This window comes from Lutjanus erythropterus, chromosome 20, assembly GCF_056507025.1.
Source record: "Lutjanus erythropterus isolate fLutEry1 chromosome 20, fLutEry1.hap2, whole genome shotgun sequence".
NCBI lineage: Eukaryota > Metazoa > Chordata > Actinopteri > Lutjaniformes > Lutjanidae > Lutjanus > Lutjanus erythropterus.
The window spans coordinates 29689759-29761847 of record NC_139336.1 but is presented as its reverse complement, the minus strand read 5'-3'; the positions used below and the strand labels follow the sequence as shown (position 1 = coordinate 29761847).

General features: G+C 39.3%; 2 protein-coding genes across 3 annotated transcripts in view; one reads left to right on the top strand and one right to left on the bottom strand.

Moving 5' to 3' along the window:
• gpsm1b (G protein signaling modulator 1b) overlaps nucleotides 1-24182 on the bottom strand; it is a 31215-nt gene extending 7033 nt beyond the window's left edge. The window contains exons 1-11 of the mRNA XM_084745975.1: nucleotides 23907-24182; nucleotides 12656-12877; nucleotides 10889-11024; nucleotides 10446-10588; nucleotides 7932-8055; nucleotides 6949-7064; nucleotides 6582-6737; nucleotides 6372-6480; nucleotides 6139-6253; nucleotides 3449-3519; nucleotides 3154-3324 (exon numbers count right to left, since the gene is read on the bottom strand). Of these exons, the coding sequence (XP_084602101.1) occupies nucleotides 3154-3324; nucleotides 3449-3519; nucleotides 6139-6253; nucleotides 6372-6480; nucleotides 6582-6737; nucleotides 6949-7064; nucleotides 7932-8055; nucleotides 10446-10588; nucleotides 10889-11024; nucleotides 12656-12877; nucleotides 23907-23968 (1425 nt within the window). The 5' untranslated portion in view covers nucleotides 23969-24182. The remainder of the gene's footprint in view (nucleotides 1-3153; nucleotides 3325-3448; nucleotides 3520-6138; nucleotides 6254-6371; nucleotides 6481-6581; nucleotides 6738-6948; nucleotides 7065-7931; nucleotides 8056-10445; nucleotides 10589-10888; nucleotides 11025-12655; nucleotides 12878-23906) is intronic.
• A 22184-nt stretch (nucleotides 24183-46366) lies between these two features.
• On the top strand, nucleotides 46367-59533 carry lhx3 (LIM homeobox 3). 2 transcript variants are annotated; one of them, XM_084745680.1, is made up of 6 exons: nucleotides 46367-46879; nucleotides 54128-54299; nucleotides 54429-54631; nucleotides 56615-56766; nucleotides 57863-58034; nucleotides 58284-59533. In XM_084745680.1, exons 1-6 carry the CDS (start codon nucleotides 46810-46812, stop codon nucleotides 58715-58717), a joined length of 1203 nt encoding a protein of 400 aa, XP_084601806.1. In that variant the 5' UTR covers nucleotides 46367-46809; the 3' UTR covers nucleotides 58718-59533. The 2 variants fall into 2 exon arrangements, with proteins under 2 accessions (XP_084601806.1, XP_084601805.1); XM_084745679.1 differs by lacking the exon at nucleotides 46367-46879 and adding an exon at nucleotides 50886-51159.
• Nucleotides 59534-72089: the final 12556 nt, after the last annotated feature.

Genomic DNA, 72089 nt, shown 5'->3' with positions numbered 1-72089 from the left:
AACAAGAGAGAAAGGAACACGTGATGATGATGATGGTGATGATGAGAGAGAAAAAAAAGAGGGAGCAAGAGAGTGAGAGGTAGGGAAATGAAGCTGTGTTTGTGTGAAGGGAGGGGGTGAAAGCAAAAGAATAAAAACAGGCAGTTTTTCCTAGATTAGATCATATGACGTATTAATTATAGATGAACAGTGGAGGAAAAAGAAACAAACCTACAAACACAACTCTGAACGATGCCATTTATTTATTTGCACGTCTTCTAAAGGATTGTCATTTTTAGCCTCAGTCTTTTAGCTTAGCTTAGCTTAGTTTATCCATCCACTGCATATTTCAGACCCCGTTACAGGGTTCTAGTTTATTAAGTTGAAAAAAATTAACAAATTAAAAGTCAGCTGGAGATGGCATTTTTGACCAACATGTGTAGCTAACATTACCTTAATTGGCTAAGTAGCTACAGCTGATATCTTCTGCTAGCAACAGTTGTCATTTTAGCAAATTAAATGACATGTTGTCTACTAGAAATGAGAACCTAGCTTTTGTGCAAATCAAGAATCCACTGTTGCAAAGACTTTCTAAGAATCTTGAGTGGTTTATCTGCCGCTTTATCTGTTATTGTTGCAAACTGCATATGTACCGTGCAAGAATGGAAAGCTTGACAGGCGTAGTAGAAACTCTTAACTAAGGGGACACAGGCATTAAACCTGCAGTTTGGTACTTTCTCGTGTAAATGAACATCTGTTACATTCAAGCTCTTGCCAGACCAGCTCACACAATGCAAATAGGCAAATCACCAACAGATAAATCTCCATATTTTGCAGTATAGTGGAGGTTATCCTGTGCTGGCTTACCAGTTTGATGCATTTCATGTCAACCAGCAGTGATTGGTTTGCCAGAGCTAAAGCGGGGAGCAACTGTAGCAGTGGAGTAGGCTACAGCACGGTAGAGCAAATGGCAGAAAGCTGCAGGCATGTATCATAAGCAAAATGTTGACAGTGTATAACTACTCCCGCTGTCAGAAGGGGGAGACAAAAGTTCCACACTGCTAATTCTAAATTAATGAAGCTGTATTTATATACAATATATTCTTCCAATCACAAAACATGTGATCTGGTCAAACTCTCCAAAACGAGCAAGTAAGACGTAGATTGTTTTATGAAGTGTAGTTTACAAGATCGAGAATAAACTGTGGAATTAAACTTCAAAGCCAACGCGCATGAGAGGTAAATGGAAAGTTTGGTGATCTACACTCACAACACCCCAAACTTCATCCGCCGATGAAGACCATGACAAATGGTCAAAAGCTATGAGTTAGTGGACCTTGAGTTTTGCCAACTATTTGCTGTATGTCACTACGGCCTCAGGAGAGTTCAGTCAACAGTCATGGACATGCATCGGTCTATACATGCTGGCTGAATTTCTCTGCATTGCATTGACGTTGTTGTTGATTTCAGAAGTTCATAAGAAATAGCAAAGGCTAAAATGTGGACAAAGTTGGGATTTTCAGCTGTCCCTGATGATACACCCTGATGACATCTAATGGCGACTTTCTCACTGATTTCTAGCTTTAGGAAAGAGCAACCCAAGTTCACAGACGCTGTCTTGAAAAGATTGGCAGATTTGAAAAAGGGCACGCTTCAATGTCATCAGAATTACCAACATTTAGCTCGGGATGCTATTTCTGGGCCCTTGTGATGCCCTTGTGATGAGCTTTCATCGCGCAGCCCAGTAATTTTCACTTTTTTTTCTCGGATGTCAGCTCGCTGATAACAACAATTAGCATTGTCACAGGAACACGGCATGATTAGGTGCTGTGGGGACACAGGATTTTAGGGATGCAACAGCTGCGAAGCGGCATATTCATTAAGAATCTAGTTCACGTCAAATGGAGCAGTGTTGGCATTTAATGAGAAGACACCTTTACCCTGTGTCTGACTTCTTACATCATGCTACATAACCTCACGGGAAATTAAGGCAAACGTTCCCATTTTAATCTCTCTAATTTCTCTCATTTTCTCTTTAAAGCACAAGCCCTGAAGACATTTTTGACAGGTGGTGAACAGACAAGAACGGAAAAAGTAGTTAAGTGAATTCAGCAGTCAGCGTTTCAGGTCCCCTTGATGATTTACAGGAGAAGAATTACACCCGTCTTTTCTCAGGTGGGCTCTCAGTGAATGAATTAAAAAGGTGGGCATATCTTAGATTTACAGTGAGTGTGAACTAGGGGCTGATATTACACATTTTGGTGGGCGGTGTAATACTCTGAGTTATGAAATAAACTCACAGCATCAGCAGTCTTTTTTTTTTTTTGCTGTCAGCAAAAAAATTAAGAGGAAAAGATTTAATTCTTTACCCTTAAGCTTCTTATCAACTAAAGCTGCAGCGACCAAGTCTTAAAACCGAGGAGTTTTCGAATCGCGGCGCTTGCCTTTCTGGAAACTGGACACAGTGTTACAGATGCAGCAACGTGTGGCGTCGGAAAATGCTAAACATTACATTTCATAATTTTCATAAATGTTTTTCTTTTCAATAAATATGAGCCTGTCACATATCCAGACAGGGAACAACAAAGTTGACCAAGGTGACAAGCTTGCTAAACTGTTATTGGAGCACAGAGCGAAAAGGGGCGGGACTAAGAGAGGTTGAATTCGCAACTTACACAACTTGAAGCTGCCAGTGCACAAACACCGAAAATGGACTTTACAGTGAAGTAGGAGAGAGCCTCTGTTCAGCAGGAAATCTTAAGAATTAAAGAAATTTTGCATATTCATAGATTCTGGATTCATAGACTCTAAAGGAGTAGATAATGACAAACTAAAAACCCCACACATTATTGTTCCAAGCAGAGAATTCATTCATTATGACTTAATACATGTCTAGAATGATGTGGAAAAAAACTTTCTGAATGTAAAATATTTCAAAACTGAAGCCAAAAATACTTTTACAAGAACCTTTAAAAGGGAAGGGTTTCAGGAAATATGCCTTCCTGCTGAGAATTATATCTGTATGAGTTCTGGTTAGCTAAGCTTTGCATAAAGACTGGAAACAACAGGAAACTGTTAGACTGGCTCTGTGTCGAGGTAACCTGTCACCACCATAAGGAACCTAATTGGATCACAGCAGGAAGCTAATAAGAAAATAAATCTTCTGCTACTCACTGGCACTGGGGGTGGGACTTGCACAGTGATGTCATCGGTGTCCACAGGAGAGTCCAACCACGGCCTTTCATCTGACGACTGACTGTCCGGATAGCCTTTTCTTTTACCTGGCTGCGACTGCTGACTCTTGGACCTCCTGGGTATACTTTCCAAGTCTTGGTTATCGCCGTTCTGCAGTAAAAGAACACACTGTTAAGGTGGGATTGATAACTCTTCGGGGAGAGGTGTGTGGATCGCATTTACAGGAACATTTCTCTCTGAAGTGTCATCCTGAAGTGTGAAAACAAGAAATCACCTTATCCGAAGAGTACTTCCACAGTTCTACACTGTCCATGCTGTTTCTCTTGGTGAATTTGGGTCTTGCTCCTGTGGAAAAAAAACACATAGGTAAATAAACATGCCTAGATATCTGTAGAACCTCTTTAAGTCGGTCTAAAATCAAATCGAGCACGCAAGGTGCTCTTTGTCTTTTCTGTGCAGCAGCCTGTCATGTCAGCACGGGTCCCAGGATGCTCGGCGTGGATACGCGGTTTAGGCAGACAACCGAGCAAACAATCTGAATAAGAGTCTGTTTGCCAGCTCTGCACCAGAGAGGGAAATGTAGGACATGGGTGTGAGTTTGTGCCCGGAGGAGAGTTCATGAACGCAAACATCACACTAAAGCTTCATTTTAGACATTTCAAAATGCTCCCAATTATCTATAATAATATATTTTATTATTTCACTGTAAAAAAAAAAAAAAAGTTGAGACAACTGAAAGTTTCAAGGCAACTTTCTGCAATAGCTTTTTGAGATCTGATTTGACCTATTATATTTAGTTGAGATAATTTACTTTTCTTACTTAGATGAACAAAAATTATATTTAAGAAATTATTGCGTAAATATTATCAATTAAAAACATTTAATTTTCCTGCACCCAAATAATGACAAACTCACTGTGAACAATTTTGTTTGAGTTTCTAAACCTCAAAGCAGTTTTCTCAACTTTGTTTTTTTTTTTACAGTGAAACAATAAAATAATTTAGTTGAGATAAGTTACTTTTCTTATTTAGATGAACTCTATTTCAGAAATAACTAATTGAAGTAAAAGTGAATAATTTTTTATATTTTTAATTAAAAACATTTCATTTTCATGCAACCCATTTTATATGTTTAAAGTGCTCCCAAAATCAATAATAATAATATAATTGATCAAAGTAAATCTCAAAAAACTGTTGCAGTAAGTCGCCTTGAAACTTTCAGCTGCATCAACTTTTTTCTTTACAGTGAAATAATAAAATATATTACTATTATAGATTATCGGGAGCATCTGAAACTTAAAAGTCTGAAAACTCTGAAATCTCTGCAGTAAGTGTTGAGGACAGCGTTAAAAACAAACTGGGGGTAAAGAATCTTCAGTTTACCCCAAAATGTACACATGTACACACCCTTTACTTTTTTCATATTGAGCCTCAGTTCAGACACAACACCAACACTGAAGGTCTGTGTTGTCTGAGTTAGTTTTATATTTAAATGCCCGCCATGTGTACACAGACAGTATTCAGGTTCGTTTACACAAGCCCACACGTGTTATTTTTGTCAAACATTGAAGTTCAAACATCAGACTCTACAAAAGTACTTAAAAATAGATTTCTGTTATCTGTGGTTTCAAGGTGACTGATAAATGTGCATTTACCAAAACCCCTCAGTCAAGTTTCTACATATGAAACTACAGTTTCCTAGAGCATCAGGACATTATTTTTGTTCCGATTTCTATGTGATGTGAGGACAAGCACAGCTCTAAGACAGCTTCCCCAAACCGCAGCGCGCAGAGTGCAAACAGACAGCTCTCTGTTTTTACATTTACATTCACTCACGCACACACAAATACAAGCACAGACGCACACGGAGCTGGGCTTTTTCATCTGCCGCACCCTTTTTCCCCTTCCAATGACTTAGGAAAAGGAGTGACTTGCTTAGGCAGCGTTGAAGAAATCAAGTTACGTTCGAACATGAAAAACACTGGACGACAGTGAATCACAGTCTTCACTTCGTTGAGTCACTATTTCATTCCACAGTCAGTGAAAGCAACACTACATTCCCTTCTTTTCTTTGTTATTTGTTTGTCAAACTTATGGTTAGATATAGATTGAAACATTTTATATTATATCTACATATCTTCCTTTTCCTCTCCATATAATAATGAAATGATATTTAACTTAAGTTTGTTACTTTAGGACTTACTCAGGTTGTTATATTTGTTGTGACGACATGGGCCGTGTCTTTGTGTTTATTTTGATGTACAGGTTTGATTGTATACTTTGGTTTGTTTTAGTGTGATTCTGGTGTTTTTTGTGTTTACTGTTTTGTTTGTCTCCATGTGAGTTATGTCACATCTTTGTTATTACTATTATTTTTTCAAGAACACAATTATACTTGTACAATGCTTTAGCATACTGTATGTTTCCCAGCTGAAAGTTTAACCTAATATTCACATTGCTTTCAACTGATCACAATATATGACTAATAGATTTAATAATAGTCATTTTACTGTTAAAATGGCTCTTCTGTTAAAAGCTCTTCAGTAGCACTAAAGGGCAAAGTGCAAAAAGAGCTCTGTTCACACACATCACATTATCACATTATCTGAACAATGTAATGTTTTAATGATGTAGTAATAATGAGTGGCTTCCAGTGTTATTCCATTACTAACATTCAATAGAGTGCATCCATACAGTAAGTTAAGGGCTCTTCCACTCTGAATTTGTTGATACACTTCAGTTTAACAAAGTAGTTTTGGGAGATAAGCTTATTTGCTTTCGAGAGATAGTGGAGATAAATATGAAGCTACAGACAGCTAGCTTAGCTTAGCATAAAGACAGGGGACACAGCTAGTTTAGTGCTGTTCAAAGGTAATATAACCTGCCAACCAGCCTGACTAAAATTCACCAACTGACACATTATATCTCATATAAAAGGTAAAAAAAAAAGGACTTTTAGTGTCACCTTGCATCTCAAACTCTGAGCTGGAGGGTGAAAGGTCACTCTCGTTCACTCCCAGAGCCTCCATCAGCTGCTCCACATTCATTCTGGCTGTCAGTTCCCCATTTCTGTCTCCAATCTGAGGAAGAAAGAGGCAGGGACAAACAGAGCCAGTTATATTGAATGCAAAAAAGCCGTAACTTTACCAAAACTTTCTGTAAGAAAAGAAAAAAAAAAAAAAAAAAAAAAAGTCTCACTTCTTTTGAGATGTCCAGGTGCTTTCGGGCGTAGTGGAGAGCTTGTTTGTGGTTCCCTAAAGACACGTACGCGTTTCCCAGACTCCAGCAGGCGCGGCCCTCACCGACTCTAAAGTCACGCGAACATGCAGACAGATGTTCAAAACTGCTCCCGTGCTCATGCATGTTTGCATTTATGCCTCAGATGCTGCTCATGCTCAGTCGACCTACCTGTCGGTGAGCTCCTGAGCGATGTACAGGTGTTTCAGGTGGTAGTCTATGGCCCTCTCATACTGCTGCAGAAGAGTGTAGGTGTTTCCGAGGCTGTAACAGGCCTGAGCCTCCATCACCTGGTCCCTCAGCTGCCTGGAAAGCTGCAAAGTTTTCCTACAGAAAAAAGAAACAGAGGTATTCAGTATCTGAGAAATAGAAAAAAAAAATCTTACAGTCCTTTATTTTATTATATTGTAAGAGTTCCCATGCAGCAGAATCCATTTTTTTCATGTTTAATTTGTACTTTAGTCTCATCTTCACTTTTGCAGAAATTGGTTCACTTCACTTTCTCTCCACTAGATGTCAGGCTCCCCTCTTTCCTCACCTGTAGTACTCTGTAGCTGTGTTGAACTGGCCCAGGAATATCAGTGCATTGCCAAGGTTACTGTAGGCTCGCCGTTCTGCCGCTTTGTCCCCAAATTCTTTGGCTATAGATAATCGCTGTGAATGACAGCACAGAAAGGACAAGTCAAACCCAAGTGATACAATATTTTCATACTCTTGATTTCAGCAAATAAATGTTAACTTCGTATGTAATTTTCGCTTTGCTTTGCCCCCTTTTTTGGCTCAGTGCAGAGGCAATCCAGAGGCAATTACATGAGTTCAAGTTACAGGCTCTGTTGGACACACGATTCCATGAAAAGAAGTGCTGTTGCACCAGTGGTGCATCAAATCAGCTCCTCTGACTCCCTCTGAAAGCAGCGTGCTCCCCTACACAGCACGCTGATAGATTTGTAATGGGAAGGAAGAGGAGAGGCTGGCTTCTCCCATGAGGAAACAAGTGGTTTACAATGGAGAGTGACAGGGAACATGGCGAGAGAGAGCCTGAGGCCGTGCTTGCCGGTGATTCACCAAGAAACCAATTTCCTTCATTTTTTTCTTCTAAGAGAGGCCATTAATCTCTGCACGCCGGGCGACAGTGCAGCATGAGGTGTATCATGAGCCGCTGAAAAACTCACAAAAAGCTTGGACTATCGTGACTAGCTATGTACCAACACCATCCCACGAGAAAATAACAGATTTTGGCCAAACACTATAATTTGTTTTTACCTCCTTCCCTGTCCTTGCACTCACTCCCACCAATGCCACCTCTTCTACTCTGCTGTTTGTTTCAAATCAGACAAAAACAGGCACAACACAATGACAACATTAAAATATTTTTTGTCCTTTTGCTCGTATTATGTGCACTGATGTGTCTTACTATTCTGCACATAAAATTTTGGTCAGATTGAATTTTGGGTGAGGTGAACTAGGCCTCTTGCTTTTCATCTCCACTTCAAAATTTAATTAAACAATTAAATTCCTCACCTGACGGTGGAACTTGATAGCTTCAACAAAGTTTCCCAGCAGATAGTGGGTGTTGCCCAGGTTCCCGTAGGCCCTCCCCTGAGCGGCTCGGTCCCCGAGTTCTTTGACCAAACACAAGTTCATCCTGCAGAGATAAGAACACGCCGATTTAGTATCAGCATGCAAGTGATTTTTTAAGTAAATTGTTAGTATATATGCTAAAAATTGTATTAATTTTATTTGCATGTGGTTCCTACATTTTTTCTGCCGTGCACTCGCTTTCAGAAGCCGACAAAAGTTTGAACCCCGTACCCCAAAAGTTGTAACGATATGAACTGATAAATTCAAAAGTTGAATTTTAGTGAAATAAGAGAAACAGCAAACTTATTTGTTCATTTCCTCTACACAGATCATATGCAGTCAACTTTATTTCACTCTTTATTTCTCCCATGGTCCTCCACGCCTCCCGCTGCAGTGACTCTGTGCTCCCCAAGGGGGGCCCACCCCCCAGTTTGGGAACCACTGCATTAACAAAAGACAATGGCTAAATATGAGTCTGTAATATATTTCTTAATATTGGCACAAAACAACACAAAAAGCTTTGTTTTTTTCTTGCACATGATAATAAAAATTACAAATTGAGCCTCTAATATGGACCCTGAATCTTCTCTTTCACCTTTTACAGCAGATCATTTTGATATTGACTGCTCCATTATTTTGAAAAAAAATCAGCTTTAATTGGGCCTAGATAATTGTCCTGTGAGATGAGCTATTATTATGGGTTTATTAGGTTTCATTAAACTAAACTAAATGCACGACACGTTATCCCACCAGTGACTTTACTTTTTCTGGTGCATCTTCATAAAGTATTTAACTACCCCACTTTTTCTGCCTTTTGCTGCACATAAGATTTAATAAAGTTTAACTGATCAACACATAAACCACAAACCTCTTCACTAACACCCTGGAACCTCAGCCTATTGACCACTGACAGAAAATCTAAAAACGAAGGCCATCAACTTCGACTACTAGATATAATATGTGTCAAGTTGCTCAATCCTGCGACTTTCACCTGAGGAAATGCATTTTTCATAACATGACACGTCTGGCGGTTTTGAACATTGTGATGCAGAAATCTTCTAGCTTTTATAGTCATTGAGTGTCAGATGAGTGAAAACAGAGAAGCAACTCTATGCGTGGAGATAAAATATGTGCATAAATAACATTTCTATTGTGTTCAGAACACATTCTTTTCAAAAAGCATGTTGTCTAACCAAACTGTGCACCGCAAGCACAAATCTGACAAAAGTGATCCTGTCAAAAGAACAGAAATCAGTGTTGTATTTCACAAAACTGGGCTGTGAGGCAGATTGGCCTGAAGGCACCGCTTTAAAACAAGAGGCAAACATGAGCCTGGAGTTTGCCCGACAGCATATTAAACACGAAGAGCATGGGGTAAATTATTCTGTGGTCTGACGAAAATAAATCTAAATCTTTGGCAACAATGTGAAGCAACATTCTGTTAAAAACTGACACAACCTGTCATCAATTCTCACAGCATCCCAGTCGGAAAGTACGACAGTCTGAGAATTCTGTGGGGGCGTTTTAAGGGGACTGTGAGAATAAATACAACACTGAATAGTGAAAAACATTACATTATGTTATATTATATTGTATTATATTATATTCCTACATAATTCTATCATTCTGTAAAAGTTGTGACTTTGCAGTGAGTCGCCTTGGTGTAAAGAAGGTGACAGTTTACTGTTAACCTGCACTTGTTTGAATGACATGAAACAAAGCCCTGTGATGATGACAGATTTTTGAAACCGTGTTTACTGCAGTGGTTTGACTTTTTGAAGACTAGAACCAATGAAAATGCGGGACATGGGAGAAGGGATAAAAATGCTGTTCAGTCCCACATAAAGTGGGACAACAGGTCACCCTGGATGCTCTCTATCCATGTTAATTTAACAAATCTGCAGGTGAAAAAAAAAACAGCCCAAAAAACACAAATCCAGATGTGCCACTAAGACACGGATGTATTCAGAATCAGAAAAGGGGTGAAAAAAAGGCCTGAGGTGAGTCAAAGTAGTGACACAAGCCAATATAGAATGAAACCTTTGTATGTAATTTTGGAAATGCTAAATATTCTAAATGTAACAATATTTTCTGCATTAAATCCATTTTAACATCACAAAATACAGAGTAGCTCACTTGTCTTGACCTTAATTTAGATTTAGATTTTCTGTTGACTTCATCCATGTGTTGTATATATTTATTAGGGGTTGATTGATTATTGGCTTGGCTGATTATCGGATCACATATTCAGAATAATACAAAATAAAAGTCATCTAATAAATTATGATGCATGATGATGCAGGGGTGGAATATAAATATATATTTTTTTATTTTTATAGAAAAAGTATATCACTCAATATCCATTTCCTGATTACTAATAATCTGGATCTGTAACGGCCCTGAACAAAAAACATATCAGTCGATCTCTAATGATTATTACTCAACAATACATACTCATAAAAGCCTGTAGCCCTTTGCAGCGTGTCTCGGACATCAGGAGGCAGGTCCCCTGGTTCTTGGGTGCAGCCCCATAACTGCTGTTTGCCCTTTGCATGAAACACGTTCCCTATGTTATACAGGGCTCTGGCCTCTCCAACCTAACAGACAGCAAAGAAACACAGGAAAGAAATGTTTAAAAAGAGCGGAAGAGCAAGTATACCGAAAGATCTCTCTGCAAATATCAAGACAACAGAAGACTGTGTATTATATGTGCATGTGGGATGTGCATCTCAGTATTACTGATGCTCAGAAATAACTGGAGGTGTAAAGATACAGTGCATACATGTAAAATATCTCAAGTATTAATTACAGATTGTGTAGGGCGGGTTTCAAGAGGTCCAGGGAGCAAATAACCATTAGAGGCAGTGAACTTGTGGAGGTATTGCGTTGTTTGTTACCTTGTCGCCCTGCTCTTGAGAGATATCCAGATGCCTTTGACAGCACACAACAGCCTCATCAAAGCGCCCCAACACTTTTAATGTGTTACCGAGGTTTCCGCTGGCTTTTCCTTCTCCAATTCTGTCTCCTATTGTTCTGAGAAAGCAAAGAAAACATATTTTTTATGTTCAGCGACGGTAGCAAAGGCTACAGTTTTCCTTTGCTAATGTCGGTTGGTTAAACGGTACCCATTACAGTACTTTAACAAGATTTAATTGGGAGTTGCTGCATAGTAAATTTTTAATTGGACGCTCGGTTCCTAGGCGTGGGTCCCAGGGGCCCTGGTGAGACTGTAATGTAACAAGGTAAATCTCCCCTGGGTCTTTGATCACTTCCCTGCTGAAGTACCAGCTGCACTCACTGCAGGGGAGCGGATTTACTCACATAAGCTAAATATCCAGCTGGTAGCAGTCGACTGGTACATGAAAGTCCCCTCACTTTTTCTTGGAATTTTCCTTATCTAACTCAGTGTCAACATAATGAAATCCCTGATGCTCTTTACGCATCTTGTAAAGTAAATCTGTGTGGGATGGTAACTTGAATCCTTCTCTTCTGAGACTATCTGTACATCTAATAGCAGCATCATTAGTTGTCACTCTTTACATACAGTATATACAGAATGGCATGAATAAACTGAGTTTAGTGATATGAACAACTATAATCCAGCTCCAAAGCTCTTTTTATTAGCTGAACCCATCACCAGAACAAAATAAAGAGGATTCCTTTTTAACTGAACTATAATTAGACTTCATAGACGGCCACAGTGGAATTTCTGTGTTCTCATTCGTTGTATTTTTTTCTGTTATGCAGACTGACCTCAATATAAGGGAAAGTGAAACCCAAAATCAAAACGTCTCTTTCCAGAAATCATGACCTGGTTGCTAAAGATAATCCACAGAGCTTTTTGCGAGTAGTTTCACCTCAGAACTATTTTCTTTCTACCAAACTACACCCACTAACGTTATCACTGTGCAGAAGGAAGCGTGCATCTGCTAATGGCTGCAGAGACGTAAACATTAATGGCGTGCTAGCAAACTAGAAAACAGTTCCTACATGATACTGCTTATGACAAAGTCTGTGGAGTAAAGAGACATTGCTGTTGAATTTGAAATGTAACCAAGTGCCATCTAGCTCCGCTGTATTATCCAAAATATGATATATCCAAAACTCTGCAAGACTGCATGTTTGATTTGGGGTGAACCGTCCCTTTAAGCTAGATCAAAAACTTACGTAACTGGAAGCAAGACACACCTCTATCACAGTCCATTATTATCAATGTAAAGTCAAAAAACACCTTCAAGTTAATCATCAGAATCCTTACAGTTTATATTAATCCCATTTTCCAAGTTCCTTTAGTATGCAGACATACTGTGCTCTATGTTAATGGCTTTAATGCTTTAAGCAACCGACGCAAACAAAAAAGGATGCATTCAGTGCCTCACAAACTATACTTGAGTTCCATCATGTTTGAACCACCCAGTGTCGGTCAGACCGTCTGCTTGACAATCCCAGTTTGCTGCAATAAAAATGATTAAACACTAAAGTTTATCTTATTAAATAAAACAGATCATTGACAAGGTTTTCCTCTGAGGGAATAGCATGCAGGTGAAACAGTAGTTTAGTTACAGAAAGTTTGTTCCTGCACCTACTCACGCAAAACTCTGAAGAGCTCAAAACAGGTAGTGGCAACTTGACACCACCATTTAACGTGCAGTAGTTATGCTCACCTGGCCAAAGTAAGGTCGTGTCTGTGGTATTCCAGGGCTTTGCCGTACTCCTTGAGGTAGAAGTAGGCGTTACCCAGCTGGCTGTAGATGGCACTGAGGGTCTTCAGGTCTTCTGTGCCGACCTGCACGGCTGCCTCAAAAAACGCTGTTCCCCCTTTAAAGTCCCCGGCCTTGCACAGCCGCTCTCCCTCCAGGGCCAACTCCAAGCAGGACGCCTCCATCCTAGGTGGCGCACACACAGGTTTACACAGTATTAACACACGAGCACTATCATCCAGAGAACAATGGTTAGTAATGTGGACACTTATTACAGTAGCAGTGCAACATCGTCTCACGGTGAGAAACAATTTGCAAGTATCGCCATGACAACTAGATATGTAGCCATATCTGTGGACTGTTGCCGTAGCAACTGTGTCTAAGGCTCTGAGGGAAGCACCTTGAAAAGGTGTTGCACTTTTCACTTATTACTGCACAGCCTGTTTTTTAGAGTCTAATTTATAGACATGGCTTAGTGTATGGCTTTAAAATCAGCCTTGCATTTTGTGCATACTAATGCTTTATGTGAAATAATAGAAGTGTAATTAAATAGCGTATATTGTTCACATGGTGGAGAAATCAGCAAAATCAATACTGTCAGTCATTCCTGTGATGATCCAAGCCGTATCTCTGCTTCCTTACTTTTCTAAGCTTAAATATAATAGAAGCAACATGTTCCAGAAATAACTATCAAAAGCAAAGTCAAGAGGAGTCTTCCTACCACTTATACAATGCTTTAGTTACCATGACAACTGCTGGATCAATGACGCTGACTCAGGGAATGTAAAAGGAATATTAATTTTGTGTCTGTTAACAACTCCCTTCTTATTAAGGGGACATTTCAAGCAAATTTGAAGACATTTCAAGCCAAAAGTGTGTTGCACACCAAGGCCTCGTCAGTGAGTGATATCCAGAAAGTATACACCCCAGAATCATTGTATAATCCAGGATAAACTAAAGACCAACCAATTTCGTTGAAGCTCTAAATTCCAGATAAGGTACTAGAGTGCAGAGTTAAGCAAGGATTATCCTCGAATCTAATCTGTTTTACAAATGGCACCATTCAAAAGTATAGTAAAGCGATGTGTGCCATATGTGCAGCAGCTTCACCTGCAGGTTTAGAAGAAAATTCAAAGTGTTCATTTGTTTCATGAACAAATTTAAGAGACACTCCCTGTCACTGCATAAAGTATGTATGTCAGTTATTTAATCCCTGTTAACACTGCTTATTTCTTTATTTTAATGCCTTTTCTTCATATTGCAACGCTGCAATTCATCACCACACATGATTATGACAGGGACACAGACATGTTTACATCATTTCACTTTGCACTAAACTCACTTCTTTGATGCACTGTAATGTTGGTTGTCTTTTACTCTAAATTTACTCCAACAAATCCTCATACCTACAGGACAGGATAGATTGATGGTAAATTACTCCTAAAATGATATATATTACCAATGGAGAGTACTTTAACTACATTACGTATGTCTCTTGACAGAGGTGACACAAATTACGTCAGTACATAACAAAACTTTGGTAACTCAAGTAAAATAGGACTCAAACCCCTGGTCTCCTGGGTGACAGTCCTGTGTTTGTGTCTCGCTCTTTATATTTCTCCTGTACTATGCCTACTAGCGGGCGCCATCTAACAACAAACGGAAACATGAGTCGAAATAAGCTGCTTGTGCATATGAATTAGACAGATGTTTTTCCGGTGAGGACGGGCTCATTTACTCAGCACAAGCCTTTTTGTGTTTTGTAGTCATTTTGTAATCTTATAAAAATGTTTATGCAAATGTCTCCTCTGTCTCCCTGCTTGTGCCAGGAAGATTTATTGTAACAAATAATTTAAGGCTTCCACTAAAGATTTTGTTTTCCTTGTTTAATCTGCTGATTATTTTCACAATTAATTGATTAATGATTTAGTCGCTAAAATTCAAAAATTCCACCAGATGCGGCTACGTCACATTACGGCTGCGCCATGTCAGCTGGAGCTGATTGCAGCCATTCTACACAGTGTTTGTGATTTCACCAGCAACATCTCAGCATCGCAGACGTGCCATGCTTGGTGAAATCAACTGGCAACTTACATCTTAGAATTTCTTCTTTTGTTCAAATAACAGTCCAGAACTCTTCATTTACCATCATAAAAGATAATAAAGAACAGCAAATGCACACAGCAAAAATTATGAAAATAACTGGCAAACAATCTTCTTTCTCTGAAGTAATTAACAGTAATTTAAATTACCAACAGAGTCAACTTTGCTCAACTTGTCATGACTGAGGATCGATATGCTCTCCAAGCTCAGCTGTTTCACAAAACCTTGCATGCCCAGCAACAAAATAACCACAGAACTGTTCCTTTTCAGTACCTGTGTTTTTGCTTGGTTCGCGTTTTGTCCACATACACCTGTAGCTCCAAGTGCAGAGGCCTTAGCATAGCTTGTGGCCGGGGTCCATGGTGGACCAGTCTACACATCGCTCTCTCCGCTCCAGTCAAAGGACAAGGCTCAGAAGCCATGAGGTCGAGGCTTAACAAGACTAGCTATGTCAGAAAAATTAGAAATGAGCAACTCTTTATGTAGAGATTGCAGTTCATTCATGCATGCACTTATCACCGACAATGCAATGCTGAGACATTTAGCGATGTCAGCTGATGTGGCTCAATGAGACGAAATTTCCAGTCTCCACGTCCATATTGTGCATGGAATTACTCCATAAGAATGCAGCAAACCGTGATGCAGTTCAACTGGAATTTCTATAGAGACTCCAGCACCGGCCAAGAATCACATCTGCTGTTCAGGTCCTTGAGAACGTTCCAAAAACTGAATGGTGAACCCTCCACTCCCATAGTCGAACCAGCCAGGAGGGAGTTGCAGAAAATACAGTGGAAAAAACACTTCCGGTCGCGACTGTTTGTTTAAAAGTCTACAGTTTGCATGCTTTACTAATCCATCTGAATTTAGTCAAGAAAGTTGAGGTGTCCACTGATGTTATGTGAGTGAGGTCTTACTATCCCCAACAGAAATGTGTCCTCTCCTTTGATCCTCTTCAACCTGTCCTCAGCTGTGATAGTTAAATCCATTGTTCTCTCTTGCCATCATTACAGGGCACGCTTTAAAAGAGGGAGGGCGCAATATGGGGAACATTCTGGGTGGGAGCAAGGGGGACAATCGCTGATGACAAAAAAGAGTGCAGTACTTCTAAGCGTGACCGCAGCCACAGTGAGAGACAGAGGAAGGATGAGCGAGAGACAATTGCTAATCCAAGGACCTGCAACCTCCTTGGTAGAATACACACAGCGCACTGATTGGCCAAGACTAATCCAAGTATCTGCTGACATTGGCAGAAACAGTATTAGGTCAGCAGCCAAGACAAATAAGACTGTGAGTAAAGAGGAGGTACCTTACTTGACCTGTAAATGTTATGTGAGTGCATATGTTTTCACTTAGTTTCTCTAAAAATAAAAATGCACAAACGAGAACTTTTTATTCATGTTCATGTTTTTCTTGGTAAAAAGAAAATCAGCAATTGTCTTATTTTGATTACACAACAAATAATCTAGCAACTACTGCATGCAGATCTTAATCTAGTAAATCATTACTGGATTGATAACGGTGAGTTTAGCTTTGTGGATCCCAAACCTCTTCAGTTCATGTACTATTATCTGCCCTTTATTTCCATGCAACTCACAGCAATGTTGGTGAAAATGCACTGAAAAGTGGTAAACAAGACCTGAAGCACATTTTTACACTGCCAGAACACTGGTGACCTACACTCTATACTGTACCTGAACACATCCTGTGCAGAAAAACAGCACTGAAGCTGCTGCCCCCCAAATGTGCTGCTCACCCTTCACCTCCCGTGACTGCGAACACTGTGTAAGGTCATGGAAACAACGTATGTGTACCGGCACAGATGGCAGAGGTTGTCCACAGGTGTACATAATAACATTAACAATGGCTGCTGTGCTCCATTTAGGTAGGTCAGTAAGCCACAACAGCACACACAATACCCAGGTCCGTGCAGCCACTAATCATTTTATTAAATTAAACCCGTGTGTTTTCTGCCATTACCCAAGGAAATGCTGTCAATCAGCCTCAGATCAAAATAAACAGAAAAGAGAAGGAATAATACAGATTTTGCTGCCAATTTGAATTTATCCTGAACTATATCGACTTCACTTCCCTTCTATGATCCCTGTAAAATGTGCCTATAATCATGTTTGGACACTATTTAGAGACTCGGTGAAGACAGTGAAGATATGTCGGGTTTTAGTGTGCTTCTCCATGCATCCTTCACAGGCTTCAACAGAACTCAAAAGGGAAAAGACCTATTGAACTAAGGTGGTGTGAAAAAAAAATTACAAAGTTAACTAATTCAATGAGATTATCACAATATCAGAATTAATGGAGTATTTTATTCCTCTTGGGGAGAAGCCACTAGTTTGCGTGCTTCCAGAAATATCCTTGTGGCTTTTAGCTTTGCTGACCTTCATCTGCAAAACAGACTAATGTGCTGACCTCTCCAAAACAGACGCTGATACTGCAGGTTGAGATCATAACTGGAGAGATGAATATCCTCTTTGATCGGACAAAAAAAATAGCTGGAAATGAAAATGTCTACCAGATGGTTTTTTGCATTTTGTTTTCCTCGTTGCTTTTATGACTCTCCTCTCAGTGGGCGATATGGGAAAGAAATCCTTTATCCCAGTGTATATCGTTTTATATTGCAGCCGTCAGTTGTGAAACTGATGATGAACAATGTAACCAGACAGAAATGTCTGTTACTGGCTAGTCCAAGGAATTTAACACCTGTGTCTCATCACATAGCCTACATCAGTGGTTCCCAGCCTTTTTTTCCTTGGAGCCCCCCGCCTATCTAAGGAAAACTGAGCCCCCCCTCCCCCAAGACAAAGACTAACCCTAGAGGCATAAGTCTTAAGATTTCAACATCGCTTTACCACTGAATTGCAACATGTTTTTTTTTTCCTATCAAGTCATAAAACTACAACTACTAGAGGAGCTGAATTTTAACAACTGTACAATTTTGAGGTTAAAAATAAACATAGGCCATCTGAATCCTCATTCAAAAGGTGGCCTGAAGAGACCAAACTGTCTTCTTTGCTCATAACACATAAATCTTGCTGTTGTTGGAGCAACATATCCAAGCCCTCGGGCGACGGCACACCAAACATCTTTCAGGTGGGCTGGCAATAACAGATGAAAGTCACCATTCTGGAAAGGTGGATGGAACTGGTTACCACAGTAGATAAGAGTCCTTTACAACGTGCAAGGTCATCTCCTTGACATTAAACAAGACGGACTTAAAATAACAACAACTGCTTCTGCTGGAGCTGTGAAACCCTTCACTGGGAAAATACACAGAAATGTTGATAATAACAGTAACCAGATCATCAAAGAAGTGCCCACAAACTTGTAGAACAGGAAAGTGAAGCAGGCACTAATAGCAGTAGCCAGAGGGATGAAAGGTACACAGTCAATGTAGTTACAAAAGATCACAAAGGGAATATGTTTATGTCTGAGCAACCTCATGCATAATGTAGAAGACACCAAGTGTAGTTAACCTAACAGCTGTAAAGACTCTTCCTCTTCTACTTCAATTATTTCTGATGCTGAAGCACAAGGTTCCTCAGGAAGCTCACATGCACTCCAGAAGCAAATGAGATGTTTTCTCCTTCGTTCACAGAATCAACTCTGACTGACAAAAACTGGAGGATATAAACCAAGGGCCTTGAAGAGAATTTTCATGATTGGTCTGGACTGTGTCTTGTGCAGTGCCTGATGGGAGGAGCGCAGGACAGATACAACAGAACAAGCTGAACTGTTTCCAAGGAGGTAGGAGAGAAACTAGCATCTATCCAATCACATGTAGATACTGAGACTTTGTGAGGACATCGGCGCATTGCTCATGTCCTCTGTGTGAAACCAAAAGTCAGCATAATCTAAAGTTTTAAGTTACATAACATTTCGTGCATGACTTGCCTCATTTACGTCAGGTGATCTGTGTAACATATTTTAACCCGAACCATGGCCTTTTCCTAAACCTAACCAGGTAGTTTTGGTGCTAAACCTACCTGCAACGTTAATCGTGTGTTTAAAAGGCTTTCTGGCAGCCTCGTATACAGTTTTTACACCAAAATTAATCTCTGTGGTTTGACGTTTAGAGTTAGACACTAAAGGTACCACATGCATTAGTATGAGACCGTGAGTGGGATGACAAATGCGCCAGTATTCGACAACTGGGGATGAAAATGGTTCGGGAAGACACACTGTCCAGCTGCAGATGCTTCAGGGGCCTCTGGAGACCACAACTGACTTGTAAAACCCTGAGTTGTAAGACATATTGTGGAAAGAGGGTGTAGACTCAAGAAAGCCTGGCTACATGGTAAAATAAATAACTTAAGCTGTGCGGTTGTAAACTCAGAGGCCACAATATATCATCACAACATCTTGATCAAAGCCAGTAAACTAAAAGGACTGCACGAGAGCTAGCTTGAGGGCTAACTGACAGGCAGACAGAGAGAGGTATAAAAGGAAAAATTACCAAGAGTGAAAAACAAAAAGAAATTATGGACAAATAGACAACGAGACCAAGTAAAAAAAAGGCATTATTCTCCACAAGAGGGTTGTGACTTTCAAAGTGACTTTCATTCTTGCCATCTTTGTGGTCGGTGTAAGAATGGATCTGTGCAGTACAGTCTGCCATTCTCTCCTCTGATTACCGCTCTAATTGGTCTGTTTGGGATACACTCATCCCATAATAGCCTGCCTGTGGTCTGAGGGAGACAGTCTCCCAGTGCGGTTACCATGGCAGCACAGCGTACATGTAACATATTGGACAGGTTTCAGGGAGCAAGTTACGCTGTCGTGTGTGAGATGAACTTTGCCATGTTTGTTCTTTCAGTAGAAAACAGCATTCTTTGAACAATGTTCAACACTGTTCATTCACGCTCTTCTGCCCTAGAAAGGTTATTCTGAAAAAGATAAAAAGAGGAAGACACATTTAAGCATGAAGTTTGGGCATCTAACAGTTTGGTAAGTAAGTTTGGGGAGCAGCACAGTAGCAGATTATACCCATTTAGGTGAGGATGTGAAATGAAAACCCCAGTATCGTGATTCAGCTTTTCAGAATGACTACTGAAACTAAACCTCTGTGAAAAATATGAAATGTCAAATGAAGTCTGGTGAAATATAAGTTTGCTCAGATGTAAGATGGGAGTTTGACGCGTCATTAGAGCTGATAAACCAAAGAGAAGCACAGTAACTCGGCTGCATTAGCCGGATGAGGTTAAGGCCTGGGAGGAGCATCGTCAGCAAAATCTATCCATCACTTTCTGTCCATAAATGGTACTGTACCCCTTTTCACATACTGTAGGCTGTGGATGATACTGCAGTTTTTCCTTTCTGAAAGACAGTGAGATGTAAAACAAGATTTGGGGCAATGCTGTGAGCTCTAAAAACAGATCATGTGCATTTCAAGTAGCCTGGAGGATACAGTGAATGAAGTTAACACTGTCCTTTAAACAGGGATACAATGTTTTGGTCTTCCTTCTCTGATTCTCCTCACACCTGCCTGTCTGCAAGAAACTGAAGGTGTGCATGAGCCTTTATTCTACTTTTTAAGCAAAAATGACAACACAACATTTGCTAGATCTAGCTTCTAAAATATTTTCTTTGTATGTAATATATGACGGTAAACCGAATAAGTTTGGGTTTTTGCAGCTGCTGGTTGAATAAAACAATCGATCAAAATACATCAGTCACCTTGTGGTCAGTTTTACCAGACAGGCCTAACATCTTTTTCGATGAAACCACCAACAGAAAAACACATTAAGCAGAATAATCAATCATGCAAACTGCCTGCTTTGTTTTATATAATTGGAAACTTAATTTCTATGAGTCTGGGACTCATGTTGCTGCATTACATCAACATCGCCACCATATTGGGATGTAAATTGGGGGGAAGTGTGTTTTTTTCTGGATAGAAAGCAATATAACATTCTGTCAACTGATTTCAACGCATCATGTTATAATCAAGGGTTTATAATAGGGCTGCAACTACCGATTATCTTCTTTTACATTTTTTTTGTCCTTTATTCATGAATTCTTATTCCATATTCAGGGTTTCTGCACTACTGTCCCCGTTATTCTTGGCCTTACTAAGAAACTCTGTGCTCTGAGTAGTAATCCAGCCATAATTACAGAGTGCCACGGCTAGTTGTCAGGGAAACCAAAGAGAAACTCTCGAGGAATGTTTTTTCCTCTTGCACTGCGTGTCTCTTTCGGTTAGAGCAGAGCTGTCTCCTTCTTTTGTCTGATTCTCTTGTAAAACAGCCTTTTTTTTCTGTGATTCAGTTTCTCTTAACCCTGGTGTCTGGGGCAGTACCATCCTGTGTCACCCGAGGAAAAACGAAGAGTAAATAAGAGTGAAGAACAGCCGTAATATTCCCAGAATTTTGTGATATTCAGAATTGACAAAGTGGAGGTTTGCAGCAGTGTTGTGTCAATTTATTTAAATGTTGCTTTAAAAGTCTTCAGTACTGAAAAATCATTTCCGCACTCTTCACAAGCAGTAGCATCCTAAAATCCTTGATGGTCTCTGTAAGGAACAGGACACAGATCTATTGACTGTAATCGATAACACTAAATAAGGACAGGAGAATCGACATCTGATGAAGTTTCTATCCGTAGCCTTTTCACTTTGGCAACATCCAACAAATACAATTAATATTTGAAACCAACCTAACATAAAAAAAAAACATTTTACAGGAACTGTTTGTTGACACAGACCCCATATATAATATCCTTTTGTGGCTCGTCGGGTTTCCACACAAGCTACAAAAGCATAAACACACAGACGTATCTTCGGCCCTCATTGTATAAAGGTCATGTGTTGACTTTATCTGTTTGTGAAATAGAGAGAAAGCAATCAGAGGGTAGACGTGGCCATATGATCATAACCAGTCACTCTATGTACTTATCTTTGTGTGTCTGTGTATGTGTGCGTGTGTTTAAGTGAATGTGTGTGAGCGCGTCTTTGTCGGGGACGTGCCAACCCCACCGATGAATGTCACTTCACAACTCAACAGTTATTAACATTCCCAGCAGTCCTCTGTGTGTGACAGACACTGGATGATACAATACACGACTACACCTTCTATACTGCCTTGATCCGACCTGCAGCTCTGCCTTTTATCTGTTTCTCTGGAAAATGTTACCATGCAGCTGTTGGATGCATCATTTCCTGAAGTGTTTGCATAATCAGTGGGTGGTGCAAATGATTACTTCTACTTGACTGATCCAACAAAGATGTGGGATTATCCTAATAGAATCATCGCTAGAGTGATTCATAATTTTCGAAATGTCAAAATAGAAAACAGCCCCTCGTCACCAAATCTGATGAGTGGTATCTAATTATCAGTTAGATGGCATTAATGTTTGCATCCTGTGCTGTTATGAGCACCAGTCTTTCACCCATGCTGTGATACGGTTTGCATTAGGTAGAAAGAAAATAGTTCCTACATGAAACTGCTCAGGACAAGGTCTGTGAATTATCTGAGTAACTAGGTCATGATTTCTGGAAAGAGACATTTCTGTCGATTTTTTTTTTATTAATTTATTTATCTTTTTTTTTTTTCATTATATTGGAGAAAAGACAGACAAGTCCTCTGAAACTTGCCAGCTCAAACAATCTAGATCAGTCATTTTCAGGGACTGGGTCGTGACCTGGGAGATTTTATTTGGGTCGCCACATAAATAAATGACAATGGAAGAAATTCTGCAAATTTAACATTTATATCTTTATTCTGTCTTCATATTTTTTTACTGATGAGAGAGGTAAAAATAGAGCCTGTTAATTCCACCTAAATGCATTTACTTAGTTTCATTGATATATTTAGGCTAAAATGTCTTAGATTGTTTTCCTGATGAGATGAAATAAAAACAATGACATGACCTGTCAGCCTAGACACATTTATTACTTAATTATAAAGTATTTAAACAGGCGTATATTTCAATAACACGGGTCAAAATATCATAAGGTCCTGTGGGAATGGCAGCAAAAATGGTCAGGAACATTTATTTATTCCCATTCATTGTGAATTGGGTTGTGATGGGATGTCATTTTTAAGAAGTGGATCCCAAGAAAAAAAGTTTGAGAAACACTGATTTAGATGGATAAATAGCAGTACAGGTAAGAGGAAAAATATGTTTGTTTGTTTGTTTTGTTTTTTGGGCGAACTGTCCCTTTAAATGGGATAGGGATTTAAATGGGTTTTTGACTGTCTGATAAAACAATATATTTTCTTATACTACAACAGGCATTTTTCAATATTTTCTGCAGTTTAAAGCAACAAGTAATCGATTCACTGAAAAAATATTTATAATAAAGCCTTGGCAGTACGCACCATAAAAGTATGGTACAATGTTCATTTGTTATCTATGTTTTGTAAAAACTACATAACCACAGTGAATTACTGCATATTAGTTATTAGGCAGGCAGTTAAAAGTACTTACTTTGTTATGACATGTAAATAATAATACAGATAGTTGTGAGCAAGGAAACGACAGAAACTTTGCAAATGAGTGGGAACATGGTTATCACACAGACCGAGGATGCAAATAAGAGGGTTAAAGTGAAACATTGTGACAGATTCAAACATCCCACACGATGCATGTGTGCAGGTTTTATCAGTGTGAACTCCTGACTGCAGCAGCACGTCTGGCTTCATTCTGCACCCACCTGGCACGTTTATAAAACCAAAGCCATGTGTGCTGTCAAAGTGTCCAACCTGGGACACAGACGGTGTGTCCACCCCCCTCACACACACACACCCCTCTCTCTACATCCACATCTTCTGAGGCTCCTCTCAGTCTGTACATTCCAGCCACAGCAGCTCGCTGACCCGAGCCAGGAATGAGGCTTGGATCTGGGCTCTGGCTCTGAACTGTGGCTGCTGGGTCCTGAGCTTTTAAATCAAGTGAAAGCTGCCTGGTCAAGTTCCGCCTGCCTGCCCGCCTGGCTCCTCCTCGGTGAGCAAAAGCTGAGCTGGCAGCGTCTGTTATTCTCTGATTCTGCCTCGTCTCTGTCCCTGCGGCCGCTCCCTCCCTGACAGACATTCAAGGACAGGCTCTGATCCCCCCCTCTCCCCACCCCCTGTCTGCCGACGTTACCCCCCTCGGGTCCTACCTTGAGTGCAGCCTCTTGCTGGCCAGATCCTGGTCCACACCGTTAGCAGCCGACTGAGCCATGGAGCCGCTGCTGCTGCTGCTGCTTGCCTCCTCCGAGCCTGGCTGCTTCCTCCCGTTACGCGGCTCCCCTTTCACACTGATCTCCTCCAGACACAACTCCCTCTTTTTTCTCCTTTTCTTCAGCCGCTCCGCTTCTCTGTCACTCCCTCCCCCTTCTTCTCTCGTTCTTTGCCACTGTCTCCCTCCCCTCTTTCCTCGTACAACACAGCAATGGCAGCTGGCTGCTGAGGAAGTGAGGTATTGCGCAAATAAGCCATAAAAACGCACGACCCCGCCCCCAAAATGACGTCACGTGCCGGGGAGTTGCTTATGCGTGAGAGCAGTGAAAGTGAAGAAAGAGTGAGTGAGATTTACATGTGAAAACACATTTCATATATATATTCCAATAATGTATTTTTTGTTTTATTATTTTTTTTTCAAAATGTTTAAAGAATAAAAGCACTGTTTTATATCCTTTTTGGTGTTTTACCTCACCTTTGTCTCACCTGCATCCACACCCAGCCAGTGGCAGTATGAGGGGTAGGAGCAAAAATAAATTAGAAAAAAGGGCATCTGTGTGCAGACAGTGATGCTTTTTTTATTATGAATTAATTGCTTTATTATGTGACTTAAAAGTAACATCTCTGTCCTGCACAAAATGTCTACAACTGTTTTATAACATATCAGACATGTCTGTATTTATTCATACTGTGTGTATTGCCATGGCAACAGCGGCACATGCTGCTCCTGGCTAACGTCCAGCCAGGAAAACATTATAGATGAAACAGGACTCAGGATGTCCAAGCAACAGAAAAATCAGACACTGTTGTGCCCACATCTTACAGAGGACGCAACAAGCAAATTCAAAAACCATACTACAACCACAACTACAGCTACAACTATTCATTGGGTGTATATGTATCTGTATAGAAATAAATCCTATATCTTATTGTCTACAGACTACACTACGGACAATGTCTCACACCCACTCTTCAGTGTGCTGGTCAGGCACAAGAGGACTTTCAGTGAGAGTGTTACGTGCCACAGTGTCTGTGTGGTGCTGTGCCCTCCTGTGCCCAGGTTCTGCCCCCACCCCCCTCCTTGCAGATTGCAGTGATTGGCATCAGGTGCAGCTGATCTGCAATCAGGACCTGGTGCTTAAAAGCCTGAAGAGTGCAGCCATTCAGGGCCAGTGGGCGATTTGGTGGACAGAAGTCCACATGTCAGGGCCGGAGGGCCCTTCGGCAGACTACAGTCTGGTAGTCTGTAGTCTAATCCTGCAGCAGCAGGTAGGACTACTCGTGGTGGTCGACTAGTGCACTAGTGTACTCAGCTAGTGAAGTCACTTGTCTTTGTGTTTCATGTGCCTTGTTACCTCCATGGTTGGCAAGGGCACTCGTTTGGGCGCCCTCATGTGCTTTGCTAGTCCCGCCGGCTAGCAAAGGCACTGTTTTCTGTGTTGTGTTCTTGTTAGCCTCCTTGGCTAGCGCGTGTGTGTGCGTGCGTGCGTGCGTGTGCGTGTGTGTGTGTGTGTGTGTGTGTGTGGGTGGGTGGGTGGGTGGGTGGGTGGGGGTGGGTGTGGGTGTGGGTGTGGGTGGGTGGGGGTGGGTGTGTGTGTGTGTGTGTGTGTGTGTGTGTGTGTGTGTGGGTGGGTGGGGGTGTGTGTGTGTGTGGGTGGGTGTGGGTGTGTGTGTGTGTGGGGGGGGGGTGTGGGGGTGTGTGTGGGTGTGTGGGGGTGTGTGTGGGTGTGTGGGTGTGTGTGTTAATTTAGTAGGTTAAGTTAACCCTTTTGTTAGTTTAATTTGTTAACTTAATTTGACACACTTTATTAATAAAAGAACCTTTGTTTACATTTTTTTTTCTCAGTTCTCCTTCCTTCCTTTTTCTCCCGGGTAAATTTATTTAATGTTGCACCCCTCATCCCCTAGCCCAACTTGGGGTCATAACAGAGAGACTCCTTCCCCCAAGATGCACCACAGAGCACCACAGGAAGTCTTTCCTGTCTGCGGCCATCAAACAGTACAACTCCTCCCCCTGACTGACCCTTGGACTGTTTCACCCCTGTGAACAGCTCTAACCCCGTAATTATTACATATTTAAACTGCAGCAGTTCACTGCTGACTGACTGCAATAATCCTGTGCAATAACTGAACAGTGCAATGATTCAACTGGTAGATTTGTCATACATATTTGTGTATATATTTTGTTCTATCTATTATTGCCATTTTGTCATTGTGCATATTTTTACATATATTTTTACACGCCTTGTTTTATATTTTTATATTTTTTCTTCTAATTGCTCTGTGCAATACATTTTTCTGTTCTTGAATGGGAGCATCTGTGACATGAGCAGTTTACCCCCAGGGGATCAGTAAAGTATTTCTGATTCTATTTTTAAATATCTGTATATATGTCATATTTGTGTAATATGACAGAACTGAAGCTTTCTTTTTGTTGTGCCACACTGTGTTGTGTAATAATAAGAAATTACCTTGACACACTGATTTTTCGCAGGGTTGCAGGGGGGCCAGACCTTGGCTTTGGGTGAGAAAACCCATGTGGACACGAGGAGAGCATGCAAACTCCACACGGAAAGGTCCTGCCCCTGCCATAAACTCCTCAGCCCCCCAGCCTGCTGCAGGATTCAAACTCAGAACCTTCTTGGTGTGAGGTGACTGCACCACCATGCCACCCACAAATGACAACATATTTATGAATATTGAATTATTAAAATCCTTTTCTGCCTCATTGTGGTCCAGCCCATGAAATCATATCATCCCAGGTTGCAAAAACTTGACAGTATTTTTTGCCAATTAATGTTCATGCATAAATATCAGATTCGATTATGAGTGATGGCAACACAAGAAACATCCCCACTGCAGAGCAGAAATACAGATTTTTTTTTTTCTTGTGAAATAACCAGAAGAACTTTGACTGGACATTTTTAATCCCTTTGCTTGGAATAAGAAAACTGCTGGAGAAAAAAATAGGTTTTTAGGGCATTAAAACACAATGTGATTCTGTTGCTGCTGCTGTTAATCCCACTGAGAATCAACCAACCAGTCTGCAGCTCAGTGCAGCTTCCACCTGCCTCACACTTACTGTTTTGTCTTTTTTCGGTCAGAGTTCACCGTCCTCGCTGAGCTCACTGACACAGATCAGTATACTGTACACTACCTGAGGGTCAGTTATGTAACAAGCAAAGGAGAGCAAGAAATACAGCCTTGCTTTCCTGGTATGTGTTTGTGTAGTCTGTCCTCTTTCCAGGTGGAGAGGAGCTTGTGTGTTTCAGGTCCTACCTATTTAGGAACCCATATTCTTCACATGTGTTTTACAATACATGTGTCTTTAATTTTGTCATCATAATTTATATATACTGTTGGTCTATTCTGCACACACAACATCTATTGCAGTCTTTACTTATCCAGATGTGTAAAGGATAGAGGGTGTTGTTGCTGTAAAGATCCCTGATGCAAACTGATATTTCTGATTTATATAAAATTGACTTGACTTGACTCGAGGTCCAAGTGATGATAATGGTGATCTGTTCCTGCAGGATATTTACAGTTGTTACCTTGTTTGGTAACAGTTAGGCCATTTCAAACTAATTTGCAGTCATCTTTGGTTAAATACCACTAATGCAACATTTCAGCCACACTGCAAAATGCTGACTAGTGTTTCTCTGATATATTGTCCGCGTGGAGAGACGCAGATACTGTGATCTGCAACATTAGCGTCAATGGTCCCAAAATACAAGCACAGTAACTTTCAACTTGCCTGACAGTCCTGATCAGTCTCGTCACGCCTCCAGCTACCTGCGCCTGTAGCCTTAAACAACTCTTCCATTAACAGTGGTCATAATCTTTTTAACCTATCCTCATTTTGTATATTGTCAGTTTGTTTAGAAGCCCGTCCGTTCATGTTGTTTCATACATAACGCATAACGTCTGTTGCACCTTCACCCCACCATCTGGTTTAATACATACTTCTACTGTCATAACGACAGCTAAAGGGGCAGAAAATCTGCCCTAATTTGATTTTCAAGATCCTGCCCAGCTATACTGGTGAAGTATGACATTAAACATTTAATGAAAATAAACTTGGCGGCACAGAATAACACGCAGCAGCCACTCCCAGCCTAAAATGGTGCTATTTCTTTCTTTTTCTTTTATTTAATTAGGCTCAGTATATGACCCAGACCAAGGAAACTCACTGAAACCAACAGAAAAAATTAACACACACTTTGTGTAGGTTTATGTATATGTATATATATATATATATATATATATATATATATATATATATATATATATATATATATATATATATATATATATATAGTCTTGCGTAGGTCTGTGTAGTATTAATAACTCATTAATAATTAGTAATTCCACTGTGTACCAGCTGTATCTGGTTTAAATGATGATGAATAAAAGAAAATAAATAAAATATGCTTTAGGTAAGCGGTTCTCAACCTTTTGGCTTGTTACCCCTTAATATGGGGCAATGTCTGCTTGCATTCTATCACAGGTAGACAGCGTTGCATGTGTCTGTGGGTTATAAGAAAGTCAGAGACGTGATTAGAAGGCAAGATTAGAGCAACATCTGAGTGAATAAATAAATAAATTTTTTGTGAAGCAAGTAGGATTTATTCTGTGACCCCACAGGGGGTTGCAACCCCAACATTGGGAACCACTTGTCTAGGTCTAAGCCTCCCAGATTATGTTAGGAGGTTCTGTTAACAAAGTCATAAATACCACATACAGGTGATATAATGGAAGAACAACATTCAGCCTTCTTTCTTTGTCATCATTGCTGCGACACAAATGAAAAAGGGATGTTTTTCTGTCGTTATATCACACTGTAGACGCCACTGAGAGCAGCTCATCTTATGCAACCTGTTCTCTGGAGCTCTGACCCTGAACAATGGATGTCACGTAGCATGAACATGCTTTACAGAATGGGCAGGGTTAGGGTTACAACTTGTTAAAACTGCTCAGGCATGCTTTTTGTTTTGCCTGAAAGTATCAAACAAGTTTCATGTCAGGTTCATGTTATTAAGAGATCCATGCAGTACCTGAGGTTCACCATAAGAGAGCAGCATTGTACCAGCGAATGACAAACCTACATTTGTTTCCAAATACTGGGACATTTCACCAGCTCAGCTCAGGAACACGTGAAGGGAGGGTGGACGCAATTACATGAACACCTAATGATGAAATACAGAACAATTTGATGCCAAAATACCATCTTTGCAATTCTTATAATGTTTTTGTTGTTTTGTTGTCGTTTGTTTGTTTGTTTTCGTTTAGGTTCAGTTTTTGTTCAAGTTTTACCTGTGTGTTCAGGTTTTGGAACAATCTTCTTGAAGAAATTATGCCAACTTAAATTCTATTTTTGTTGTGTTAGATAATTAGCTTTTAGTTGTTATTTTTGATTATTTATTATTATATTATCATTTACTCTCACTGTGATTAGTTTTATTTAATTCCACCAGCAAATATTTCCTTTTTTAAATTCTCATGACTGGACACATTTCATTATTTACATTTATTTTATTACTGCTCTGCATCATCGGCTTGTCGCTGTACTTCTTTGAAATAAATTCCCATACTGCGCTAATTCACATTTGCACAGACCAGTGCTGACACACATAAACATGGATGTATGCACAACAACAAGTAACCTGATGTATCTAAACTAGTGTATGTAATATACAAACCAAGCTGTTGTGCCGCAGTGTTGACAATCCTGTTGTTTTGGCTGCAGTGTAACAGGCCTCGCTGCTTTTCAGCTCCTTTTCTATGCCTGATTGCAACATGACAATTTATAATGAGATTCAGATATGTGAAAATGCTCTTAATGTATCGAGCCTCCTTCATCCCCTCTACAGCAAAGCAAGTGTTCCCCACTAAACAGAGGATAAGACAGAATAACAATTCCACCTAAAGGATCATGTCTTCTGTGAATTATTTAATTTGATGCAAGAAAAATTATGAATAAAACAGCTAAAATTCTCTTAAAGCCACTTTGACAAATTAATTTTGCTATAATCCACTATTTGTTTTATTTCATTCTATTATATAAACAGCAGTATTATCATACAATTTACAGTCTAAATTTGTATATATATTAATTAAACTATAGGATTTCTCTATTATTCAGTAGTGCTTTTACAAACTAAGGATAATAAGAAAATGGTCCTGGAGGACAAATGGCCAGCCACTAATCTTCAGAGTATGTTTATACTGTATTTGTTGTTGTCTGATATTATATTATTGCAATGGAAACCACTCATTTTAATGAAATTCTACTTGTGCACTGGAAATAATAAGCTCCTCAAAACAGCCACTTCTTAAATTCTGATGTTTTCTCCGCGTCCCCTGGTCTCTCGCTCTACGTTTTGTTGTGTTTGCGCCTTAATCCTTCTGCCGTATATCATCTGTTGGATCTTGTGCGTGGCGGCACGGCTCATTACAGTCAACAAGGAGCGACAAATGCAAAATGAGATTGAGGTAAGCTGATTTCAGATTTAAACTGAGCAACTCAAATTTGTTTCTCTTTTGTGAGTCAATAACAATAACAAAACCATCTGCCTCTGTTAGGTGCTCTGATTTTTGTATAATTTCTCACAAGGTTACAGGAAGTACAGCCAGTATGAAAGGGACTCTTTTATCACTGTAATATGTGGGAAAAAAGAAAAAAAAAAAACATCATAATACAGTTTCATCATTGGGGATTAAGTCCATCATTGATGATGAATCATTATGGTCACATTTTTATTTGTTTTGATACTTTATTTTGTAGCAACACTTTAGTTGAAGGAATGAGTACAAGATTGTCATGACACTGTCATAACCATGATGTGACACCTGTCATGAACTAGAAGGAACATTTATAAATGTTTATATATGGATTATATTGTCATCTATGCAAATCTGAAATTCTTTGGGAATCTTAGCCCTTTGCATTAATAATGATGTAATTGAAGCCAAAAGTCAGAAATTGCCTCAGGTCCAAAGCTACCAAGGGCCCCATTAAATGTTGCTCCTTTCAAATAAAGTGTTAGTTTATCTTAAACCATTTTAACTCTTTTTAATCCTGAAAACGTGTTGTTAATTATTTCTACAGCACCTTAACAAATAAGGGAAGTCCCAGTGACAATTAGTAAGATGCTGTTGTTTCTAAATCCTGCCCACTGTGACGGTTCTGCTCGGATCACGCACGCATCCCACATTTCACAAACAAATAAAAAATTAATAAATCTGCCACTTGAAAATATGCATGTCCACAGATGTAAAGACATTCTTCCTAAATAGTATGAAGTTTCACCGCTGCACAGAACATCCACAGCACTCAGGAAATTGGTGTGGATGGTAGACTGATTAAATTAATCTGTGGTCCTCTTTCATGTTTTGGCTTAGATTTTTAGGATTTTTTGTTTGTGGCAGCAATCGTGTGATTGTTACCACATAGAGTCATAGGTCGCCTTCAGCATATGGGGATTAGTTTGCTCCAGCTTCCCATCTCATATTGCAGCTCCAACTGCACAAGCACCTGTTGTACCAGTTACACAGCACCAGCCAGCTCCAGCAGAACCAGGAGGACCAGTTTTGATGCTGCTGTGCTGCTGCTGCTGCCTGACCCAGCATCACTCAAGACTGGCGCTTCAGTACTCTGTAAAGATTTTGTATGCCAGATTTTATTTTCCCTGCAAATGAACAAGATATTAAAGATGGCTTTTACAAGAAACAGGTGAACCAGTTTTGTTGGAAATGCACCATTTAAAGTGTTTATACAAATGGCCATAAAAGTGACAGAAAGTAATGGGATCTCTTTATCTCTGCTTGACTTGTGCGAGTGAAAACAGCAAGCTATTGGCACATTTTCTCTGAAAAATCTTTTTGTTTTGAGTCCTGACAAACTGTTCCTCAGATCCTCTGTTTATATTTTATAATGATACAGGTGGATTAATAGAAATCTGGCATGATTACATCTGCATAAAACCGTGGGATTCATTAAAAGACAGAAAAATATCAGTTCCCCATCGATTCTGACCAATCTTCTGTGTGCACTTCTTAAATCTATAAGAAAGTTTTCCTGAGCTGTGTGTATCTGCATCATATGAGAATGCATGTAGCTTGTGCCACGTGTTTTCGTTTGCACAATGTTACACAAGAAAAATAGCTGTTTGGTTATTTTGGCTCTTGAGAAATCAATAAGTAGTGGGTTGCCGAATCAAATGGTAAGAATTTTTGCCCAGAGAAATAGAGGACTGCTTTTGTCAGGCGGCTACAGTCCTACAGTACAAGTATGAAAGAATGAAGATCCACACATGAAGTAGAAAATAACATACCTGGAAAATCTTTCTTTTTTCATAAAATTATGGAGAGAAAATTATTTTTTAAAATACAGCAATCATGAATCAAAGAATGGGACTGCAACTTTTATAAATAGCCCCCAGTTTCATAAGCAGCGTCAGATAAATAGAAACCAAGTTTTCCAGCAAGACAAAGTAGTTTTAAAGAGACAAAAGATGAAAGCTGGTTGAAAATAAAGCATTTACTGCACAACACAACATCTACATCACTTGTCAAGTATGTAATTTCCAAGCACAGTTTATTTTAAATGTGTACAAAAACGACAGAAAAATAATCAGTTGCATTTTACTTACAGTAGGTGTAAAGTGTAAACTGTGCAGACTGATAAATATGTAAATCTTGGGCTTATATATGTATATATATATATATAGATTAAGCCAGTTTAAGACCACTTGACCTCTCATGTGAGGCAGTCTGAAGATTACTCACAATCTGTGCCCTCGCTGATTTAATCAGTGGGATTTACAATTTTCTAAAGATGTGTTTAAACCTTTTATCTTAATATTATTTTTCAGTTTTTATTATTGTCATTACTGTTTCATTTTTTTTTTTTTTTTGCATTTCAATCCATGTATTCTTCTGGTGAATTTGGGATTAAAAACAGTTTACTGTAAATGTACTGAGTTACAGTGTATTTTAGGATTAACTTCTGAGTTATCATAACTAAACAAAAACTAATATGAGTTTTGGCAATGTCATTTTTGTGGTCATAATATACCACATATCCATTAAGTGTGGGTGCATGATTATCCAGTGAAGTCTGATGAATTACAGTCGCATCTTTTCTCTACTGGTGTTGTTTCCCTTATGATTTCCCATCAAACATCTGGGCTTTCTAATTTCTGAAAGCAGGCCCATGTGGTCCGTTATAAAATGCAACATTAAAACCTGGTTATTTTATGTGCAGTTTGGTACTAATGATAAAGCAATCTCTCAACAAAACTAAGTGATGACAGCGGGCTGGGAAGGAGAAAACAATTTGCATAATGGGAAAATCAGACCTAATCTTCTCCAGAACCTCGGCCTGGGAAAGAAGATGGAGGGAGGGAGGGGGAAAAGCAATGGATGAGCCTTTAAATCTGAGAATCCAACTGCAGCTGAAGTCTCTCAGCTCCGTCCTTAAACCTCTTTGGACGCCCGTTATCTTGCAGCAATCCCCAAGACAATGCTTAGGCCTCCAACAATCCCCTTTGTGAATGTGGAGGCATAGCTGTGTTGACTCGGTTTTCCATAATGCAAAGTAAACATGTTTATGTCATGGGAAGTGTGATTTTTTCATTTTTATCATATAATCATGTAACCATCTACTGCATCTTTACAATAATCTTCATATATACTGTATGTATTAACTGCCCTAATACAGAAAGCATTGCAGTTGACAGATTACATACAGTACCGCATACAAATATCTTTACTTTTTCACATTTTACATGCATCCTTCATACTGTCAGCTGGCTTATATACAGTGTGTCAGTGTATTTTTGACTTTACTGTAAACTCAACATCTACCAGCAGATTTTTCTCCTGATGACCAAAGGGTGGCAGTGTTGTTCACTCCTCTCTGACATGAGTTTACTTCAGATGGACTTGTTGGAACTTGGAATTGTTAAGGAAGGATTGTAAAGTACATGAACTGCATGTTGCAATGAATAATCAAATCTTATTACAATCATTGTGTGCAATAACTCAAAACTCTGTGTAATAATTCATTATTTATACTGTTATAATTTTTTTTTTAAGTAGAAAAAGGAGGATCTGTTACATGACCAATTTCCCCCCCATGAAGACGATACTCACAACTGTCCCCAGTGTGATTATGATGCAAGTGATCCACAGTCTCTGTTCTGTAAACATTGCTGTGGCGGCTGAACGGCAAATCAAAGAGAAAATGTTGTTCTGACAAGATGACATGTGAGATGATACCCACATTATTTATCTAACTCAGTGCTGAAGCCTCGTATTAACTTTGTCTGAACTAAGGAATGCAAGTTTGGCGCAGAACAAGTAATGTGGGTTTTGTCCCTCGTGACTTGTGGTGAATCACATATGGAAGAGATCACTTTGTGGTCGGTGTGGACAGGAGGAATAACTACAGCCACCAAAAACTGTGTCTGTGTACAGAAGAGTGTTGTTTTAGAACAGATTTTAAAAAATGTGCCCCCATTCTTTGAGCAACAACCCACAGTTAAGTGCATTTACTCAAATGATGTTCTTAAGTACAATATTGATGTATTCATACTTTACTTAAGTATATTCAATTTATGCTACTTCATACTATATTTCAGAAATATTGTACTTTTTTTTTCTCTCTGTAGATTTCATGATAATATCATTGTCGCTCTGAATTTTTTGGCTACGATAACCATGTAGTGAAAATCTGATATTGTGACTTCCCTAATGAGTACTTTTACATGTGACACTTTTGTCGTAGTTGAATTTTAAATGCAGGACCTCTAACAGAGTATTTATACGCTTCCGTATTATTATTTTTACTTAAGCAAAGAATCTAAGTACTTCTTCCATCCCTGAAAAACTGACAAAGATTTAACACCTGAAAATCTTCAGTTTACGAGCTTTGCATGCTGAAATCGGAATGTAGTTGTGCACTAATTCACAGGTTTTATGCCTGATTGATTGATTAATAAATGACCTAAGATTGTTGTACATGTTTATAAAGTTGTGCCCATTCCTGTTCATTAAACTGACCACTTGTTTTCAACTACAGTCTTTGAAAAGGAGGGATTCCTTTTGGTAGAATATTTTTGTCACTCTGGCCGTCCATGCATGGGTTTGCACAATGCATTGTCTTTCTTATTGTTTTGATAGAAATTACACAGCAAAAAAGTTATTTTTTTCTCTCTTTCTTTGTTCTCCCAGGCTAAATATTCTCAAGATGAACTGAAATTAATTGAAAGCATATTTTTGCACATCGGCAGGTGCATTCATGTTGCACATGTGTACAGTAACCTCCCACCCACCAAAAATGGGGCTCCCCTGAAAGCCACAATATTATTCAGTCACTGATACTGTTTGAGGTTGACGTGTCTTTAGGTACACCTGTCATCATGGCAACCGCTGTCAACATGAGTTTCCATGGAGACGATACCCATCCTTTACTGTGCAACAACACTCTCCAATTTTCACCAAGCTTTTTAAAGTGTCATTTTTGACCCAGGGTATTATATTATCTGCACAAGCTTACAGGTTGCTGAAAAGAGCATATGGGGAAGAACATTATTGATTTGTGGTCACAGCTTACTCTCAGCCCCTCCTGTCTTTCCGGAAACAGGGTGTTATCTCCCATTAAGCCGCTGTACGATCAAAGAAAGTTATCATAGAATCAGGAGAAACAGAGAATATACACGCTGTAGTGAAACTAATCTTTCTGCCTTCCAGTGGCCAAGTCAAACATTAAAACGTGACAGCTGAAGAACAGGAAAGAAGGCTATGGCTAAAGACAAGTACTGCAGGTGACGGTGTGTGTGTGATAAGGTGTAAGGAGTGCAAGAAAGGAACCGTGGATGCAAGACTGTGTGTCTGATTTTCAGGTTAGCATCTGTCTGTATGCCAGCTTGTCGTATGCGTGTCTATACTGCACTGTATATCAGCTTATACATCATCTGTCCATGCGTCTGTCTGTGTGTCACTCATGTCTGTCTGTCTGCCAGCGTGATAATGCTGAGCCCTCGTGAAGCCGCTTGCATCTCTTGTTGTGGCTCCTTGTTCTTGGCCTACTTTGGGAGAGGTGAATTGAGGGCAACTCGAGTCTATGGGTAAGGGGATTAGGTCTCCAAACATGCTCCTCTCCAGTTTGGGATTTTGCCCCGATGCCAGACACTTAAAGTCTGCCAGGGATTAAGATAAAGAGAGAAGTAAGAGCGGCGTGTATTGTGGTGTGCGTGGGGAGATGTTTTCAACAACAAAAAAAAAGGAAGAGGAGGGGTGGGTGGTGGTTAATAAAAAAAATAAGATGGTGATATGATCTAATACATCTACGCAGCATTTGTTGACCTATTTGGCTGTGGCACGTGCCATGATGTCGGTCAGTATGTTTTCAAGGGATAAGACACAATAATGGAGAAGCTGTTCTTTTCATTTCCTTTGTATTAGTGGATGATCTCTGCTTAATTCAGTGCTTTAATTAGAAAATGGCTTGGACCTTAGCGCAATATTTTTGGTATAGTTTCCTGATTTAGGGAACAAAAGCAGTATTTGCATTGCGCAAGAACATCCAGTGCGTCCGAGCATCCCAAGAAGTCCATCTGACATGAAGGCCATGCTTATGAAGCAGGCATATTTGTCCCTTGGCTCAGTTTTGGCTCGTACAGTAAAATATGGTATCGTCTGCATAGAATGACATTTTCACGAGTCAACGGTTTGCCGAAATCCCGAGGTATCTACAAGGAATCTCAAGCACAACAACAGGTGCAGTCAAGAGTAAATGACTCCCTCAACTAGTAGATATTTTGCTCTGAGAGCAAAGTGGCACATCCTCTGAATTATTTATTAGATCGGATGATAAGAGCATCAGGTTGAGGTATTAGTGTCCCTGAACCTCTTATTTGGCTTTCTGGAGTCTTCATAAGAGTCTGTCTTTTCCTTTGTCTTGACAGAGTAGGGGGGTTCCTCCTCCACCCCTCCACCCTGCGTCTGGAGGCTCCTCCTGGGTAAGAGGTCGCTGCTCCATCACGCTCCTCCAAGAAAGTGGGTCATGAGTCTGAGACTGTGGGATTACCGACCGTCAGGCAGGCGTGTGCCGGGCCGCCTCTTATCCGTAATGTTTAGACTCCCCCCCATCCCACACCCTCCCTCCCTTTGGTGGAAAAGAAAGGCAAAAAAAAAAAACACTCGGCCACCCGCGGGTACACAAACATCCATAAGCCTGTTAGCTTAAGACAATTCAGAACTGACTCCCAAAGCATCATGGTCATCTCTGATGGAGTAATTGAGGAAAATGCACATCATGTTCCAACTCCTCAACTTCTTATGAATACATTTTGACAACAGTAAAAAAAATCATACAGGAATTTAGTAGAATTAACATTAACATACTTCACAAGTTTTATTCATTTAAGTTAATTAACATACAATTTTCTGTATTTATTTTCAGAACTTAACATGAATTCTTCTTATTTGAACTTTAAATTATGAGTTGAATTAATGAAACATGATCAGAACATGAACAGACCTCCCAGCATGAATTGTGTGAGTTAAAACTCTCCCGAGACCCTTCCTTTTTATACTTTGAGGAACACATGCATGACAAAAACTTGCTGCGTGTCTCTAATATGCTCAGTGTTTTTCGTCTCATTTTAATTTATGCCGCTGTCTGCACTGATCTTCACTTGAAGTCTGTTTCTTTAAAAATACCTGCAAAAACATGATGAAGGTTGTATTGAATTCTTAAAATTCAAGAAAGTCACTGGGAGTGGTTTCACAACATATCTAGTCAGTTAACTTAAAGTTTTGGACAGCTCAGACACTATTTTTTTTTTTTAGTTAGAACAAATTTATTTTTACAGTGCATGGTATTGTTACTAGAAAATTAAGCAAACAGAAAAAACCTAAGATGTGTGATTTGTAAAGCGTTCTAGATAAACTGGTTTATAATTTACCGAATCCCAACCTGCTCAGCAATAATAACATCTAATAGCGACACGATGATAAATGCCAGCTTTTAAACAGTTGACCCCGTCATGCTAATGGCAGGCCGGTTGTCTGTATCCTCTGACTTGGAGTATGATTAATCCGCAAATAAATTACTAATAATAAATACATTCATTTTGCAGAATGATCCATCCATCCATCATGTGAGGTCACCGATGCCTTGTATGGTCGCTAATCAGTGTCCCTCTCCTTGCTTTGTACCTGCTGATGGTGAATGAAAGGGATGCATGAATGAGGGACTGTGGTGACTTTGGGAAAAGAAGGATGGGTTATTGGTAAAACCAGAATCGTTTGTTGTATTTTGGAACTGGAGCTGTTTTTCGGAGAGGGAAGTCTATGTTGTTGTTTTGGTCCAGACTGGGGGTCCAGCTCACTCTGTGTGTGTGGGAGGGTTCATTAGAGGGAGAGAGGGGCGGAACAGGGACTTCAATTAGAGTTCAATTATAAACCCTCAACGCCACACATGACCTCCTTAAAAATTCAAACACAGCATTAAATTGAGCCGTGGTGTCTCGTTCAACTGATTAAGCGTTTTTTTTGTCATTTTTGTTAGATCTTACAAAGGTACAGACATACATAAATAAATATATGTATCTACAAAACTACATTATGACATGGTACCATGCAGCAAGTTAAAATACAGTACTGTAATCCTGTCTGGTTAGTTCTGTCAGGAATGTTTTTTTAAAATCAACAATGTTGCTATGGCAACTGCCCTTCATGTAGATGCAGCAACCAGCAGCTCCTTTAAACTTTGCCACTTTTCTCTTTTAAACTGTGATGTGATCTGAGTGTTATTAGTTACATCAGTGCTTTTCCAGCAATGACCAGTCAAAATGTCCACAATGTGAAGAATCTCTGAAACTGTGGACTGATCACTGTTCATCTAAGATACTGATACTGACACCTGAGTGAGTGTGTTTTTGTTTTGTTCAGTCTTCAGTACGGACGTTGTGTACTTGGTGTGTTTTGGTTTTGTCTGCCTGTTCGTTCTCTGTCTCTCTGTGTCTGTATTGGACGGCGGCTCCCTCCTGCTCTCCCGGTTGTTGGCTCTCTCTACGCACCCCGGCTAACATCAAGCAATCAGCACACCTGTCCATCACTGACCTAGTGTTTAGTATGTGCTTCCAGCTCAGTATTTATCTCGCGCTTCTTTCTGTTGCCTCCAGGATTCCTGGACTATCTGCCTCCCAGCTCACTACTGTGACTGCCAGCTGCCACAACAACTCCTGCCTCTCATCCACCTGCCAGTTCACAATAAAAGACTTTGTTTTAAACCTTACCTTGGGTTCAATCTAGATCTATAAGAATTATGATTATAAGCACTCTTATTGTCAGGATTTCCTCAACATAATTCTTTCATATTTTTTTTTTTTTTTTTTTGGTTAAGATGCAGACTGCGACATCAGAGTCTTAACCAGGATTTTTTAAATCTATTAAACAAATGTTTTCAAAGACTTCTTGACTTTTCCACACTGGACAGGAATACAATAGATCCGTGGCAGCCATATTGATATGAAATAGTAGGATAAACACAGGAGTTAGAAGCGATACTAAATAAAATCCAGTGAGCCAACATGCACAATAACAGCACCCTGACTCTGTTATGATATGAATGGATCAGTACCTTAATTCATATCACTGGTAGCACCTGGGTTTGCCATGCTGTTTTATGTCAGAATGGCTGCAGTGAAAACATTGTTTCCCATTTATTTCCCTAAATGTAGTCAGATTTATATAATGACCATAAAAAGGGAAATGTGGAATCAACATAAAAACTTTTCTGGATCGAATGAAATACAGGTACCCTTATAAATGATTAAATAAATATTTTTTATAGTAGAAATAACAAATAATGCAGCCATTTTCATGTATTTGACTCTTAAATAGTCTACGACACACACTTTGCCATGTTCAGCATCCTTAGCTACATGCATGCCACTTTTTTATCAAAACATGTCACTGTGCAACACAAGAAAAATATCCTATCAAGCCTTTCAAAGCTGATTAGGTCTAGATAACTTACTCTAAAGCAGTACGTAGGTGTAAAGCTCATAACACCGGTAAGCTCCTTAGAATTTTTCTCTTTTAAGATTGTATAGCACTCAATCCTATATTTCTCTGTCATGTTTTGGTATATTTGTTGTCTCTCTGCTTTTGTTTACATATATTACTGTGTCTTCGGTCTTCCAGTGCATAGTCTGGATAACACAAGAATTTCTCAAGTGTTCCCATGTAAGTCTGCCAAAATATACCACCTGCAAGCCAGACAGACCCCACAGCAGGCCAACATCTGTAATGACAAGCTAGGTCAAGCCTCAGCTGAGCCTGAAAGGTTTGAACTCTGACCTCCCAGGCATTATGGCTGCGGGGTGGCTTATCATTGCTCTAATATTTCCCACCCCGAACAAAGACGGGTAAAACACAACGTAACCGGTCGGGTCCCCAGACGGTGCGTCGGAACTGACTAACAGCATCCCCCCCCAATACAAATGGATGGACAGTTGTTGGCCTTTATTGTCTGAGCATGAAACCGGGGACACATGTCGGGTGGTAAAAGTGTCAAGGCCTGACTGGAGGGCCATTGTATTGGTTTCCAGTGGTAGCAGTCGGGCTTTGTTCCCTGTGTTGTTCATCATTAGCATATCAATATTCAAAGGGGCTGATGCTGGGCAGAGGTGGCAGCCTTTTTAGCCTGGAGTGGACCCTCGTGCACAAATAATGAAACCTGCATTTGACTCTTAAGGGCCAGCTGTTGAGTTTAAGAAGTGTGATAAATCATAAGTGATCTAAAAGTTTGGATTTAACCATTTTGTCCTTTTCTTTAAGACTGTAAACATTTCAAATGTCTTACAGCACAGATGAAACACTTTTCAACCATTTCTCCAGTGCTATCGGGTGAATAACAAAGGGCTAAATGGTGTCACCACTCCTCCAGCATACCTCCCTCCCCTCCCCTTCTTCGACTCAGGCCAGCTGACCCCAGGACTGGCAGGCCGGGGGACAGTTAGCCTCGTGTGTTATTGTGTGTGTGTGTGTGTGTGTGTGTGTGTGTGTGTGTGTGTGTGTGTGTGTGTGTGTGTGTGTGAGGGGCAAAGCCACCAGATAGTGTCGGTTACTCCGAGGGCCAAGCGGAAAAGCGGTTGGGCAGTTTAGCCAGCTGCTGGGGGAGCGAGCTCACGGCCGGCCTGGTCAGTGAAACCTTGCCAGATGGAGCCATTTCAAAACAATGAGAGCTGCTTCGCTATGGTTGAAAACTGGAGGCTGGTTGCTCAGGGGACGCAGAGGGTGGTGCCTTTATCTACAGTAAATGATGCTGTGGTTCGGCCTGCAATATATAGCAATATTCTTTTGGTCAGCAGTTTATTCCTGCAGAAATTTTGGTTTCTCCTTTGTTGACTTGTCTCTATCGCAGCGATTGATCCAGACCTATCCGAAAAATGATACACAACACATACTTTTACTTGTATAGAGCCAAGTAATAACAAAAGTATCTCAGAACAGGTCTAGATTGTACTCTTATAAATTTTTCCCACCATGAGAAGCACTGAGGTGACTGTGACAAGGAAAGTCTTCCTTTTAACAGTCTGATACCTCAAGCAGATCCAGGCTCTTTATTAAATAATATTAAAGTAAAGGTGTCTCTTGTTCTCTATTCTTTCACATCTTCATTGTGAAGTTTTGTTTTTCAGAGCCTAATGTCCTTTTCCTGCCATCTTTGACCCCCTCTTGCTACTTATTTCTTTCGTCTCTGTCTCTTTTTCCCTCTCATCCGCGCACACTTGCAGTCTTCCTCCTTCCCTCCAGACAGCAACAGGCTGAGGTGTCCTGGGACTACTCCGCTTAGGAGTAACCAAGCCTGGGTAATGAGGCGTGTGATTGGTCCCCTCCCTCCCGAACAAGGCCAGTCTTTGGAGGACATGATTGATCATGACAGGAGCACAATGGCAGCCTGGTGTCAGAGGGGTGGTATGGGTGCACATGGACCCCCCGCGGTAACACTCAGTCACCCAACTCAGCTGTGCATAAGCAGTTACAAACACACACACGTGACATGGATGCACATATATGTACACAATGCAGGACACAGAAGCACTTGTGGACATACGCAAGCATGTACAATGACACGTACAAAAAAGCAAAACCATGTGCTCCAATATGTGCTTGTAAAAACAACCGTACCACTAATACTGACAGTCGGTCAGACTACGAATTTCAAAAATATAATCCAAGAAATCTTCCCTGATAGATCAGCAGTAGACTACACTCAAAATATTTCATTCTTCATCTCATATTTTTGCTATTAATAATGGTAAAAACACTCATGATTCATGTTGTATCAATTTAGCAAAAATGATGCATTTGAAAACTTTAAAATTTAAAAATAAACATAATCAATTTTGTGAATCACAGGTTTCTTTAACCACATTATATTGCGTTAAGATTTGTTTTGAAGCCATAACATGAAACATGTTCGCATTAAAATTCCCCCCAAAATGCTAGACACATGTTTTATACTTTGTTGAGCTGTGTATTTACATTATCCTGAATGTTTACAGCAATGTTCAAACAACAGTCAGGCAAGTGGGCCAGAAAATGACTAGCCCAAAGTAAATTTTTACTTGCCCCATACATATTATTTTATTTATTGGCAGTTGTTAAATAAAAACATTGACAAAAGTTAATAGTCGTTTTAATCTAGGGCTGCAACATCTATAAAATGTCAGAAAATAGTGAAGAATGTCCATCCCAGTTTTTCACAGTCCAAGGTGATGTCTTTAAATGTTCTGTTTTGTCAGTCCGAAACATAAAGATACTCAGTTTAATATGATAATAAACTAAAAAGCCAAAATATTTCCACAGTAAAATGTCTTAAAATGCAAGATATACATTATGTATTTTATTGAATCATTTCCAATACAGTTTCAAACACAGAGAAATACATACAAAAAAAAAAAGTTTCCTGCTAGCCGTTAGCTATTTGCTGTAACTTTCGGTAAAACACAGGATATATCAGATACCTCAGAGAGTAAGGAAGGAAGTCAGGAACCATGATTAATTGTAACGTGAATATAACTTTAATGATCTCTCATCCATGGGCGTGAATTCTGAGTCATGTCAGATAAATTTTCATCAGCTAAAATGATTGTTTAAAACTTAGGAAAACAACTCCCATGATCCCACACCACTTCACGTCATTAAACTACATCTTTAGCTATTGTTTTAATGTGAGAGACACCCCTAGCAGCAGGATTTACATACTGTGCATTTAAATATTAGCAGTATCCTCAGTGAAATCTTATTAAAATATAGATTGCACCAGACAGTATCACTTTAAAAGTACCTATTTTTGTGCTATGGAGTAATGTTTTGATAGGTTTAGTCAGTTTTGTTTGTATCTTGCTGTCAACATTATACATGTTCATGCCAGTGTTTCCAAGCTACTCTCCTGATCAATAACTAGTAGTGGTAGTGGGGCAAGAAATGTAGCAATTAGCCAACAAAAGTACAGAAGAGAATGACTGCAAGCCAACAAACATGGATATAAACAACAAAGGTTTCAAAATATTCAAAAATAAGTGCTTACATACATTCCACACTTTTGTTAGGCCTCCAGGATAACCACACTGCATTTTGGTGATAAAATCTGAATATAAATATTTACAAGAAAATTCCATAGGGTATCTTTAATGCTTGGCTGAAATCCTTTTTAGTGCAAAATAACAATCATAAGCTATTTTATTATACATGAAGCACAATCTGAGCAACATTTTGTATTCATAAAACTATTCCATTCTCTTGTCAGGAAAGTGCCCTCACTTGAAGGAAAACAGAGGTTTCACATGCATCACACCGTTCGTTTGTTCTTTTGAAGTGATCCTTTGAGGAGGCTTGTCTAATCTGCAGAGCACTCATGAGCCTGTTGAACCTGCTCATATTCAAGGTCAAAAATCAAGTTCTAATAGGTGCAAAAGGCCGAGTCTTTATGGAGGACCATTAGTGGCTGATTGCAGCTGCTTTCTCAAGTAGGACCCAGGTGTATTAACACTTTAGCAATTTTCTGTGATGATGCTCAGAGGTTTCACAGAGGACAAACAAAACAGGATAAAAGAGCCGGCTCATCATGATATTCATGCAAGGGAGCCGAGGACACCAGAAAACAAAATGATCATAGGGGAAAAGAAAGTGGCAATGGAAAATGTGCAGGTTCTATTTTTTATTTCTGGGTTTTACTCTGTGTTAACTCTGTTACATGCAATAATTATATTGTTAGAGTATTTGAGATCCTTATTCGACAGATCTTACACCCATCTTTACCGTGCACAGTGGAAACTGCAAACACTGCCTTCTCACAGCGGATGAGAAGGAAAGCAGCCCTGTTGTTGTGCTTGCAGTCTAAGCTCCTTTGATGCTGCAGTGGCTTTAGGTTACTGTGTACAGCTCCTTCCAGATTTACAAACAGTTGTCCCTTAATCTGCACAAAGATCTGCACTGACTTGTTGACCAGAGATTACTGCTGCCCCTGAAAACACAAAAAATGTTTGCTCCTGGATCATGAAAACAAACATCCACTGGATATTGTTTTTAAAAAAGGTCTTGACAGTGACATCATGTGAATGTGAAACTGCTGTATGTGGTGACAGACGTCCGTAAAGTCAATGAGAGGTGGGTGATTTCTTTACAAGTTTGGGAGGCTAATTGCCCCGAGTGGACTAATGAGCAGCAATGGGTCTAATTGGCTTACAGCACTTGTGAGCTGGCGTGCTGGGCGAGTAAAATTGAATCAAAGCTGTAGGACTACGTCAGAGAAGTTTTGTACGCGTTGTGGTGGTAATTGGCACGACGTCAAAGGCGGCAGGCATGGCACTCAGCCAAATAGGAGCGCAGCTCTGCGCAAGCGCGGACTTGTCTTGAAATTTTACAGGAATTAAGCATAAGTTATAGAAAGTATTTTAACGAACTAACCTTCACTATTATTATTGTAAACTGTGTGATAAAGCTCCTGATTAATTTGTGTAATTAATGTTTATTTGTATAGTTAGTATGCAGCATAAACCAGTGTTACACATCACAGCATTTGTAGCCTAAGCTAAATTGCAGAGCCCTTTAAAATGCATTACACCAGACATGCACAAGAGACAGTACTAAATACGTATATTAAAAACACAAAACTCAGAAATCAGTAAGAAACACGGACAGAACAATACAAGACAAACTATTACACAATAAAACAAGAAGCACCGGGATCATTCCTGACCATATGACTGATCCCTCCACGAAAACTCTTTTAGTTTGAGTTTTAAATGATCCGAATCATGATCCAGTTTAAGTTCTGGAAGTAGGGAATTCCACGTGTTGATCCCATGAACAGGAAGATGGTTTTGTCCAATTTCCATTCAGCATTTAACAAAACGTATACATGTTAATAACTGCACCAATTGATGTGCAAGTACTTTTTCGTTTTAATTTCAGTTAAAGGTAACCATAAAGTCATTGCCCTAAAAATTAGTAGGGTTGGGAAGTAATAGATTATATGTAATTGGGAATACATGGTCAGATTTAAAAAAAATAAGGACCTATGTACTGTATATGCTGTAGAATACACACCATAGTACACCTGTACTCTGTGCCAGGTTTTGTAAGAATAATTTGATTTGACAAACTGTATAAATGCTGAATGCTGGATCTGCAAAATGCATCATATTGTAGTGAAAATGTCTTGAGATGGGGCTCAAATTTTAGATCATATTTTTTTTAATGCAGCTGATTATTGCCAGATAATTTGTATTCTGATAAACGACTGCATCTCACTGAGATAACTGCTGCTAGACTGTGTACAACCTGCTGCTATTCATCACTGCTATTCTGAATATTTCTATTATTATTGTTGTTGTTATGTTGTTGCACTGGCCACCTTGTTATCTTTCTTTTCCTGACTTTTTTTTTTTTTTTACACTTTTACAGGAACACATTTATCACTAGTTTGATTCTAATGTTGTTTTTATTGTGTGTTTCTTTTGGTTTTTATTAATGCTCTGGAATGACAGTAAAGCATCCTTATCCTCACTGACTACTCTTCAAACCCTGTTCCAGCCAACATAACGGTATGTCCGTCCACTTGTATCGTTAATGCGAGTCGGTCTGTTTTTAACCAAACAAAAGGGAGACGCAGTGATGGAAACGCATGACAACAATGTCCCGAGCGATGCCCAATTGCCCCATTGTGCGTCTTGAAAGGCAGACACGTGCACCACAACACAGATAAGGAGAAAGAGGGGAGGGCAAGTGTGTGAGTGTGTGTGTGCGCGCGCGCTTAAAGATAGCCACGGGGGATATAGGAGCAGCACACACACGCCTCCAGCCTGTTTAGAGAAACTCCCCCTTCAGCACCCTGGACAGAGTCAGCAGCGCGCACTGACCGCTGAGTTGAGGTAAAGTCGCAGCAGGCTGCAGGACCGGCTCACACTCAGCCAGCCAGTCAGGTCAGCTGACGCCGCTAATGGTCAGACACTTTTCCACTGCCGCCACCCGCCCCTCGTCTCCACCTCATCTCGAGCTTATCAACACGGAATCAAAGAGCAACTTGATGAATATTCAAAGTTTCCGTCCTCGGTGGCTGACGAAAGGAGAAAGGTCGACGTTTTGCAGAAATCAAGCTGCCATCGAACAGAGCTCGAGTCACTCTCCAGAGGATAAATCTCCAGGAAAGTGCGGGTTTAAATCAGTAGCTTGTTAGACCTTTTTTAATTTAAATTACAGCCGTGAGTCTCTCTGCGCTGCTTTCTTCAGTTGGAACATCGGAACATCTTCAAAATGCTGCTTGAACACCCGGGGTCAAGCTGTCAAAACACTGGGAATTTCTCCCGGTACAGTTCGGGCCAAGGTAAGAGCCTACTTTTACTATTTTCACCGTGCATACGCGTTGCAATTTGAATTTGGTGGAGAAGCAGGCGGCACTGAGTTTTAAATGATGTCCTGGGGTCTGCTAATGAGACAGAATTAGGCGTGAAATAGAGGATAATACAACAAATCAGCACAGCAGGACTGAAGGCTGCTTTTATTTTGCTGAGTGATCGCTGACAAGCGTGAAATGGACCTTGTAAAGTCTTTTTATTTTATTTTGAAAGGCAACCACACATCTATAAAACGAACATGGCTTTAAATTCAATTCAATTTATTTCTATAGCGCCAAAACAAGTTACCTCAGTGCACTTTTCATTTAGAGCACCGTACTCTTTATAAACTCAAAAGCTTTAACCAATAACGAGCACTAAAACAGGAAAAACTTCCTTTTAAATCTCATTTTAAGTTTGATAAACACTGAAAAGTGATGTACACTGTAAAAAACGTAAGTATTTATTTTAAGTTAAAAAAGCAATAGCTGAAAATTGGACTGAGTGGACTGAATACATAAATACAAGTTGAACCAATTTTGTAACGATTCAAAACAAATCAAATAAACTCGATTTTAATTCTTGTCCAGTTAGCTCATGAAGCCTCTTCAGGCAAAGTGATGGACATTACAAACAAATTTTATTTTTGATTTTACATTTTCAACAACAATGATTGATCTTAAAGTGTATTAGAGACACACAAAGGGGTATGTTTTCTTCAAACTATAAAAAAGAGGAGTTGCATGCTGGGAAGTCTGCTAATATTCTGAACATATTTCTGAAGAAACTTAATTTAAAGTGAGCTCTGCACAGTCTATTCATTCAGCTCAACTTTTCAAATTAAAAGACTTTAAATTAGAGGAACTTCTGAAGTGTCCTGAAAATAAGTACAAATTTAAGTTTAATTCACTTTAACAAATAAAACTTGTATTTTTATGTTTAGTTGATGAGAACAGATTAGTTGATTCCACTAAATTCCCGTATGATTTTTTTTATAGTGTGAAGATGTAACAGTTGCAGAAACGCTTCTATTATTCACCAGCTCATCCTGATGTAGGCTATTCTGGCTGTTTAGAGGCGCTTCTTTTTTGCGTTGCGTGTGGGAGACGTTATGAATCTGTAATGAGCCTTCATTGTTGGAGAATCACACGAACAGATGTTATGCGCGTGCTGTCATTTCACACCGCCGCCTGCGGTTGTAACGGGAGCGCAGGGCGCAGGGCGCAGGGTGGATATGGGGAGACCACCGGACCCACTGTGGCGACAGCAGCCTCTCTGCGGCCGCGCGACAGACTGCCAGCAGCAGGCGGCGAGCTGCTCTCTTCCCGCAGCCCACCACCGACACGAAATGCTCAACAGGTGTCACATTCCTGCCCCGACAGGTGGGACACCTGAGGGGCACCCTCAGGCGGTGATGGATTCAGATCTTGCCGATAAATAGAGCTAAATTATTAGTGGCTTGTATGAACATTTAGTGGCATTCAAAGAAGGGGAAATGCATGTTTTGCTATTTTGTCGTGTTTCTTGAACAGTATTTTGTGTAACTATGGTAAGGCAGCATTTACTGTGCCACTCCACACCAAACTACATTTAAATTTCATTCATTTTATTCTACTCACGTTATTGAATCACGTCACCCAAATTATTTTAGCCATCTTTAAGATCAAAATTGACGCAAAAAAGCCCAAACCAAAAATGTGATTTATTCCATTATTTTTGCGACGTTCCCTGAACTAACTGCCCATTACTCTGATGGCCATTTTTATCGCTTTGTTGTCGCATTACTGTCGCCCCCCCCCCCCCCCAAAAGTGAGCGATCAATATGACATAAAAATTATTACAAAGCTGAAAAGTAAAGAGGGGGCACCCATGAACCCCCACACACCTTTTTTCTCCAAAACGTCTTTCATATACTTCTGAAATACAGGCAAATAGGACATTGATTTTAGATTCATCAGCGGCCCCGTGGGGGGTTTGTGGCACTACCCGTGATTTCCCCAGGCGCTCTTTTGTGCCAAAGATCAGTGTCAATAAAATTCATTGGGGTGTTGGCCCGATCAACATGTTATTGAACAGCCAATCTCTCCCCTAAATAAACACTTGTCTTTGAGCAGCACTCAACATACACACGAGATGAAGATTGTGTGTGTGTGAGATATTTAAAATCACTTATTTACAACCTGACAGGAATACGAACCTCATTCTATACATTGCTCCATATTCAGGTACAGTAACTTAATTAAAAAATGTTGTATTATAACAGTTACTAATAATAGCAACGAAGACCACAGTGATATGAAAAGTTTGTGAAATAGAGCGATTATTTAAGCCTAATTCTTTAAGAAAAAGCTTAGCTGGATCAAACTGCTACTTTTATTTTTTCTACTAAACATGTTATGCTCTGCTGAAACAAAATAAAAGAATAAATTAAAAATGCAGGGGTCTAAACAAGATTGCAGTGTTCCCTCAGGGCCCAATCTTTTTTTCTTTACGCATGGCAGTACTGGAATGTGAATTAAAAATGGATTGGCATGACGAGTCCTCGCGAGAATCCTCTTCGATTTACATCAGAAATTAACAACAGGATGGTTGCCGAAGTTTTCTGGATTTCCACGCGTGTGCTTGTTGAATCAGTAATATTATTTTCTACATGAAACACAGGACACTTTATCTGTCTTCGTAGTCTTACAAGGAAATTATGCTTGGTAACTCTCAGAGACAAGCAGCAATAGAGGACGAGATAAAAAGATAAGACACAACAAGTTAAAGATGAAAAAACAAGAACAAGGAAAAAAAATAACAAATACTGTAAACAATAAGAAAACAAGTTGAGTATAAAAAAACAAGAACGTTTAAAAAAATAAGATGAATAACAAACAAGATACAGAGATAAGAAAACAACAAGTTAAAGATAAAGAACAAGATTTTAAAAAGATAAAACAATATTAATAAACAAGATAAAAAGATAAGAAAAATAATATTACAGATTAGAAAATAAGAAGAAGATACAACAAGATGAATAAAAATATAAGAAAACAACAAGTTAGAGATTAAAAACTAAAACAAGGTGAAATTATATGAATAAAAAGATCAAAAGATAAGAAAACAAGTTAAAGATTAAAACCAAGAACAATATGAAACGAGATGATTGAAGAAGATAAAAAATATAAGAATAAACATGTTAAAGATAAAAACACAAGAACAATGTTTGAAAAACATAAAAACAAGAAGAGTAAACAAAATTAAAAAGATAAGAGAAAAATCAATATTAAAAAAAGAGGATGAACAATTTAACTGATAACAACACAAGTGCAAGATTAAACAAAAAGATAAAACAAGATAAATTAGCAAGATAAATAAGATGAGGTAGCGTCCTCTATTTACTGTATTTATTATTAATAAGCTACTTGGATGAGGCTACAAAACAATGTCAATAAAAACAGTGCATTATAAAAATATATCACAACATTTAAATGGTTAAAAAAAACAGCACATATGTGACGTGTGACCATATATTAGACGGATGGGTTGTATATTACAGATGTATGGAAGTGTTGTTCCATGAGGGGATCATTAACGATTCATGTCAAAATAATTAAAAGGAAATTACACCTTAACTTGCTGAAACACAAACAAAACTTTTGTGAGAATATTTGACATATACTTATTTATCATGAATGTGTTATTTCTCTCCTTTATGTATGAGCATGCCAGCCAACGTATAGGCCTGAATACTTAAAGAGATTAGGGTGAAGTCATTTTAGAATTGGAGAAAACTGGATTTTGTGGCTGTAATTTTATTTTACTGCCAAACTAAAATAAAGATGTGAAGCAAGTTTTTAATTTACAGGTTATTTTGTGACGTGTCTCTGAGTAACGTTACCACCCAACACTGAAACTCTATTGGCTCCTGTTTATTCTTCTTCCGGGTAAAGGTACCCCTGTAGGTGATGTTAATCTATCTCCCCGTCGCCCGGGAAACGGCGCAGCTGTAATCCTGCTCAGGCTTCAACAAACTCCGCCGCCGCACACTCGCGCGCTTAATCGTGCTCGTGTTGGGGGGCTCGCGCGACACGAATTTTTGACAACACCTGCCTGCCTCGCGCGTGAGAGCGGACAGATCCCGAACGGGACAGGATTATTTGCGTTAATGTGAGCGGTAAATCATGAGAAATGGACGGACGTGGTGAGCGAAACTCTCCCAAAGAGGCACCAAATAACACGGAGATGCTCCTCGCTTTGCTGTCGCACAGTGAGGAGCTACGGAAAGGTAACCGCAAGACAAGATATTATCAAATTATTAGCAGTTTATTTGTTTTTCCGCTGCTTATATTGTACACGTGTGTGTGTGGAGCAGGTCACCAGAAATATTTGGCTTCAAACAGGCCTTTAAGCGTGGATATAGGACTAATGACAGGCTGTTGATAATGTTTATGTAGTAACTGTAGGCTGTCATATAGCTTAAAACACTCAGGGTTTTTTTACATAATGTTATTTGGGTTGTTTATTTAATTTCTCGTTCTTCTTTGTTCAAATGACACATGTAACGCAAGTAATAAGTCTGTTTTGGGATGATGGAAGAGCCCTTATGTCTTTGTGGTTACTATTATGATGATTTTGTGTTCTTGGATTAATTAAGTTATTATTAAAAGCATTATTTTGTATTAATGTACTTACTATTCGTTTCATGTTTGTTAATTACTACGTTTTTTGACTGAGGAACCATTTGAAAACGAGATTGTGCCTTTTATGGGGTTTATCGTCCTGTTAAATTTAAAAAATGATATATCCTAACCGGTCTACTGGATGCTGAATAGTCGTTTTAATCTGGGTAAATAACTGTCGTGCGAATCAGTTTTACAGCTGCTGAGACGGAGGACATGTGCCATTTTCGTTGCTCCAGATCTCGGCAATGCAACTTTTACGCACCAGACTTTAACCTTTGATTTATTTGAATGGTCGTTCAAATTTTCATATATTATATTTTATATTTGGTTCTTTTAATTTGGAAATTGCTTTTACGCATTTTTGAGTCTGACATAAACCCCTTGTTATAAAGATTTTATATATATTAAGTTTTTCACTATAAACTTTAATTCAATAATTGTACCCTTTTTATTAATTTCAGTCATATTTCTACCTTTTATTTAGCAAAACACCGTCCATTTTGCACAATTTCACAGATGATATTAGAGTGATGCATCGAACCTCACCTGCTCCAAAGTTCGTTGTTGTGATTTGATAGATTTTCTATGTTTTTTTAATATTCCAAGTGGCTCCCCACCAGGTGAGCAAAATCGCTCGGACACCTTATTGGTTTGTACCGTGAGACTACAGGCCGCAGCTTTCTAGTTTTACAGAGCGCGTTGAATTAATGATGAGCTGGGTACACCTGTTCTTGACGTGGCTCTCCCACCACCACACTTGTGCAGCGCTTCGGCTGCATGATGCCTGAAGAAATGGTTCATTAACGTTTCATGAATTGTCCACAACAGAACAATAGGAATGTGATTCCTTGCACGGATGGAATATGAAGTGGTTTTAATTAGTAATAAAGAGGCAAGATAACGTCTTACTGGACATTTTAGCCGTCCTTATTTTTTACTTTATTTAGTTTATTTGTTTATTCATTTATTCATTATTAGATCAAAATGTCACAACGAATCGCTGCTGCTTTGACTGAGCATTGTTAAAAATTGGTTTTTGTGATGTTACGTACTGTATCTGCTTGAAACTGACGTTGCGTAAATGTGGCTGCTGCTTGTTAAAGATGATTGCACATGACAAAATAATGACCAGCCGATTATTACTCGATTAACGAGCTATTAATTCTGAAGACGATGCTGTTATCTTCCACTTTATTTAGGGTTTGAAATGTCCTTCATAATTTGTTTTTTTTTTGTTTGTTTGTTTGTTTGTTTGTTTTTTTGTTTTTGGAAAGTTTTGCACAATTTTGCATTGGATTTATGCTCAGAATGGCCTCCATCGGTTTTTGTCAGTTGTTTTTCATTATACTGCAATATATAATAAAATATATGTACGAATGTCCATTTATATATATTTATATATTTTTATAAAAATATTTGAAAAGTAGTTTGGTTATCCATTTATTGCAACAGTTTACATTCATATCATTATTTATTTTTAATAATTATTTAATAAGTTTTTTGAAATTCATCACTTTATTTTAGAAATATACGTTTTTCAATCATCTTGTCATGAGTGGGATAAGTATAGTGGTTTCAAGTCAAGTTTAACTTAAATGCGAGCGTTAAATATATGATTAAGCCCTTTTCGAGCACATGAATCCCCTTTTTCGACATCAAGGGTAAGGAATGCTCCTGGGATGTATTTCAGACATGTAGTGATGAGCTGATTGAGTTGAGACAACAGTCTAATGTTTTCTTCCCTCACATAAAAACTAAGGCCGAATGTAAGATAGTTGGAATGGATGTACTAATTATCACGAGATGGGAAAAAAAATCTTCAGGCAGCCTATATCAGTGCCTAATAATAATATTATAATATATTGCAATCATGGAAAACTCCTGATTTCATATAGGTGCATGCTTCAATACCGGTGTAATTTCTTAATTCACTTTATTTGCTTTTTGCTTCCGTGTTTGTGTGTTTATACTGTGCAGTTATGTTAATTTGGTTTGGTGGCATTTAGCGCTGGGCCTCTACTGTACAAGGCCAGTAATGTAGCCTATACGCTTTATTTACGTGCCCTTTTCCATCAAAGATTTGTTGATTTAGCAACGAGGAAAAGTGGACGATGTTATAGCCTCTGCATTGTTTTAAAAAAATATAGATGGAAATATTAACAACATGCATATTGTAAGTTACAAAAGTAAAACGTTTGGGGTATTTTAAAAAGTACACGTCAACATAATCTGATCTCCTATTGGAAACTGTCCATTACTTTTCAATTAATGTTTTATAAAACCATACAAAAAACTTTTTTTTTGGAATACAAAAAAAAGATTTTAGTTATTAATTGTGATGTCTCCCTCGTGTGAGTCTTGTGTTAAATTAAGTGTCATAAACAGATAATTTCTGTAAATAGCATATAGAAAGTGGGCACATAAGCACATGTAACAGTTAGAAATAAGTCTCTAACCGTTACGTACAATAATCAGGTTCAGTTGTTGTTCTGTGTGTCTTTTCCTCGTGACATTTAACACATCGAATATAAACTGAATTGACTAAAGGTGATTCCACCATGTCTCCTGCAGAAATCCCAGTGTGTGCAGGCTGCAATCAACACATCGTGGACCGTTTTATCCTCAAAGTGCTGGACCGTCACTGGCACAGCAAGTGCCTGAAATGCAGCGACTGTCAGGCGCAGCTGGCGGAGAAATGCTTCAGCAGAGGAGACAGCGTCTACTGCAAAGACGACTTCTTCAAGTGAGCAGCTTTCACACATTTCTTTAGTTAATTTCTTTTATTAAAAAAATATCTGTTCATCAAAATTGTATTTAATGGTCCTCAAAAAAGTTCATATGAATTGATGGCAACCGTCTAATTTCCCAAAAGGAGGTTCGGGACCAAATGTGCGGCCTGTCAGCAGGGGATCCCGCCCACACAGGTGGTGAGGAGAGCGCAGGACTTCGTCTATCACCTGCACTGTTTCGCCTGCATCGTGTGCAAGAGGCAGCTGGCCACAGGTGACGAGTACTACCTGATGGAGGACAGCAGGCTGGTGTGTAAGGCCGACTACGAGACCGCCAAGCAGAGAGGTGAGCTGCAGATGACGAGGAATTAACCAAGGCTTCTGTTATAACTGATACACGATGCACTATTTTACGAATTATTGCGTCCTTAGCAGACCTTATGTAGTGAATTACTTGATACTCTGTCTGTAGTTTGACATGACAATGAGGTCACCAATAAACTTTGACCCACCTGTGCTAATTGCATCGTTGCCCGCAACCCAATCGATAGCAGACTGCGTAAAGTGGAGGCCTGGAGGCTGCAGACACTGGCACTCTGAAGGAATCAGCTTTCAATAACACTTATTATTGTGCAGGAGATCGTGTGAGGCTTCCTGACACAGATAGAGAGGAGATGTATGTTCCTGTGCAGGCCAGTGTGAGAAAGAAGATGGAAGCTCATGTGGATGCTAATGCTAAAAGAATCTCTGTCGTTTGCACTGGTTATATTATTATTATTATTATTATTATTATTATTATTATTATTATATGGAAAACAATCTATTATTACATCTAATTGATTGAATAACTGCTCAGTAATAATGATTTTAATATCTAGATTATTACATGATAAAGTCATGTTTTCCTTAAATTCTGTATTTGCAGTAAATTCATATTGTTTCACACTATGATTCATTATTGGGTAGTGAAGAGAAATTCAGTCTGAATGTCATGCATGACTCAAAAATAGTTGCCATAAAATTTGCATCATGGGGTTTGAGAAAGAAAATAGCAAGACAGACGAGTCAGACACATAATGAAATGCCAGGAGAAAAAGAATTCACAGTTCACAAACCTTCCTACAGTAATATTTGGTAAATTTGTTGCTTAATGACAGAAAATAGGTGCTTTTACTGTTATAATTTTTAACCAGCTAAAGGATGTGTATTGCCTGTAACATGTGTTGTCAGGAATTGCATTTCAGATTGTCTTCCAACACTTGTTATATACCCAAAACATTTCATTAGATACCCTGACTTTATGCCACATTAACTTTACAGAAAATCCCAGCAGGCCATGTTCCTGATGGGGCAGACTGCAGCATGGTCAAGTTTTATCTCCCCATCTGTTTGTTTGAATTTACTGCCCGACACCAAGTGTCGATTTATGCGGCGAGTTAACGCAAGTTTTCACTAAAAACACACACGTTTATTTTACTAATGAGAGGGCGCAATTATTGGGCACAGCATCCATTTGGATGATGGTTTTGTATTTTGCTGTGCTGGCCAACAGATGTGCAGACATGATGCAATTATGCACAGGAGGATGCCAGATTTTGGTTTATAGGCAGAGGGGAATTTATCCATTTATGTTTAATTAGAAAGTTGTATATTATGCGAGCGGTTTTATGTTACGAGTTGCTATGAATGTGTGTTTCTGCAGATTTTCATGTTACTGACCCGAAATATATAAAAACTTTGTACCATTATTGATATTTTATTAATATTTATTAACAGAAATATTTTTTGTTCAAGCTATAACTACATGTTATCACTTGCTATGAATGTGTTTCTATCACAGATTTCCATGTTACTGACCCAAAATACATAAAGAACAAGTCCCAGGGATGCTTTACAGAGGCACTTTACATGGACTTATAATAGCAGCAGGTGCAAAAATCACTATAGGGCTGTGAATATTTACTATATTCAATACCTAATTTGCCTTATTTCTTATCACTTTAGATGTAGAATATGCAGGATTTGCCAGTTTCTGTATTTAAATAAAATAGTTGATTGTTGAGTCTCATTGTCAAGTCATCAGACAAGGGCATTTTGGGTAAAGCCTGCTAAACACAGCAAAATCATAAGAAAATGAAGGCAGAGGGCAGGGTCACACATTTTTTTTCATATGAGCCTGTACATTGTTTTTTTTATTTTTTTTAGGAAAATCCTGACAACCATTTTTTCTTGAGACCTCAGGCCAGAATCTTAAAAAAAATGGCCCACAAATCTGCAGAATAACTATCCAGCATTTACTGACATTGTCTGTTGTCCGTCCATTTTTCAGAAGCAGACTCGACTGCAAAAAGGCCACGAACGACCATCACAGCTAAGCAGCTGGAAACGCTGAAGAACGCTTACAATAACTCTCCCAAACCTGCCCGTCACGTCCGAGAGCAGCTATCATCAGAGACGGGCCTGGATATGCGGGTTGTGCAGGTAAAGTATATTATTATCCATTAAGGGCTATTCCATTAGTGTCCTGACTGCATTATGTAGGCACAATTGGGGCCGAACTGGCACGAGCCTACTGTACGAATAAGTGTGTGTGTGTGTTGGGGGAGGAATTTACGGCTAGATGGAGTAAAATGAAGTCCACGTGAAAGTCAGCACGGTTTAAGTGCAAGCTCGTTAACAATGCTAAGAGGGCCCCTCGCATATTGTCTGCTGCTGAGGAGCCTCACGCCGGTTGCTAGGTGGTGGTCATATATATTGTTTTATTTGCAAGGACAAAAGTAGAGACGGAAGCCACTAAAATGCTCCTCATTATTCAGTGAAAGGGACGGGGTGAAGAGGGCTCACTCAGGGCGGAATATCATTAAGGAGAATGTAAAACTGCTTTTTGTGCTCGTGGCTGAAATGAATTAATTTTGTGTGTAAGATAAAATGAATAAGAAATGGAGCATTTACTCATTTTGTATCAGATTTCGTAAACATTTGTATGCAGCGAGGTTACAGGCAGTTTGTGACAACACTGCGTATCTGTTTTCTAAATTTATAGACCAGATCAAAAGGGGATATAGAAGAATTTTAATAAATTAAATCAGTGCCACGCTAACCTGTCTGCTCCCCGGGGCGAGGACAACTTGTAGCTGTCGTGAAGTTAATTAAATGCATGATAAATCAGGTGTAGGAGACGCCGGACCACAGAATTACTGGTCAGTGTCACAGTTTCAGTCTCACAGTTGGACTTGCAAAGTGGCAGCAAAGCCACGTCCAGACAGTCCTTGAAAATTAATTTTGTTTTAATGCTTTTAGGCATAATATGCGTATCGAGGAAAGAGGAGGGGACTTAGGATGTAGAGGACTTTGACTTGTGTATGAAAAACATTGTGAGCTGTTTGTATAGCTGTGGTCTTTAAGACTGAGAGGAGCGTGTAAATTAGATGAATACATGTAAATTCAGTTGTGTTAGAAATGATTTTATTGTTTTGCTCCAGTAATTTTCAGATATTGTTCTAAAGTACAGAAATGCATTTCTCATAAGTCACCCAAACCATTGCCAAATAAAACATCTCCTCCTTTCACTCTCCAGGTCTGGTTTCAGAACAGGCGAGCTAAAGAGAAAAGGCTGAAGAAAGACGCTGGCCGGCAGAGGTGGGGGCAGTACTTCCGCAACATGAAGAGGTCGCGAGGAAGCTCCAAATCCGACAAGGACAGCATCCAAGAGGAGGGCATGGACAGTGATGCCGAGGTGTCCTTCACAGGTACAGTCAAACACACCAAATGAATAGTAGGCTTGAATGATGGTAAGCCATGTAGTGATCCGGCATGAACAAAACCAGTCCATCATAGCATCGGTCTGCTATTCAGAAATAGTCTAGCAGAAAGTAGAATGCTGTAATTGACCAATCAGAATCCAGTATATAGCAGAATTGTTAATAAAAGAAATTTTAGTTTTAGTAAATGCAGTCCAATCAGAATAACAAATATCATGTCTTGTCCCTGTTGAACAGATGAACCTCCCATGTCCGAGCTCGGTCTCACCAACGGCATCTACAGCAGCCTGAGTGAGTCCTCTCCAGCCATGGGGGGCCGCCAAGGGGGCAACAACCACAGCTCGTTCCCCCTGGAGCACGGCGTCCTCCCTTCTCAAGACCAGTTCCATGACATCCGCTCCAACAGCCCCTACGGCCTTCCTCAGTCGCCGGGGTCTCTTCAGGCGCTACCCAGACACCAGCCTCTCATCTCCAGCTTGGTCTACCCTGACTCCGGCCTTTCTATCATGACCCAGGGCAGCGGGCCCGGGATCAACCCCGCCGTGAGGGTCTCCATGGGGGCCGCCAACGGCCCCAGCTCGGACCTCTCCACCGGCAGCAGCGGAGGATACCCGGACTTTCCCGCCAGTCCTGCCTCCTGGTTAGATGAAGTGGACCACGGGCAGTTTTGATTGGTTAAAGACAAGAACCTGGACTCTTTTTTTATTTTCTGTGTCTTCTGTTGGATTTTAGGAACTGGAAAATAGTCACACAGGACAGCAATTGTGTAAAGGACTAGACTGCTGTCCTTGGATCTCACCAGTAACAGGTCCGTTCGATATCTGATCTGGATGGAAGGAAGGAGGGAAATGTCCTTCATGAAAAGCACTTGGCCTAACAACTGTCCTTCAGTAGTAAAATCATATTTCATTCAAAAAATTTGTCAAAAATAATCAGTTTTCAGATACCACTATAAGCTTTTCCACAACGATATAGAGACCACAGAGTCAGACTCAAAGTTTAGACATCAACCATTTGGATTTTCACAAACTCCCTCTCTTTATCTTCACCTCTATGTTCAGGTACAGAAGTTACTTCAGAGTCTTTAAATGTCTGGTTGTTGCCAAATGTCTATATATATATAATGGTTTATCATTGTGGAGACTTTATTTTTATACAAAACCCCTTCTTGGACATGAATAAGAACCCAGATATGAGGACTTTGTACATTCTTAAACAGGGATATAGGCAAAAATGTAGATGTTGTCTTAAATGGTACCTAGGGGTCCAATTACTTCTATGCATTTGTGTGTTCTCAGATGTATCTCGTTCGTTTTGTTCTACCGAAAACGACCTCAAAGGAAGAAGAACTGCTGTAGCACCCGGGGTCTGATGTATATGTTTGTTTATGTGGAAAATGTTTTATGTCTTATTTATTCCTTCTGGTAATGATGATGATGATTCCTGATTAAATGACAGGACTTTAATAAATTTGTCACCAAAATCAAGATGGAGTTTTATCCTTTTTGGTTGGACTAGAAAATTGTGCATCATGTGAGACAAAATGAGTAATGAGCAGTCTTAAAAATTTTGTCTGACAAACAATGGTGCATTTTGAAACACGGGAATATTTAAAAAGCTGGTACTATTTGCACCAAGGTTGGAATAGCCCATGCATGTGGCTATTTGCACCCAGGTGTACATAGTCAAACATGGCAGAGACAAGCACCCACTTGTCCATAGGCAACAATGCTAGTTGCACAAGGGGTGTAAGTAGGCAACATGGCTATTTACAGCTATTTAAGCCAAACCTAGTTTGGTTCATAGGCTAACAAAGTAGTTTTGTTGCCTAAATTGCCAAGTAGTATGGTTGCCTAAAGCAACCAAACTGCTGTAACCAACAATGCTATCCATGGTGTAAATGGCCAATGTGGCTATTTACACCCACATGGCAGAGACAATCCACAATCCCCCCCCTAAACGTAATCAGGTAGTTTTGTTTCATAACCTAAAGTAGTTTTGTTGCCTGAACCTGACCAAACTGCCGTAGCCAGCAATGCTATTTGTGTAAATAACCAGTGCAGCTATTTACACCAGCAATGCAGAGACAAACCATAATCTTTCCCTAAGCTTACCCACGTAGGTTGGCTGCCTAAACCTAATCACAATCATAATAAAATAATAATTGTTTAAAAATAACTGTAAATAATAGACACCACTGACATGTAATTCCACAAATCTTAGTTGCCTGGATCTCTGGGATATATTTTAAGTCATTTGTACAGTCTGAAGCCATGAAACATGAGCCAATGAACCAGCCAGAGTCATCTTGCACATTTATCTTATATCTTATAGGTAGCATCTATCCTATATCTTGCATATCTATGGCACATCGCAGCGCTGATAGTGAAACCAGAGTGAGCCCACAGTTCTGCCTGTGTCTGCAAATTGAGTATCTGGCTAACAACCAACACTGTATCAGGGGTTCAACAGCTCTTTAGTGGAGAAATTTGATGCAGACAGAGAGTCAACTCATCAATTCAGAGATTACTGGGTCTTGTTTGCCCAAATGCCCCTATGGGAAAGGAATCTCCAATCCATTAGCCGAGAAGGGATCAAGTGCCCCTTGTGAATTTCCTCATTTGTTTAGTTATTCAAAGTCAGGTTCAATTAAGTAGATTAAACAGTATATGCGTAGGTGGGAGCGTGCATGTGAGTGAATGTGTGTGTGCAACTGGATGTTTATGTATTTGCTTATATAATGGCTGCTGACGTGTGTCTGCAAACACCCTTGCGTGATCGTAGGTGACGATCAAGCAGGGCTGGGGTGACTTTTGAAAAAATTACAACATACCAGTAAAGGGACACCGATACCAACAGAGTGCCCATAATGCAAATGGAAGGTTTCATGAAATAATTCTTCTGCATGTTATGCATTTCTTGTAGTAGAGTCATACTTTTGCACATTCTGGTGGCATCTTGGCATGCTGCAGCAGTGGGCAAATCATATGTCGCATTAAATCAAAGGACACCTGACGTGATTGGCTGCAAGCAAAACCTTACAACTGTTGGGTTTTTTTAGACTTCAAGAGACTTTTTTGTTTGTCATATTTTAAATCTAACAATTTATTTGTCTATTGTTTATTTATTAAGGGAACTTAACTGTTAACCAAAGGCTATTAAGTAAAAAAAAAAAAAAATGTCATGACCCCGACCCAACAATTTTTTTTATCAACTATTAACAATGACAGGTGAAGCAGGTAATAAAAAAGAATCTAAGCTGAATTTTAGAGGAATAAACATCAGCACAACATCATCATCAAACTGTTTGTTTTTCCTACAAAAATCATAATAATCTAATTTAGTGTCACTCCATATTTCACCCTGGTCATCTATGCGATTAAAGTATGAAGCAATATAAAATTAGCCATTCCAGCTACAATATTTTCATCACTCACTCCACATAATATCATTTTTGGTTTTGTTTTTTCATTAATCAACACTTTTGGTATCTTTCTTTGGGTTTTATAAATATTTAACCAGTGACAGGTATTAAAAAGAAATACCAACTTTAATGACACAGTGTTGTTTTAAACTTTTTTGGATGTCCAAAACTATTACTTCTCTTTCTTTTTTCTCCCCATTTCCTGAAAAGTAATAGTTTTGGACAATCTGAACAATCTGAGGGGGCAATTTTGCTTCATGAGAATTTTTACTTTTGATACTATATTTTTGATAGTGCTTCTGCACTTAAACTTAAAGAAGCAGTGTGAGGGATTTAGTGACATCAAGTGGTGAGCTTGCTGATCACAGCACTTTGCCTTGTGTTTGGTTTGTCCATTCTGGGCTACTGTTGAAACATGGCAGTTCAACATGGCGGCCTCCATGGAAGAGGACCCACACATTGTGTAGGTATATGGCTCATTCTAAGCTAACAAACACACAACAATTCATATTTCAGGTGATTATACACTAATGAAAACATAATTCTGAACATTATATTCTCACATATTCTGCAAACAAACCCTTGTAAGTCTGACACGCTAGACCTTTAAGTAAGATTTACTTTAAGTTAGAGTACTTTTACCAACATTTAAAGTAACAATAGTCACAATCAATTAATTATGCTACTTTTCATTCATGCAAAATCGACAGTTGGGAACAACATAATTAATTTTTTAGAACAACTGAAATACTGTTGCATTATGTTTCTATGTGTATGTTGACGTGATCGTGCAGCTTTGTGTGTGCAGATCTGCAAAGTATGACATCCATGAATATGATAGCCACCTGTCCTCCAACCTTTTGTTTTGGAGTGCAACCTCCAACTTCCTCCGCGATTAATGGCTGCCATCTCCGCTCCTCGGGTTCCCAGAACAAGAAAAGGAACACCAGACAGGATATTCAGCTGAATCCTTCCAGCTGAGTGGCAGGTATCACTGTTGCCTCTCAAAAGCGACAGGTGTGTAACCTGACCCAAAGAGTGTTTGGCAAGGACAGAAAGGCGGTGAGAGTGAAGTGTGAAAGGCTGTGTTAATCTCCTAGATACCCGGGTTGGTCACTTTACGAGGTGGTTTGTATTTGGGGTTAGACAGGCTGATTTGTAAGGAAGTGCTTTGCTAAAAAGGCTAATCTGTTGACTGTGGTTCTGTTTAGCTCAACAAAGACGGTGGTTTAACAGAGCTGAGAAACAGACTGCCTGTCCTAACACCACATGCACTTGTAGAAGCCTTTGAATTTGTTGTACGCAAGATAAAATTCTGCACAGAGGACAAATTATTTCTCGGCCAATGATCACACATTCCTCGATTTTTAAAAGCTCTGACTGTTGCACAGCAGGTGTGAGATTTTGGTGACCATGGGATGAACTCCTCTGAACAAATAACTGGGATTATCCCACTGCACTCTTTCAGATTGAGCTGGAAATCCACCATTTTCCGAGTAAAGAATTAGATTAAGTTGGGTATGCAATTTGTCGGATGAGTTTGCCAAAGGTGAGAAAAGAAGTTGTCAGTGAGGTGTTAGCGCTGACAATATTTCAGGTGCAGGTAGCTTCACAATACTTAAGTAAATGGTGGGAAAATCATGTGAGAAAAACAGAAATAGTGGGGAATAGAGGTTGAGGGCTTGTGTGCACATACGTGAAAGCATGACTGACATGACAGTTAATTGAAACTAATTCTTTGGCAGACAAAAACTGGCTGTCTTAAACCTGCTTCCTGTTGCTGAAGTGTAAAGCTGCTAACAGATACAAGATACAACAGCGACAGTTATATTATATCTAATACAATGACTTGTACAAAGTTAATTGAAAGTTATTACATGTGCAGGGAAAGAAAAAAATCTGAAAGAAATAAAAACTAAAGCAAAGTGTTGTTAACAAAAACTTTGCCTGCTTGTGGATGTGTGTAGTGTCGTTCTGCAACTTGTATTAAAAACCATTTACAGGCCAAATGCTTCCTGACTTCAAGTGCAGCATGACTTCTACAAAGAGGAAGAAGCAGATCTGAGATTTCGACCTCCCAACATTAAAATTTAACAAATGTTTGCATTGTTCTCTGGCTGGAAAATCTCCAAATGCTGGGACAAATGGAGGCAGGATTCTTTAAAAAGTCTGTACAAATAAAAACCCTTTAATTAATTCAGTCTACAGTGCATCTGTTATCTGTTTGCAATGACATAACCTCAGTTTCAATGATATAACGTTTCAGTAGGAAACTTATTTATTAATGTAGTTGTGAAGCACATGACAATTGGATTACAATAATCAAATTTGCCATAACAAATCGCTGTCATTTTTCAAATCTGAAGTCTCTACAAAATATTTACAGAGCAACAATATCAAAGTCAGTGTGGAAGCTATCTTGTGTGCTTTTACTTACCTGAAATTAAGTTGAGAAATTAAGTTTTTGTGTCAGACTTTTGGTCAGCTGTGAGGCGCACTTAATATTTACAACATGTGCATTTGTCCCCCCAGTAATAGCATGAAAGTAGAAGAGGACTTTTGACGAACCTCTTGCCTGTGAGCTTTACTGCATTATATTCCATAGTTTTGTGATTTGTTACCTAGCGCCTGAATTTTGTGTTTTCCTTTACTTAAATAGACATTCCAGTATAGTTATTCTACTGTAAAATTATGCAGAAAATGTACAAGTTGGTGCCTTAAAAGGTCAACAAAATGCAGGAAATGAATAAAAGAAAATCTGTGCCCTTGTACTCAACTACAAAAAAGTATTGTCTTTTGTCTTTATCTAAAACACTGTAGCTGCATTTCTACTCTCCTTAACTTGTTGGAGATTTGTAGTTTTCTTCTGAAGCATAAACTCACCATTTATTTGCTTAATTGTTAGCGTCTTTAATCTGCACAAAATGAGAACGTATGGCGATGAAATAATTTGTAACTGAGTTGGTACTGTACAACTCAATGTTGCACCAAAATCCTATTAGATATGTCATAATTTTAAGTCTCAAAATAACCCCAACATCACCATTATTACTCCTCGTTCACATGACAGTACCAACTCCTCTGATGACCAAAAAAGATTTTGACAAGATTTTGATTGGATTAACAATAAAATCTGCAATTTTAGAGACAGACTTTTAAATTTACAATATTTAACTCAATATCTCAACATTTAGTCTTTTAAACGTATAAACTCGTAGCTTAAATATACCTAAAGGTATATTGTAGGATTAAATAATAAGGTATGTATAATTATTGTTTTAAAAATATGTTATATATTATATGTATTATTTTATTTATTCAGTCGTCTTTTGGAGTAACAGGAGTGTATTCATGACATTTAAATTGAGTAATGATGAATGCTCAGTTTTCTAAATTACAGCACAAAAATAAAAGCATATTTATCACAAAGTCACAGTGCTGGCAGTGTAACAATTATGAAATATAAACTACAAGGTGTTAATCATAAAATATATTGTATGTTTATATCTCAATGACCGTTAAGGTGGCCTTTTGCTTTGCAGCTATACTGTTAAACTGTTGCTTTTGACTGTCCTTTCTGTAAAGGACTCTAAGCCTGGCAGTATGCCTGTTGTCTCTCATACACACACACACACACACACACACATGCACACACACACGCACACACACAGAAGCCCCCCCAGCCCCTTGTCAGATGGTGCTGAGTAAATCAGGTCTGACAATAACACCTCCCTTGGGTCCCACACATCACAGCTACAATTCAGACCTAATGGAGCAGCAACGGAGGGGAGGCCGCTTGGTGCGTGTGTGTGTGTGTGTGTGGGTGGGTGTGTGCAAATGTATGCATGGATGCATGGAAGCAGCGGCGTGCTCTTTTTCATTTTGGGACCTCTGGAGGAGGGGAGGGTCGCGGGTGAGAGAGGAGGAGGAGGAGGAGCACAGTGGATTATCTGTGGTACAGATATCAATCAATTAACGCAGCGTGTTAATGAATAAGATCCTGCAGTGGTTAGAGCTTTGTGGTTGTGTGGAGGCAGAGATGGGAAAGATTAGTCATACATCAACAGAAAATATGTTATGGCATTTTTGTCCAGAAATGATCAGAAAATAATTTAATTTCAGTGTCTTAAAATATTTAATATGGACAAATGAACAGGTTTGTTTAGAAAATCCTATTTCCAAATAACAACCCAAAAAAGCTCAGCATGAAATCTGGTTTAAACTTGATATAAATGGCTCAAGGGTTTTTTTTAAAAAAAGAATATTTTGTGTCCATGATGGTGCAAACCACAGAGGCAAACAAACTGCAAACACAGCACTGACCAACAGCATACTTTTGTTTATGCTGTAGATTAATGGCCACAGCAGCATTAAAGCAATCTAACTAATCAACATGGTCATTAGTGTGTGTTTTTACTGACAACTTTAATCAAATCTATCACAGCCCCACCTCTCCATTACCCGCCGGCTGCATAATTATCTCTTCATTTCATTCTTAGACGGGAATGCAATATCTGGTAATCTGTCTGCAATCATTGACTGAAATGCATTCAGGAACATTCATATTAGAAATGTATCGGCTAATACATCACTCAGCGCTTCTTCTCACTGCCGGCATTTAGGTGTTTGTCATTTTTTATGCAATCTTCAAAGCACTTCATACAGGCATTAACCCAGGGGTGTGTACATGAAAGGCATGCTGATTTTCAGACAGCGTGTTTGGTCCAGTATCATCATTAACAACTGCTTTAAAGGGTTATTTCAACTGTAGGTGAACCCAGTGTTACGTACCAAACTGCATGAAAAGTTGATGTAATTCTAACAATTATTATTTGTATTATTTAGTCTGTCTTTGTCACCAGTTACAGTATGGAATGGATAAGGACATGGAATGGATTCATGTGCAATATTGCATTAATTATAATGTGCAATATTATGTTCATTATCATGTGCAATATTACAGTAATTTATCATGCAATATTACATTCAATATCATGTGCAATATTGCTTTCAATGTCATGTTTAATATTATATTTATTATTATGTTCAATATGAGTAATATCAAGTACATTATCAATGTTGTGTTCATTATCATGTGCAATATTGTGCTCATTTGAAATATTACATTCATTATTGTGCAATATTATGTTCAATATCATGCAATATCCCACTCAATATCATATAATGATACTTTCAATATCATATGCCCAATATCATGTGCAATATTATGTTCAACAACACTGCCACTACTACTTTTCTATTTTAGTTTATTTAAGTTACTTATTTTACTTATTTTTATTGTTATTCTATTTACTCCTTATACACTTGATATTTAACATTGTTTTTATCCTTTTATCGTCATCCATGTTACTGTAATTTTTGAGCAATCTCTGGTAAAAGACTCTCCTTCACAATTAATAAAGTTCTATCTTATCTTTTATCTTATCTTAAAAATAGCAAAAATAATGAGAGATTATAAAAGTTATCAGAGCCCAGTATGATTTCTAATGATTAAATTATTGACTTATTCTGTTCAACATTCACAAGCATCGGATTTTTAATGATAGAAAAAGACAAAGAAAAGTAGCACCTCTTTTGCATTTTGGAGCTCTTTTGATAAATGACTAAAACAAAAATGATTATCGAATCTGGATTTAATTAATTTCCCATGGATCAGCTGAATAATTGAGCAATCATTTCAGCATTAATTGTTTTTTTATAGGTAATAAATCTTCTGTCTACAATTATGTTCACAAACAAATTCCCTGGTAGAATATAACAGCAATGATTCAGCCGCTACATGTGCTGGGAGACATTTTATGCACGTTTTTAAATTTGTTAAATTCGTTATGGTTTTTTAAAAACATATTTCTGCTGGATTTGTCTTCTAATTATTGTTGTCAGGGTTCATAACAGCACGTGGTTGTGTTTGCCTCACAGTGGGATAATCACCCTTTTTCTCATTAGGAGCCTTGGCTCTGCAAAGGGCCATCTCGGGGCCTTTTGGCATCTATGAGGTGTTAACAGCTCCCCACGGGAGGCTGTCTGGCTCTCACATAACCCTCGACCTCCCCGCCCATGAACGCAACACTCACCAAACCACTCAGACTCACAGATGGTCGCTATACCAGCAGCCAGCCATCACGCTTTTCAATTATCACTACGCCCGGGAGAGGCCATTGCTCAGCTGTCAGCGTTCAGTGACACAGGGGATCGGGGAGGAGCGAGGGAGGGACGGGAGGCAGAGAATTCCTGCATCCAAAACTTGGAAAAACCCAAAGAGCAGAACTCCTGCGTACCAGCTCTGCGTGACAGCAAAGCAGCTGTAACACATCAACTGTGATCATCAAAGAGGGTCTTCCTGGTGGAGAGTCCGCTCTGATCTCTGGCTGAAGGAGGCGATAAATCACTTAGTATAATTGTTGTTTTGAAGCCAGTGGTTGAAGTGGCAACGGAGGGAGAGGGGAGCCGAAGCACGCACGGCTCACTTTTGTTGCCTGCATAAAATGGAGGGAGGGGAGTAGAGACGAGGAGGGCGAGCCCTGCCTGTTTGCTTGTTGGTGGTTTAATTTGAATATTGCTTCACAGCGGGGAGAGGGAGAAGAGGACTGGATATGGAGGATCTTGAGTTTTGCTTGCAGTTGGACGTTTTCAGACAAATACACGTCTCTGCATTCACCATATCACCATACCTGTTATCTAGCAACCTATCAGCAGCCATCAAGCAAACAAGCAGTATTGGTTTTCTATCTGAGGTAAATTTATTCTAATCATTGTGTCAAATCTGCTGGTTCTGAATCTCTTAGCTTCGGGTCGGCCTCTGTGCCAAGTCAGAGTCAAAGATGCTATCTGGCAAGAAGCTGGCACGTCCTCTGAGTGCACCATCTACAATTTACAGTAAGTTATCCAGAGCCTTTCTGATAAGGCGCTGGAGAAAAGAGAAATCCTGAATTCATCACTAATGTCCTTGAACAGTTACTGAGAATTTAACCATCTAATTATTTTCGCTCACTGAATCTGAAAAAAGAATCCATCAAGGGAATAACTTGGCATTTTGGAAAACACATTTATTTGCTTTCTTTCTGAGAGCTGCATGGGAGGATCGCCACCAACTGTTAAATATCTGTCTTTTAAATATGAAGCTAAAGCCAAGAGATGTTTCACTTGGCTTAGTATACTGGAAACAAGGTGCTAACAGCTAATCTGGCTCTGTCGAAAGAAAAAAACAGCCTTCCACCACCTACCTCTAAAGCTCATTTCATTAGTCACTCACTAGTTATATTTCTTTCGGTGACATTAGTTTGTTTAATTCAAAATGCACCCAGCCAAGAAATAGTAAAACCACAGCTTGTTGTTTTTACACTTATGCTAAGCTAAGCTAACCTACTGCTGGCTGTAGCTTCATCTTGAAAGCTAATATGTGGAATTTTATCCTATTAATATAATCCTAGATATTTATGACACAGGTGGCCATTAAGTGAACTGCAGTTAGCCTCCTATTGCTAGCATATGACGACACTATGATGCAAGCAACCATCATAGATGTTGGCCAAAACAGTGATGCACACACAGTTGAACCTGACTGATGGGCATCATGTTGATAGATGAGGTAAGTGAAGTTTAGCTTGTGTTGTGGTAGTTACTTCTAAGCTAATGTTAGCTAAAGTTGCACCCTGTTGGAGCTGAAGAGGAGCGAGGCGCTCAGGAGCATGCAATCCTTTGGATTTTCCAGAAAAACCCGTCATAAGTCCTTTACATATAAATCAGTCTACAGTCTGTTGTAGGCAACCGATAAAGTTGGAGAAGTTATGTTAAACACTGGAAATACAAAGAGATTAAAACATGTCAGTTGCTTCACATAGTGGCCTACCATTAACAGACATGAGTGAAAGAAAGTGAAAAAAAAAGTAAATAAACACTTTTTCCAAAATGTCAAAGTATATTTTAAGCTTTTCGTGTCATAACTGTCTCAGAAAACTACTCAGAAGGGTTATTAATGAAGCTGTGTTGAATAATCAATAATGCACTCCAGGTTATACTTTGAGAAACTGGCACTGGTGTTCTGATTTTTGGCACTCACAGTGTGGTGCTGCAGTCCCAGTACAGCACAGTATATCACCACATATTTTGTGCATAATTAGCTTAATGTTATTAGAGTTTACAGTTACGGCAGAGTAAATCAAGTGGCTGCTTCAGTTGTCTTTATTTTGCTCCGTCTGCCCCTTTGTCCCTTCCTGCCTCCAGCCGGTCCTCACTTCCCTCAGGCACACCGTGCATCAGACTTTTGTCACAGCAGCCATTTTGACATCATGATAGTAAACATCGGCGATGCTAATTAAGACAGAGTCAGGGTTGTGTATGCTGGCTCACTGGAAAGACTCTTTATTAATAAATACATTTCTTTTTCTTTGACCGGTTCTGCCTCAGTGTCCGCATTCAGGTCTTCAGTCACTTTTTACAATTTCCAACTGTATCCTCAAATTTAGACCTCACCTTGTTACCTCCCTGTTTATCCCCGCTGGGTGCTGCGTCTGCGGGGTAACAGGTAATCAATGAGGCCAGAAGCATGTGACAGGAGCCAGGTCTTCTCTCGTTAGGCCTAACAAAACGAGGAAGATATCTGTCACATGATAAAGCAACAACAGGACCACAGTTTACTGGTGCTTTTATGCAGGTCGAGGTTTATAGATTTATCTGTCTAAGCATCCCAGTTCTGAGGTGGTTTTAACAGATTTTAGATGAGAGCGAGTTCTTTTTTCGTTGATATTGGTTAACCTTCCACTTCTTATCAATTAGTTATGATTCATGCAATCGTTTTATTTCAAAAAAGGTGCCAGTATAACATTATCTGATGCTGTAATTTCAGCAGAGATATGATCATGTTGCAAAGCATGATAAATTTACGTAACCTGTATATTCATTCATTGCACCCATGCTGAACACGAGCGCCCGGGTTTCTATTTCTCTGTGTTTCCAGCTGTGCTATTCGTCTTTTCCAGAGAAGAAGTAATCCCGCTTCGGTCCGAGGGCCCCCCAAGGTCGCCGCCATCATTCGCCAACGCTCAATCCAGGTTGGAACATTTGTTCCAGACTCTCTCTCTCTCTCTCTCTCTCTCTCTCTCTCTCTCTCTCTCTCTCTGTCTCCCTCTCAACCCTTTGGCTGTTGTTTTCTTTCCCTTTTTTTTCATAATTCATGTCAAAGGATCTCTGGAGAGATGAGTGAGGGTGGTGTGTGTTGGGGCAGGAGGGGGTGGTGGGTGGAGAGGACAAGGGGGTGGAGAGGGCATACACTTAATCCCTGGGTCAAGATGTATTTATTGAAGATTAATAACCGAGCAGCAATCTCATCATGCTCTCGATGATTTTATAATTTGGTTTCTGGGGGTAGGGGAGGGTGGGGAGAGATCAGGGACAAAAGCAAGAGGGAGACGCTGAACTATTGTTAGCACAGGAGCAGAATACAGTACAGAGCAAGACTTTCACGTCGTGATTTTAAGCTTAGATATCTGATGGGGTTGAGGGCTTTTAAAGGGTGCAACTTGGAGAATAACACATATGGACAAAGACACGGCTCACCAAACATGTTTCAACAGCACTGAAAGGAATCTCTCTCAAAGTTTTACTCAAACCAAAGCAGCTTCTCATGCTGTAACCAAACCTTAATAATGTAGGACAGCATTATTTGCTCTCCTCTCCAGTGTTTGTGCCGTCATGTTAACTATGGATGCGCCCACATTAGTAAGCACATTTTTACACAGTTGAAATACTAGTATATGATACTAGTATAATATTCCTGTACTGTGAACAGCAGTCAGATTAACACATCAAGAAACATGAATTCAGCGCTGTTCCCTTCAACTTTTTTATACATATTTACTGTAATAAGTTCTTATTTATATTGCAAATCTTTTAATTTATACAACATTCTTACTGTATGGTTACAGTATGAAGCTTGAAGTAGCTTGATGCAATTGCATTGCCAATAAATATTAGATTAGAAAATACAACATTTGCCTGATTTAGCATGACTTCTGATACAAATCAAACCCACCTCCGGTCTTCTATCTGAATACAAATAAAGATCATTTTGTTGGTTGAACAGATGCAGATGCAGATAATGACATCTCTGCACATCTGTAACGTTAACTGACTTCACAGATTTTGGATTTAATGCAGGATTTTTGCCACACCAGCCAGCTGATTGTCAGTTTTTATATGATAAACATGACAAAAGTTGGTGGGACACACAGTATTTTTTGCCCGTTAAAAATGTATCAAATTTGACGAAGAATAACACTAAACGTTTCATGAAACTATAACTTGAAATGTGTTTTTATCCTTTCTTGCCTAAAAAATGATTGCCATAAATTAGTTTTAGCTTTACACTGATGAAGTTTTACTGAAGCCTGAATTGTTTTGTGCAGAGTATCAAGAGTGAAAAAGGAAACCTTGTCCAGAATAATTCATTGATAGCACTTCCAATAAAAAAAGTTCCTCACAAGCATTAAACATCCCTTTAAAGTGATTAAAATATAAGATTGTTTCACCCTATTTGACCGCCTTGTGTCAAATATTATTTTAAAAGCTGTACAGAGCATTTTGCCAATTTAACTGCCCTT

Excerpts from the sequence above, each read along its gene's own strand:
- lhx3 (XM_084745679.1), top strand. The coding sequence starts at position 51,063 with ATGGACGGACGTGGTGAGCGAAACTCTCCCAAAGAGGCACCAAATAAC. Across the intron at positions 51,160-54,127 it reads CAGTGAGGAGCTACGGAAAG|AAATCCCAGTGTGTGCAGGC; the intron begins GTAACCGCAAGA and ends TGTCTCCTGCAG. Across the intron at positions 54,300-54,428 it reads TGCAAAGACGACTTCTTCAA|GAGGTTCGGGACCAAATGTG; the intron begins GTGAGCAGCTTT and ends ATTTCCCAAAAG.